The 72,089-nt window shown below is 34.3% G+C and overlaps 6 protein-coding genes and 3 pseudogenes across 9 annotated transcripts; 3 read left to right on the top strand and 6 right to left on the bottom strand.

The window, feature by feature from the left end:
* Window positions 1-1,233: 1,233 nt before the first annotated feature.
* Window positions 1,234-3,405, bottom strand: LOC146910171 (basic helix-loop-helix (bHLH) DNA-binding superfamily protein). The gene is made up of 2 exons (XM_085730279.1): window positions 3,273-3,405; window positions 1,234-3,122 (listed from the first exon to the last, which is right to left on the bottom strand). Exon 2 carries the CDS (start codon window positions 2,953-2,955, stop codon window positions 1,444-1,446), a length of 1,512 nt encoding a protein of 503 aa, XP_085586405.1. The 5' UTR covers window positions 2,956-3,122; window positions 3,273-3,405; the 3' UTR covers window positions 1,234-1,443.
* Window positions 3,406-6,426: 3,021 nt separating this feature from the next.
* Window positions 6,427-8,337, bottom strand: LOC146910170 (cytochrome P450 94A1-like). The gene has a single exon (XM_085723813.1). The coding sequence runs from the start codon at window positions 8,226-8,228 to the stop codon at window positions 6,711-6,713; it is 1,518 nt and encodes a 505-aa protein (XP_085579939.1). The 5' UTR covers window positions 8,229-8,337; the 3' UTR covers window positions 6,427-6,710.
* Window positions 8,338-22,229: 13,892 nt separating this feature from the next.
* On the bottom strand, window positions 22,230-26,563 carry LOC146910169 (uncharacterized; annotated as a pseudogene). Its single transcript, XR_015020682.1, has 4 exons — window positions 26,095-26,563; window positions 23,264-24,537; window positions 23,052-23,175; window positions 22,230-22,753 (listed from the first exon to the last, which is right to left on the bottom strand). The product of XR_015020682.1 is annotated as an uncharacterized LOC146910169 (transcript).
* A 5,131-nt stretch (window positions 26,564-31,694) lies between these two features.
* On the bottom strand, window positions 31,695-33,416 carry LOC146910168 (cytochrome P450 94A1 pseudogene; annotated as a pseudogene). Its single transcript, XR_015020681.1, has one exon. The product of XR_015020681.1 is annotated as a cytochrome P450 94A1 pseudogene (transcript).
* A 6,223-nt stretch (window positions 33,417-39,639) lies between these two features.
* Window positions 39,640-46,106, top strand: LOC146910167 (putative F-box protein PP2-B12; annotated as a pseudogene).
* A 316-nt stretch (window positions 46,107-46,422) lies between these two features.
* On the top strand, window positions 46,423-50,391 carry LOC146910165 (F-box protein PP2-B11-like). 2 transcript variants are annotated; one of them, XM_085727631.1, is made up of 3 exons: window positions 46,423-46,782; window positions 48,389-48,444; window positions 49,871-50,391. In XM_085727631.1, exons 1-3 carry the CDS (start codon window positions 46,423-46,425, stop codon window positions 50,289-50,291), a joined length of 837 nt encoding a protein of 278 aa, XP_085583757.1. In that variant the 3' UTR covers window positions 50,292-50,391. The 2 variants fall into 2 exon arrangements, 1 of the variants encoding a protein (XP_085583757.1); XR_015019758.1 differs by lacking the exons at window positions 46,423-46,782; window positions 48,389-48,444 and adding an exon at window positions 48,225-48,359 and having other exon boundaries at window positions 49,871-49,975.
* On the bottom strand, window positions 46,781-48,046 carry LOC146910166 (uncharacterized). Its single transcript, XM_085727630.1, has one exon. The coding sequence runs from the start codon at window positions 48,027-48,029 to the stop codon at window positions 47,094-47,096; it is 936 nt and encodes a 311-aa protein (XP_085583756.1). The 5' UTR covers window positions 48,030-48,046; the 3' UTR covers window positions 46,781-47,093.
* Window positions 50,392-51,609: 1,218 nt separating the features above from the next.
* LOC146910164 (calmodulin calcium-dependent NAD kinase-like) lies at window positions 51,610-56,414 on the top strand. The gene is made up of 9 exons (XM_085726420.1): window positions 51,610-51,708; window positions 51,879-52,058; window positions 52,246-52,469; window positions 52,554-52,618; window positions 53,455-53,676; window positions 54,521-54,647; window positions 55,118-55,440; window positions 55,535-55,679; window positions 55,937-56,414. Exons 1-9 carry the CDS (start codon window positions 51,690-51,692, stop codon window positions 56,171-56,173), a joined length of 1,542 nt encoding a protein of 513 aa, XP_085582546.1. The 5' UTR covers window positions 51,610-51,689; the 3' UTR covers window positions 56,174-56,414.
* An 11,818-nt stretch (window positions 56,415-68,232) lies between these two features.
* Window positions 68,233-69,593, bottom strand: LOC146910163 (uncharacterized). The gene is made up of 2 exons (XM_085730977.1): window positions 69,310-69,593; window positions 68,233-69,196 (listed from the first exon to the last, which is right to left on the bottom strand). Exons 1-2 carry the CDS (start codon window positions 69,508-69,510, stop codon window positions 68,447-68,449), a joined length of 951 nt encoding a protein of 316 aa, XP_085587103.1. The 5' UTR covers window positions 69,511-69,593; the 3' UTR covers window positions 68,233-68,446.
* Between the last annotated feature and the right edge of the window lie 2,496 nt (window positions 69,594-72,089).

Genomic DNA, 72,089 nt, shown 5'->3' with positions numbered 1-72,089 from the left:
TAAAAGAAACTCAAGTTTTAGTAAATAGAAATAAAAAAGTTTTTACAAAATAAACAAGCCTTAGTTTACGCAATTGCACGTAAGAATATCCGATTTATATCAAAAGAATACTTGGAGGCCAAATTGGGATAGCTACTTAAATTATGCATTGGCCTTTTGTTTGGAGGAATCAATTTTAAGTACAAAATCCCAAATTAACGCACCTATTTAAAAGCCATATTACACTCTAAAAGTTTTGAAAAAATTGACTAGTCATACCAACGAACTGAACTGTCTAATTTGTTCATATGAAGGCAAATTGAAGACCCAAAATGATCTCCACACTTCAATGCAACATCACCAAAACCCACTTCAACCGGGCTAATTAGTAGCTTATTGCGAAAATCAATGGTATCCTATCCTCTGCGGACTTCTTTCTCGCTCTACTCCAAGATGATGACAACAGTGTGTCACGATGGTGTAAAGTCTTATTGTCATGCTCTTGCACTGATTAGATTCATCATCTTCCAAAGTGGAAGAAAAACTAACTTCTCTATGAAAATGGCAGACAATCGTCGGATAATGAATTTGCTTCAATTTAACATGTAAAGATGCATTTGATATAGTTCCTCCTAAGGAATTTCCATATAAGTTACACTTTTGCAATGGAACATGGTTTGTCTGCTTAAGACTCGTTAAAGGAATTTCTAAAACGTTATATCATCTAACAAAATTGTTAAATGAATGGTGATCATAGAAGAACTTATAGACCAATTTAAGTAAAGAATAAAATCATTTATCCACAAAAAGAAGAGTTCCCTTAAGGTCTACATTGATACTAGCAAGTAATAACAGTAGCTAGAAATACAATGCCCCTACTCTGCAGGAATCAGCAAAGTGTAAACTGATACTTGAAAAATGATAACAAGTGGAACATGGAGCCATAACACAAGTCCGTATCCTTATGGTTGTGAAAGCATTCTAATCTACAGCTGAATTCCTCAACGGGAAACCCAGCAATGCCATAACCATGAAGGACTGTGAACACACTTCTACAGATGAAATCTTCATATCATAAAACATTCATATCTCAGAACTGAAAGACCAAATGCATCTCAATGATGTAGTTAAACAGCTAGTAATGGAAAAAAAAAAAAAAAAAAAAACTTAGCTGCTACAATGATATACCATTTTATATAGTTATACTTCACAAGTTCATAGTATATTGCATTGAATTCAAGTTCAAATCATGCATTTGCTCAGAGATAATCAAAGACATATATTAATCATTATGGCCTTTCGGGAAGTTCAAAAAGATTTCTACCTCCATATCTTACAATTTAGAATATAATAAAATTAACTAAAAGTTTCCTAGAAACACTGACATGTGACCAACCATACATACATTCATAGTTTGCATTGAGATATACACTACATCATAAGTTAATAACTATACTTTCACCTTTAATTTTTGGCTAAAGATGCTTCAAGCTTTTCTTTCAACTGTATAGCAGCTGCTTCCCCTCCTTGAGTTCTGATGGAGAATGTATGAATTACTTTATCCTGGGAAGTTGAAACATTGGCCTCTTGAGCTACAATTTGATGCTCTCTGAACACTTTAACAATTCCAGAAACCGGGTGGATATCCAAGGGGCAGCTAACTCTAACAACTGCATCATCCTGTCGAGCCTGAAAATCAATATCTTGCAATGGCAATTGCTGGCCCTTATTGTCAGCCATGTTTTTTTCAGTTTCCATAAGCTTGATCTTCTTCTGGAGATCAGTGATATGGGTAATAGCATCACCAAGAAGAGAAGCCTTGTCCATTTTAGAAATGTTAGGAACAACAGCTCTTAAGGCGTAAAATCTCTGGTTAAGCTTCTCCCGTCTTTGCCTCTCCGCTTCAACATGATTCAGTGGTTCCTCTCGTCCATTGGCAGGTTTTCTCCCTCTTTTTCTAGGCTTCCGCTCGTCTCCAAGAGGTGAGGAGGAGTCTTCATTACCTAAATCAATAGAAGAAACTCTTGCCTGAGAAGTAAAATTCCCAGGAATCATTTGACCCAACTGAGGGTACTTTTTTGCCTCGTTGCTGTCTCCTACACCCCCGTTGGAAGAATTACCATAAGCATGGTTTGCGCCAAGCGCTTGTACTTCGTAAGAGTCAGAAGTGAAACCAGAATCATCTTCCACTTTTGGGGAGAAACTAATAGTTATCGACTGAGATTTTGTATCCCCCAAGCTTAACTCGTGCCCAAAAATCTTTGGTGCTACCTTAGCCTGTCCAGAGGTAGATTCTCCAAAAGTTGCCCTGACCATATCCAAAAAACCTTGCTCTTCAGGCACCATCTCCGTCGAACCAAGCTCTATAACCCCGGCTTTAAGAGGTACAAAAGCAACACTTTGAAAGCCAGCCGATTTAGCCAGAAACGACCTTGATTCATACTGATTTAAACAACTACCAGCATCAGAAGACCAACTTGGTTTAGCACACTTAAAAGAATTTCCAGGACCATACTGAGAATTAAAACCAAACACATAATAGACAGAGGTCAAGTAAAGCATATACAAATCCGAAACACTGTCCAATTTCTTATAAATATTCTCAACTGAGCTAGATCCACCCCAGCAACCATGAATCTTCCCCAAAACCTTCCTCCTAACATCATCTTTCTCCCTTTCCTGCTCATTCCTTGGACCCCCTTTGGGATCCTGACAGTGTCCCTCACCGTATTTCAACACATAGCCACCGGATTTCAAACCGGCAACCTGCCACAAAATCGCGTAATTCCACTTGGAACCGTTAACAATGTGACACAACCTTTTGTGGATAGTCACGTCAAGATTCGGCGGAACAATAACATCGGAAAAAACATGTTTTGAAACAGCTGAGCTAAAAAATGCAAAAGCTTCATTACCCAACACAGATTCCAACATAGCCTTGTCTTCTTCATTCTTACAAAACCTCTCACCAGCCATCTTTCTCTACTATACCCTCAGTTATTAAAAATCCAAACTTTATGGAAAAAAATAAAATTCTAAACAGAACCCAGAATTCCAAATTGTGCAGCAATTACTTCAAACTATTATTCACCAAGAACTTCAAATCAAGAAATATAAACTCAGAAGCATAATCTCTGAAAAGCCTAACAAAGATAAAAAAGATGCAAAATTAATATCGGAAAAAAAAAAACCTATCTTGGGTGTGAATAAAATAAAAAATAAATAAATTGAAGGTAATTGGAAATAGCTAAATTGGGGAATTAACATAGAAGGAAAAAATTAAGGAATATTACCTGAAAAAGGAAGATATTAGGGTTTATCTTCTCTCGTCTTTGTATTGTATCAGATACAGTAAAGTGCTAAGCTTTAACTTCACAATGAATAGAGTCACGGACACAGATCCAACTTCAGATCTGAAACTAAAGTGCTCGATGCAAAAAATATTTATCTTTAATAAGTTCTTAGACTTTTTTTTTTCTTTTTCTTTCTTTCTTCTGTTTTGAATTAAAAATTCATCTTTTAAACTTTTAATTCAAATATTTAAAATGTTCACAAATGCCTTAAGTATTAGTGTTCTAATTCATCTTTTTTGGTAGTGACCTTAAGTATTGTTTAACCAATTAAAAGAATTAATTTTTGCATGAAAAATGTGTATTTATGACTTTGATTGGCATTTGACTTATATTTTTAAAATAAATTTTCTTTTATAAAGCTTATTGAATAATGTCCTTAAAACATATATTTGACTTATATTTTTAAAATAAGTTTTCTTCTATAAAGACTATTAAATAATGTCTTTTTTTTGAAGAAACTATTAAATAATGTCCTTGAAACATTTTTTTTAACATATATTTTTTAGGGTTAATACTGTTTTTAGTCCCTGTAATATTAGCGAATTCCGGTTTTAGTCTCTGTAAAATAAAAAAAAAGATTATGTCCTTATAATTTCAGATTCCTCCACATTTGGTCCCTTATTTAACCACATCAGCAAAATCTGCATAAATTACGTCCTTGTAATTTCAGATTCCTCCCACTTTTGGTGTTTGTAATTTCAGATTCCTCCACTTTTGGTCCCTCATTTCACGTGCCATGTATGCAGATTCTGCTAACGTGGTGAAATGAGGGACCAAAAGTGGAAGAATTTGAAATTACAGCAACAAAATCTTTTTTTTTACAGGGACTAAAACCGGAATTCGCTAATATTATAGGGACTAAAAGCGGTATTAACCCTAATTTTTATTTGTTAATCATTCGAATCCCGAGAATATAAGACTTTAGTAATATGAAATTGGGCATGAACCAAATAAAATTTGATCAATAATTTCCACCGAAGAATCGAACTCATATTCTCTCAAACAATTTATTCTCAAAGCAATGATATTTGTCAACAATTCTGCACAACTTTTGGGATAGGGAGATAAAGAGGAAGAGAGAGATTGAGAGAGTAAAAATAAAATAAGAGTATGAGCTAGACTTGTCCAAAAATTCGAAAATGATTGTCCAAACTTCTCTTATCTTTAAGTAGAATTCGGTAATCATTTAAATTTAATTACTTTAACAATTTTACCATCAAATAAAAGCGAACAAAATTTTGGAGAATAAAAAAATTATTATTAATTAATGTCACATCAATAACTATTTTACCCTTAAAACAATCAATAACTATTTTACAACCTTTTCTCTAAAAAAAAAAAACTATTTTACAAGCACAAGACAATATTTTACCTCTTGTTTGATTGGGGATTACATTTTGCATGTTATTGTTAGGAAGGAGTGTTTTTTTTTTTTTAAAAAAAAAATAGGTTAGTGATTAGAAATTCACCTCTATACAACTGAAGAAGTAGGAAACCAGGTTCAAACCTCGGCTCATATGTATATACCCATTTTATTTTTTGGAACTTATATACTCATAAATAAAAACTACGTAAATATACTTTCATTTATTATTTGAAATTCAAACATCCGATTAACCTCTAAAAAACATCCGATTAAATTACGCAATTCCTACATAAATAAGATATTATTTATGAATTTTAACAAATAAAAAAGTGTGACATAAGACTTGGTCCAAACTAGCCTAAGACTTAGACCGAATTCACGCCATCTCCTTTATGAAGTTGTATAAATACCTCCCTCCGTTACAATGCAAACTATACATTTTTTCCATTTAGAAACCTCTCACCTTTTGCCCTCTTATTGTCTTGAGTGTCAGAGTGTTTACATTACAGGTATCAACCCCAACATTTACGCTCAATAAAACTCTGTTATAGTTCGACCTATCTTCTCTATGCGTCAAAACAATTATTCTTTACTTAAATGCAGCATGTGCTATTTTACTAATGTTTTTTTTAAACCATCTTGAAACTATTATTTCATATTTCTACTTGAATCGAATCACCATAGCTATTCGAGGGATTTTTGGATTCCCTATGGTCATTAGAAAGAAAAAAAACATGAAGTCAAGGGATGGTCATTACAAGAAAGATCAAACAATTTGATTGAAAACATGTTAGTTGACGCGATTCTTTTGTTTGAATGAATATGTATTTTATATGTTGTCTTTGTTGTTATAGTTTAGTGGTTTGGTTGTGACTAAAACATTTAGTATGAAACTTCAGATTCAAACTAGTTCACCATATTTCTTCATCTCCTCGTGTGTGTTTATTTGAGGATGAGTTGGTGACTAAACTACCGGGGAAAAAGAAAGCAAAAAAGTGTTAATTTCTTAATTTGGCTGTTCAAATTGATCAAAGAAACTAGCGCGCGGCTTTCATTTTTGGGTTTTAGCTCAAAACCTTACGTGCTCACCAAAAAAATCATCTGAAAATCGTAAACTTCTTCTCAAAATGGATACACACGCACGAGTTTGATGAGAAGAATATATCTCAGGATATCTTAGTATCTCATACTGAATTTAATGATTTGTGTACCAAAATTAAGGATACTCACGAGTCACATGAAACACTACTACCTTTTTTTTTTTACTCATCGTGAAACACTACCTATTACTAAGTTTTGTACCAATGAAAAGAGAATCCCTCACAAAGGTGTAATAACATGTGAGACCCTTACATATATGCTTTTAGGCACGGATATCTTTAGGGAGAAGTGAGAGTGTCACGCAAAATTCACCCTTGACAACAAACTAAATTAAGTTGTTTTTATGGAGATTTTAAATTTCCCAACAACCATGAACGACCTTGAACGTGGGGAGACTTTGAAGAATGACAGCTCTCCTTCTTGAGGAAAACTTTTAAATTTAATAGATGGATGTACTATTCTTTCAAAAAAAAAAAAAAAATAGATGGATGTACTATTAAATAAAATAAAATGTACTTGTACTTGATCTAGATTTCTTGCAGTTGATGTCAAGTGCAGGTTCCTACATTTAGTGCAAATTTTATTCAAAGACAAAATAGAAAGAGATTTCACACTTTTCCGGGTCCATTCAACTAAAATAAGTTCAGTGAATAAATAAAATGTAATTTACAAGTGAATCAAAAGATACCAATTTAAATAAGTAACTACATCTCCCTCAAGCAACATGCACCAACAACAGACAAAAGAATACAAAACAAAACACGCTATATAAATATGTACCACAAAAAGTCAATCCTAAAATTCATGCCTCCTAGGATAGGATAATAATATAAACATGAATCTAACAATCACTTCAGATTTATTTATTCAATTATTAATTAATAACCGATGTGAATGATATCATGAATTAATTAAGAAATCCTTTTGTGAATGGTGACAGGGAAACCACCTTCCATCTGTGCACTCAAGAAAGAAATGAAATTTGGATGTTCAGCCAAATGAGGTTCTGGCACAACCTTAAACTTCCCAACAATACCAGCAACAATCCTTTTCATTTGCATAAATGCCATTTCCTTCCCCAAACAAATCCTCGGCCCAGCCTGAAAAACCGGATAACTATAAGAATCTCTCGGTACAAAAACCCGCTTCCCATACTCATCCTTCTCCAACCACCTTTCAGGCCTAAACTCGGCCCAATCCTCCCCCCATAAACTCTCCATCCTCCCCATCGCATACACATGATAAGTAACCATAGTCCCCTTTTTCACCACCGTTCCATCTGGTAAAACATCGTCGTTTATTGCTTCTTTACTATCCATCGGTACAGGTGGATACAATCTCATACTCTCGCTTAGCGCGGCATGTGTATAAACCAATGTCTTCACTTCATCATAATCTAAGGATTCAGATTTCTCATTTATTTCCTTCAAAATTTCCTCCTCTATCCGTGGATTTTTCCATAATAACCAAAAAAACCACGTCAACGCTGCAGAAGTTGTATCTTTTCCAGCTAAAATAAAACTTATTACAATATCCGTTACGAAATCTTCCTCCGAATGACCTGAACTTAAAAATCGTGACAACATATCTTGTGTATGAAGTGAATTATTCTCTTTTAATTCTTGCTTTTTTTCGCGGACTATTTTGTTCGCGAATTCTCTTATTTCTGTTACTGCTTCACGTAGACGCTTTTCTGAACCTATGTTGAAACGTTTCTTCATTTTCCATATAACTGGTATTGGTAAACGGAAACGTCTGCTGCTGATTTCTGTTGCATCTTCAAAAGCTTGTGCGAACTTCGTTCTTTTAGCTGATGGAGTTAAGTATTCTGGATCAAAACCAAACGCGATTTTGCAGATGTTGTCGAACGTGAAACGTTGGAGAATGTCTTGGAAATCAAGGGTTGGTTTGGTTTGTGTTGATGAACTGAGGATAGGGATTAAACGGTTGGTGAGTTCCGTGTCAACCACGTCTTCCACAAATTTTCGTAGTGATTTCGTGTTGAATTCATGGCTTGCAACTTGACGTTGAAACTTCCAATTTTCGCCATTTGTGTTGAAGATTCCGGTTCCTAAGAAATCAGAGAGGGTTTTGGTGAAGATGGAGCCTTTTTGGTAATTGGAAAATTGGTTTTTGAGGATGTGTTGAACGGTGGATGGGTTTCCGGTGATGATTTGGCGGGTGCCTAAGGGACGGTTGAGGTTGAAAGTGGCGGAGGGTGCTATTTGAACGATGTCGGAGAGCCATTGGATACGGCGGTTTCCGACGTTTCTGATGGATAAGTAGGAACCAACTAGAGGGTATGATTTTGGGATGGTGATGTTGTTGGTGTTGGTTGAAGATTTCTTGTTTGGTTTTGTTAAGAAGAATATTATGGGAAGGGTTAACAAGAGAAGAGGTAAGAAATATGGAAGAAGCATTTCAAACATTGTTCTAAAATTCAAGAGTTTAGAGGGAAGAAAGTATATGAAATAAATATTCAAGTATCGGTAAGCAGACAAGGGAAGACTTTTTTGGTTTATGTTGGATTTGTTTTGTGAAGAGAAAGAAACAATATGTGTGTGTATATATAGTCCAACATATATAATAGTCAACATCCCACAAGGGTCTCCATCTATTCTCTAAAGTCTCAACTAATTATTTATATTATAAAAACATTGAAAAAAAAAGTGAAAAAACCCGAAATTCCAAATTGTGCAGGAATTTCTTCAAACTAGATTCATTCACCAAATAAATTAATAACAAGCTTATAGGGCAAAACTGTAGCAGAAATTTGCTCAGGGTGAAAGTAATTGGAAATAGCCAAGTTTTCTTTTATCTCATGGTTAGTTTATATGTTCATATTTTTATCAAAATTATAATCTTTTTATATATGTTTAATTAAGATGTGTCTAAATTTTGTCAATTTATTATATTGAACAGGTTTATTTCCATATTTTTTTCAATAATATGTTAAAATTATCTCTATTAGAACAATAAATGAAATGGAAAATTGCAAGAGAATGAAAACATTCCGTTTATTTTATTAGGTACTCAAATCAAAATTCACTTTTTTTAGAGACAAAATATGATTTTACTATATGTTTTATATTTTTTTGGAGTTCAAAGTGGACATGGCCCTCACTCTTGTCATCTACCTATTAGAGTATTTTGGCGGATTCAATTATTATTCTGTAAGTTTCTGAATCATTATCGTGAACAAATAAAATAGTGTGAATTGAAGAAAAAGTATTGTCTATAAAGTAAAGTTTTATTTGTATTGTTAGTCTTTAATTAAATAGATGTGCTATTTTACTAATGTTTTTTTTTTTTTTGTAAAACCACCTTTCTTGAATTCCCTATGGTCATTAGAAAAAATGTGAAGTCAATGATCCTCGTTGCAAGATAGATCAAACACAATTCGTATGTTGTCTTTAGTGTATTGTCTTTTTTAAATTGAAGAAATAGAATTTTTTTTTATTATTGTCTAACGATTGAAAACAGTGCAGTGTTCAAATTGTGATGTTTTATCTGTTAATGTGTTTCTTCAATTTTGTTTGAATGAATGTATTTTATGTGTTAATTTCTTAATTTGGTTGTTCAAATTGTTTGAAGTAATTAACAGTTGTTCAAATTTCCTTAGGTTACGTGTTCAAATTTCCTTAGGGCCTGTTTGATTTAGTTCTCAAAAACAGTTTTTTGGTTTTTAAAAGGAAAAACTTGTTTGGATATGCTGTTTTAGAAAATTGTTTTTAAAAACAATTTTCAAAATTGCTGTTTTAAAAAGTAAAAAAGCAAAACAGCTTTAACGTGTTTTCATTTTCGGTTTTGCATTTTTCGTTTCAAAATTTTGAAATGAGAAAACACGGAAAAATAACCAATTTTCATTTATGGCATTACCGTAATATTCTGCAACTTTATTCATTGTTCTTGGACAATATTTTTCACTCTATTCTGCAACTATTTTGTGGGTTAACTTGAAGGTGAGAAAAACACAAGAAGGGGGGTTGAATTGTGTTTTGAAAAATTCTTCGTTTCTCCTAAAAACTGAACACACTGATCAGAAGCTAAGTGAGTCAGCTTCTGAAGTGATGGTCAGAATCTAAATGCAGCGGAATAAAACAGAGAGAGGGAAGAAGAACGACACAAAGCAATTATACTGGTTCCTTCCACAATTCGGAAGTAGTCCAGTCCCCCTTGCACTTCCAAGGAGATTTCACTAAGAGTAATATCTGATTACAATTGCTCAAGCACACAAGCAAGAGACTTCCTTTGCTCAAGCACACAAGCTAGAGACTTCCTTTGCTCAAGAACACAATCAAGAGACTTCCTGCTCAAGCACAACTGCAAGAGACTTCCTAACTAAACAAAATTACACAGAAAATTGTTTAAGGTTGAACACTTGATATACAATCAGAGGTGCTCACAATATAAATCAGATACAGACTCAATGGACTTAAGAATTTCTAAGATATGACTTTGAGACACAGAAATTCTAAGTGAATGCAGAACAATTTCAGCAGAGGTTTGGCACTTGTAAAAATGTTGTGAGTCTTTCGTTCAGCGTTCTTGCATTTCCAAAACTCTAAGTCTTCACTCCTTTTTATAGAGGTGTGAAAGAGACGTTGTGAAATTGCCAGCACATCAAAGAGTCGTTGTTGAAGCTTGATCTTTCACCAATGATATTTTGCCTGATTTGGTTGTTGTCCTATGAAGAACAAATTTGAAATCCATTCCTTATCCAAAGGAACATCTATGCAGGCGAAGCCGTATTCTGAAGCTGTTTTCTTGTCTTGTAGCGTGGACACAAAACAGAGTAGTGGAGAAGGTGGTTGTACAGTTCGTACAATAGTACAATGTCAACGCTTTCGTCCAAATTGCAAGCACATGCCTTTCAAACACCTTTGAAATGACCGTTGCAAAGTTCCACTAATTTTCTGCTGTGTTTTCGAGTCCAATAGACAGCTTTTGCAGTGTAGATTCTTCAATCTTTGAATCTTCTGCAAATCCAGTTGATCTTCAGCTTCTGGTGAAATGACTTCTGATGAGGCAGCTTCTGATGATGCAGCTTCTTCTGCTTCTGATGATGCAGCTTCTGATAATGTGGCTTCTGGACCTCTTGTCTTCAGGAGCACTATTCTTCAGGAGCGCGTTTTACTCTCTTCAGGAGCAGCTTGACTTCAGGAGCGCTTTCCACTTTCAGGAGCGTATTGCCTTCAGAATCGTCTAAGCTTCATTTCCATTTGCTCTTTATTTGCTCATTCAGAACCAATTAATGATGTAACTTTAACTATGGTCCTGTACACTTGAACAAATATTAGCTAGTCCAATTTACAATTTTTAATACCTTGTTATCATCAAAACTCTTTGAGGTTCATTGTTAAACACATTTTGTTCCAACAATCTCCCCCTTTTTGATGATGACAAACAATAGTATTTAAAATTGGTCAATTGTTGTTAATCTAATTAACGAGTTGACTTTGGGGTTTCTGAGGTTTGTAAGCTCAGAGTCTGAGGTTTGTAAGCTCTAACTCCCCCTGAGTCTGATAGTCTTTAAGGTGAGGTTTGTAAGCTCCCCCTAAGTTCTATCCAGGTTAATTAAATTCATTTTTCGCACAATAATATCAGAGCTTAAAAATTTGAAAGAATTGACTTATAGATAAGAAGAATGGTTCAATTAATTTTATTTGAAATTTGATACTTCACCCTTTTTGATACACCCTTTTAAAGGTAAAACAAAAAGATAGAAATTTTTTCAAAATTTTCAAATATTATTAATGGGGCTCAGAGCCTTTAAATACTATCACATATACTCCCCCTTTTGTCATTAGCAAAAAGACATAAACAAAAAGAAGAGATGAGAAAAACATAAGATTAAAGGTTCAGAGCATAATTCAAATAATTTTAAAGCATATTAACCATCTTCAAAGATTAAATAAACAAGCATAGCAAGCATTATTATCAAAGCAAATAATAACACACAAGGTATGAACAGTTAAAGATTTTCAGAAGCAAGAAGAATTCAGAAGCTTATAATATCAGAAGCGAAAAGAACTGAGTCAGAAGCAGAGATGATCAAAGAATATTAAAAGCCTAAAGAGACAAAAAAAATAAGCTAAAAGTGTGCAACTATGTGTTTGGCTTATTTCTCTAGAATCTTCTTCAGAAGCTCTTGAACATCAGCATACTTCTTGTCCATAACTTTTCTGTAGTTGTCTTCTCTGATCTTGGCTTCTTGCATATCAGCTTCCAGTTTTGATATCTTCAGCTTCTGCTCTAGTAGCTCTGTTTCAAGCATGTCATTTTCTTCTTTGAGCACCTTGTTCTCCTGAGCTAGAGCCAGGTTAGGTGCATCAATCTTTTCCAGGATCTCAGAAGGAATAATCAGATGCAGCTCCTTAGGCAGGAATTCATCAGGTTCTTTGCCTCTGATACTGAGTGGATTCTTCACCCAAGTACCAAGAACTTCAACATCTCAAGTATTCTCTTCTATTCCATTCAACCAATCTTCCAGCTTCTGCTTGGCTTGCTCTTGAGCCTCAATGCAGGAATCATGCAAAGCTGAAATCAGGTTGACGACCCTTTCTTTTATCTTTCTCCATTGCTTCTGATAGCTAACTTGATGACCTAAGTCATTTCTTCCCGCTATCAGTCTGAGAACTTCAGAAGCAATATCTTCCCACACATCTTTTAGTACTTGAGAATCCAGGTAAATGGTGGGAGGTGAAGGTTGTTTAGAGGGTTTTGGAGTGGCTAAGTGTATAATGGGTAGGTTTGATGATGATTGGTCATTTGTGGTGAAGGATTGGCTAGTTGATGGTTGGTCAGGAGTGGGGTCAACTACCATATCAGAGGCATGATCATTTTGATCATCCTCAGAGTCTGTGTCCATATCACATACACCAGTATGATGAGTGATCTTGATAACTTGTACTGGTGAAGGAGTTATGGAAGCAGAGGTTAGCTCAGGAACAATGTGTTCAGGAGCGGCAGTTTCAGGTTCAGGTTCAGGAATGGGTTTAGCAACTGGTTGTTCAGGAACAATATGTTCAGGAACGGTCTTTTGAGAAGTGACTTGTTCAGGAACAGATGGTTCAGGAACAGTTGGGGGTGATGAAGTTGTAGGGGGTGAAAAGGCTTTTTCTGGTGAAGGTTTTTGTTGAGGGGGGTCTTCTGAAACAACTTTATCAGAAGCAGCTGCTTCTGGAGTTGTCTCAGAGGCTTTTTCTGAGGTTGACTCAACATTTTCTGGTACAATCATGTTGAGGGGTTGAATGTTAAGAGGTTGAGGGTTAAGACGAAAGATATTATTAATGACTCTATCTCTCTGCACAGCCAATTCAGTCAACTTCTCATTGATTATATGACCAACTGGTTCATAAATGCTTGACTGAGATGGCTTTGTGTTGGTATTGGTTGATGTTGACTGGCGTTTTACTGGTTTTCGAAAAAGTTGAGCTATGGGTATATCATCATCAGAATCTGAAGATGATGATGAGGATTTTGAAGAAGGTGAAGGAGAGTCACTGGATATCTCATGTACTACTGGTTCTGAGTGTGTGAAGATATTGTTTTATCTTGGTTTTTGGGTGTCAAACATTGATTACGTTTGAACCTTTTTAACCGGTGATATCTTATTTTTTCTTGGGAAGGGAAAAAGTAAGCAAAACCCTTGAGAATCGAGGTCCGGGAGTTGTTTTCGCTACGGGAAGGTGTTAGGCACCCATAACGACTATAGTATCCTATAGGAACCGTCTTTAATTTCTACGCGCGCGCTTTATTTTTAAATGCTATTTTGAAAATGTTATTTACACCTAAAGTTTGCTAAATGAAGAATTGGAGGGAGAAGAATGTTTTTGAATTTTTATTGTTAGTTGAATTGAAGGAATTTTGTTCCTTGCCTACGTACCCGTTTAAGGGATCAAATCCACCGTAGTTCTCTTCCAAAAATGTTTTTGTTTTTGTTGGTTGATTTTAAGTTTTGAAAATTGGAGTTTGAAGAATAGAAAGAGGCCTCAAGGGCATGAGATTGGGAAATTGTGAGGTTGAATTAGTCATTTGTAAAAACAAGTCAACGTATGATTAAAATTTGTTTGAAGTTTGATTAAGAAAATGAAAAGGAAAATCAATGGAGTTTTGACCCCAAGGTTTATTGTAAAAAATGCTTGAGTGAAGTTGTTCACATTTGTTTGGAAAATTGGTTTTTTCTAAGTATAAGTCCTAGGCATTCATCTAAACATACAATCCTAAACATACATCTAAACATGCATATTCTAGCTATATTATAGTGATGTGTGTGCATGTGTCGGTGCTTGTGTCGGTGTACATCATTAGAGTCCATTGTCCTTTACATCATACCCTAGATACATTCTATGGCCTCTTTGCCAAGAAAATTAAAAGTGCACAAAGGAAAAATATTACAAAACTCCTAAGTGTTTACATTCTAATTTTGATACAAATTCAATTGCAAGCAAGAAAGAAATAGGGATGAATATGGGATGAAATGGAGATGCTTATGAAATGATGAAACATGAAATGAAAAGAGTTAGTAGCATATGACAATATCAAAGGAAATAAAGCAAGAGAAACACTAGAATATAAAGGATAGAAAATGAGTGCAAACATGGCTAAAATTTGTTCATAAGATACCAAGTGACCTATAATTCTCACATTCCAATACATTTTAAAGGTTTAGAAACAAGTCTTGGAATGGGAATTAAGGCAACATGAGTTACTTGGCATTTTAGAACAAATTTTAAGCATATTTACATTACTTAACTATACAATTAACTTGTAAGCTAAGTAATTAATCAAGATTCATGCTCATGCATTAATATCAACACAAACAGTAATTAAAACTCCCTCAAATCAAGTGGCATAGGTCACAAGTGTTCATCAAGCAATGGGATTGAAATCAAGCAAAGTTTCATTCATTTTTAGCACAAAATATGACAAAAATAGCAAGAAAATTAACACCTTATTTTTTTTAACCAATTTTAACATATGAAAATCATCACAAAATGCTACAAAAATATCAAGAAGCCTACATGAATTTTTTGGGATTTTTTAAAGGTTTTATGGACTAAAAAGTGCAAGAAAAATTCTAATCCTAACAAAAATAAGGAAAAAAAATGCTTCAAATGCTTTTCTCAAGTTTTTAGCACAAAAAATGTCACCAAAATGTTGAGAAGAATATTAAGAACACATTAGAAAAATTTAGAAATTTTTTGTGAAGAAATTGGACTGGAAAGGGTGCAAATAGCAAAAAACAACAAGAAGCATGCAGGATAGGGGGTACGAAAAGCAAAACAAGCATACAGGCATGGAAGTTGGGCTCAGGGAGAGAGGGCCTGGGTCATGGAGCAGACCATGGGTTAAACCATGGGTCGAACCGGTTCAGTGGCCTATATAAGGCCTTGAACCGGTTCCTCCTTCATTTCCCCACTCCTTTTCTCTCACTAAAAAGAAACTAGAGAGAGAGAGTCTGCAAATGACTCTCTCTTCTCCGACGAGGCTTACCTTCTCCGACGTGGCGGCCGGCGGTGGCGCCGCCGCGTCGGAGCTTCGAACTACTCCGATCCAAAACCTATTTACATGATTTTAAAGCCCTTTCTCTCCTCTATATGATTTTGAAACTAGTTTTTGGACATGAGTCTTAGATTCGAGCAGATCTAAGCCTGAAGCTTACGTTCCTAGGGTTTTGAAAAAGTTCTCTAATCTTCTTGGAATCAAACCCTAACCTGACCTATTTTTTATGCTGATGATGGATTTAAGCTTTGATTTGAAAAATAAACGGTGAATCTCCATGATTTTGCTTTTGAGGGTTCGGTTTTCAATCCTTTTCAAGTCTTTTCGAATCTTCGCATCAATTCACCATTTATTTTCCATTTTAAGCCTTCGATGACGAATACGAATGCAAACGAGAAGGTTTTCATGTGTTTACCTGGATTCGTTTGGAGGTTCGAACAAAAGGATCCTGCGTTCGTTCTTGATTATTCTGGTAAGCCTTCGAAGCCTCTTGGACCGAAAATAAATCGGTGAATCTTCTTCTTCTCTTCCACGAAACCCTTCGTGATCGCAAAGAATTCGTCTCCGATGAGTTCTTGCTTGAATTGCGAAGGTGAGGGTTCAGTGATGACAAGTTTCTGAGAACCTTCTATGAATTCACATCAATTCTTGTGCTATGATTGTTGAATCAGGTTTAGTTGTGGTGGAATTGGTTCGAATCTATGATGAATCGATGAATTGAGTTCTGGAAATTTTCTAGGGTTCCATTGTGTTCTTGGTGATTTCTGGAAACGGTTACAGTTTTGATCTTTGAAATTGGAGAGAGAATGATGAAATGTGTTTGTGGTGATTTGCCACGTAATGATTGATTCTCCCTCTGTGACTGGTGATGTGGCCTTTATATAGGTGACATGTGTAATGACTGGACCAATGGCCTTGTGACACCTGGAACTGGACTTGTTTGGCTCGGCCTTGACTATTTTTGGACTTTGGGACCCTTTCTGCAATTTTGAAAGTTGGAGGACTAACCTGCAATTTAGGCAAAGGACTATTCTGCAAAAATTTTGGACAAAAGGATTAAAAAAAAACTTCGAAGGACTAAAAATGACTTTAAAAAGAATTTAAAAAAGGTTTAAAGGTAAAATTTAGAACTTAGGAGGACTTGAATGCAAATTTTTTTGGAAATTTTGGACTTTAAAACAACAAAAATAATAAAATTGACTTAAAAAATGTAATTTGAAATAAACGTAAAGCGAAACGACTAAAATTTGACAAAACGGACTAAAACGAGCCAATGGTCTAAATGAGGTACTTTAAAGTAACCTCTCTCTGCCGAAATTTCGTGCGAAATGACCAAAATGCCCCTGGGGCTAAAATGATTGAAAATGACTCAGACACAAATTTTAAAATGGATTTTTAACAAGAAATTGAGGCAAAGACTCATACAAGCAAAATTAAAAGACTCAGAGACAATTTTTAAGATTTGAACAGAGCTTTGACACTTGAAATGACTAAAATGCCCCTAGGGGCAAAACTGACCTAAAATGACTTCAAATGCAATTTTTTTTAAAATGGATTTTGACATAGAATGAAACAAAGACTTATTCAAACTACTTGAAAGGACTCAAACAAAATTTTAAAAGATTGAAAGAAATCTTGACAAAGGAAATGACTAAAATGCCCCTGCATGTGAATTTTGCAAATAACATTGAGATAAAATGCAGAGAAAGATGCAATTGATCAGAGACATATCAAATGACTTAAAATGCAAGAAAGGAAAAATTGATTAGTATTTTTAGGTCCAAAATTAGGGTATAACAGATATTACCTGTTGTAGAAGGTTCTGAACAATCAGCTGACTTCATTTGATCGTCTTCAGCAATGCCAGAAATTTTAAGAAGTTGTGATGCTTCTGTCATTACCCTCTCTTGAAGTTCAGAAGCGATCTCCATAGCTTTTCCAATAGCTTCTGACACATTAGTAGGAGCTTCACCCTTCTCAGACACATGAGGAAAGTCCTTGGTTCTCCTTACTGCTGGCTTCCTCTTCTTCTTTGGTACTACAGGTTGATTACCAGTAATGCCAACATCCATGATCAACCTCGAATCCATGTCTTCAATAGCTTCTTCAATTGATGGTACAGATGAACCACCAATCTTGAGCTTGTCAGCAGCAACTCTTGCCTTCTTAACTGTCTTTTCAACCTCCAGATAATCTTCTGCAGTCATTTTCCTTTTAGATCTTCTGCCTTTTGCTAGAGGCACTGCACCACCAAACATTTCTTCAGGAACTTCATCCAACCTGATGATCTTGTTGGTTGTCTCATAGTGATCCTTGATGTACCTCATCTGCACTTCAATAGGATCCCGTTTGCAAATGGGTGGAAAATCTCTCATAAGATCAGACAACACATGGGATTCACTTAAATCAGTTTGAAGTTGGGTGACTTTACTGATTAGCTTCATATTTAAGAGAGTATGAGCATTAATGAACTTTCCAGTCTTAGTGTCAAGTAGCTGATCTGTGTAACCTTGAGATCTACTGAGACTGTCCAAGACACCTCCTTGATAAAATATCTCCGATAAGAGTCTTCCATAAGGAACCCAGGGTTTATCCAGTAGCTGACTCTGTTTCAGACACTCTATGAGGTACTTGAACATATATTTGGGCACGTTCACTTTTTCCTTTTTGATGAAGTGCTGGAGAAGGACCTTCTGAGCTAAATTTGGTTTCACACTGTCACCACATGGAAACAGGTTCTCATTCTGAATCTTCAGAAGCATCTTAGTTTCCATGCTCAGTTCAGCATATTTCTTCTCCTTCTCAGAATTGTATATTACCAAATTAGCTTGCTTTTTCCAAATGCGTTTTTCTGCAGCATCTGAAAGATCAATTCCAGAATAGTATCCAGACGCTTCAACCTTAAGAACATCTTCTATCTGCCATTGAGTAATTCTTACTGGAATACCGCAGATACTTGATCTGATTTCGTCTTCAACAAACGGCGCAAGACCCAGTTCTTCTCTTGTATTCCCTTCTAATTCAGGATACATTAACACCATCTGACTTTCCTCAGCTAGGGATGCCGCTCTGTTGTAAAATTTTGCTCTTACCCAGAAGTGTCTAACCAGAGCTTCATATGTTGGTCCATTCAACATTTTGAAGTAATGCATGAGTCCTTGCTTTTCATAGTAGCTTCTGATCCAACACTTATGAAAGGCCAGAGAATCAAAATCCACTGGATTCTCTATCTGAACTTGTAAATCCCATTCTTCCAATTTCATGCTTCTTCCTCTGTAGTCATATTCAGGGACCATTCGTGAAGTAGATACTGAACCTTCTCGTTGCGAACTTGATGATGTCATTTTGATGATGATTGAAGAAGATTTAGAGAATATAGGGTTCTAAGGTTTTTGCGCTTACTTCGCAAGAGGTTTGAGAGCAAAATGTGTTTGTTGTGAGTGAGTAGTGTGTGAATTGAAAAAGTGTTTAAGAGTAAAAACGTTTGCAATTCAAAAGAGACAAACAAACATAACATTAATGACAAATTGGGGGCGCGTGAAAAGTACTTTCAAAGCTATTAAATCATCATTGTCTTTTTTGTTATACACCAACACATACAGGCCACGTAAGAAGTTCACAGAGTAACTACCAAGTTAGTGGGCCAGAAGTTACTTTTAAAAAGTAACTCCCAACGTTTCCACTAATTCAACTATTCGAAAGCAATAAATCCAGCTTCTGGACTTCAGATGCTGACGTCATCATTATCAGAAGCGAGTTTTCCTCAGAACCTCAATAAAGAGCTTCTGATGGACTACTGCTTCTGAACTAACTTCAGAACCTAAAATCCTATTCAGGAGCAAGCAAACTTTAATCAGACACGTAGTACATGTTCAAATTTTTCTTTATAAAATCAAATCTTTCAACAGTTAAAGGCTTAGTAAATATATCAGCCCATTGATTTTCAGTATCAATGAATTGTATATCTAAAATTCCTTTTTGAACATAATCTCTGATAAAATGGTGTTTGATTTCAATGTGCTTAGCTCTTGAATGCAAAATTGGATTTTTAGACAAACAAATAGCAGCAGTATTATCACAATAAATGGGAATACTGTTAGCAATTATCTGATAGTCTTCCAACTGATGTTTCATCCAAAGCAGTTGTGTACAACAACTTGCAGCTGAAATGTATTCTGCTTCTGCTGTAGACATAGCAATAGTTGTTTGTCTTTTGCTAGCCCAGGATATAAGATTATCACCCAGAAATTGACAATTGCCACTGGTTGACTTTCTTTCAATCCTATCACCAGCATAATCAGCATCACAGAATCCAATTAGCTTATAATCTAAGGATTTCCTATAAAGGAGTCCAAGATTAGTTGTTCCTTTCAAATACCTGAAGATTCTCTTGACAGCAGTCATATGAGATTCTCTAGGATCTGATTGGAATCTTGCACACAAGCATACACTGAATAAAATATCTGGTCTAGATGCAGTAAGGTATAACAAAGAACCAATCATACCTCTATACAGCTTCTGATCTACTTTAGCTCCTTCATCTTCTTTGCTTAAGGTGCACGTAGGGTGCATTGGAGTGTTCATCACTTTACAATCTTCAAGTTTGAACTTCTTCAGAAGCTCCTTTGTGTACTTTGATTGATGAACATAGACTCCATCTTTGCATTGATTGATTTGAATGCCAAGGAAGAACTTCAGCTCTCCCATCATGCTCATTTCAAATTCATCCTGCATCAACTTAGAGAATTCCTTGCAAAGAGATGCATTAGTAGAACCGAATATTATATCATCAACATATATTTGCACAACAAGAATATCTTTCCCAAGGGTCCTTCTGAAGAGTGTTGTATCAACCTGTCCTCTTTTAAAATCATTCTTGATTAAGAAATTACTTAGTCTATCATACCAAGCTCTGGGAGCTTGTTTCAAGCCATATAGTGATTTCTTCAGTTTAAAAACATGGTCAGGATATTTAATATCCTCAAATCCAGGAGGTTGCTTGACATACACTTCTTCTTCTATGACACCATTTAGAAATGCACTCTTGACATCCATCTGATATAATATTATGCCATGATTAACTGCATAGGAAAGAAGTAACCTGATTGCTTCCAATCTTGCAACTGGAGCAAATGTTTCAGTGTAATCAATGCCTTCTTGTTGACTATACCCTTGTGCAACAAGCCTGGCTTTGTTTCTTGTTACTTCACCTTGCTCATTCAGCTTGTTTCTGAATACCCATTTTGTTCCAATAATGTTCTTGTGCTGAGGTTTGGGTACCAGATCCCACACATCATTTCTTTGAAATTGATTCAACTTTTCTTGCATAGCTAGGATCCATCCATCATCTGAGAGTGCTTCATCAACTGTTGTAGGTTCAATCATTGAGATTAGTCCAATCATTGACTCTACTTGTCTGAAATGTGATCTTGTTCTTCTTGGACTATCTTTATTTCCAATGATTAGCTCCTCAGGATGTGAAGACTTATGTTTGAATATGTTTCTGGGAGGATCTGCTTGATGTGAGCCATCTTGTGCTTCATCAGAAGCAGTTTCATCTTGTGCTTCTGATGTGGGTTCAGCTTCTGGACTATCTTCAGATTCAGTTATCTGATCAGGTTCTGGAGTAACTTCAGGAACCTGTATCTCTGCAAAACTTTCATCTTGTTTTGAAGTTTTATCTTCAAGCTCTTTGTCATCAAATCTGACGTGCATAGATTCTTCAACACAGAGTGTCTCTGAATTATACACTCTGTATGCCTTTGACCTTTCAGAGTAACCTAAAAAGATTCCTCTTTGGACCTTGGCATCAAATTTCTTTAGGTAGAGCTTGTTGTTCAGAATGTAACATGTACATCCAAATTGATGAAAGTAAGAGATATTTGGTTTTCTTCCTTTAAAGAGTTCATATGCAGTTTTCTCCAAAATAGGTCTAATATAGATCCTGTTTTGAACATAACATGCTGTATTCACTGCTTCTGCCCAAAAATGTTTAGCCAAATTGTTTTCATGGATCATGGTTCTGGCCATTTCTTGTAACGTTCTATTCTTTCTCTCTACAACCCCATTTTGTTGTGGAGTTCTAGGAGAAGAGAATTCATGGATGATTCCATGTTTTTCACAAAAAGCTTCAAATGGCTCATTTTCAAATTCTCCACCATGATCACTTCTGATTTTCAAAATTTTTGACTCTTTTTCAGTTTGAATTTGTGTGCAGAAGTTACTGAATACCTCATATGCATAATCCTTACTTTTCAGGAATTTCACCCAAGTCCATCTGCTATAATCATCAACAATGACTAATCCATATTTACTTCCATATAAGGATGCAGTACTCACTGGTCCAAATAAATCAATATGGAGTAATTCTAAAGGTCTTGAGGTTGAAACAATGTCTTTGGTTTTAAAAGATGATTTCACAATTTTCACTACTAAAAAAATGTCATTTTCGGACGAAATTTCGGACGGTTTTGGGACGGAATTTACGGACATTTCCCACGGAATTCGGACGGAAATGTGTTTTCGGACGGAATTCGGACGGATAAGGCGTTGTCCGAAAAAGCCGCGTCGCAAATCATAATTCCGTCCCAAATTTCGTCCCAAAAATATTTGGGACGGATTTCGCACGATTACGTTTGTGGGACATGTGAATAGATTTCAGACGCATTTCGGACGGAATTAAGTTTAATTTCCTACGAATTTCGGACGGAATTAAGTTTAATTTCCTACAGTTTTCGGACGGAATTAAGTTTAATTTCCTGCAGTGTTCAGACAAATTTTCCAACGATTTTCGGATGAAATCTTAAGGAACCTTAAAATATTTACCACGCTTTTCGGGAGAGATTATATGCTTTTTTTTTTATACAGAATTGCAACAAAATTAATTTATTTTAATGAGTTTAAAATAAATTGAAATCCCAAAATTATATTCAATAATACATACTAGATTCAAATAAAAATAAATAATAATTCAAGAGTAAACAAATGCTCATTGTCTAAAACAAAATTATACAAACTAGATTCATATATGTGCTCAATGTTCTAGCACAATATATCACAAAATAACATGACTAAATTGTTCACTAGTCAATACTCAAAAGTAAATTAACAAAAATTTGAGTAATACTTTGTTCAAAAGATGACGTACTCGAACACAAGACAAACATATACCCATAGATATAGAACCATCGGTATGAATGGAGCTCCCTTGAGTTGAGGCACTATTTGCAATGTTTGCCACTGATAAATTCTTAAAATTTTTATCGGATGCCCAATAAAGTATTAATTGATTCCATATTGGCTCAGGGATGTACTTTAGCCAGTATTTGGAATTTTCTGCATAGTTTTTCGTCTCTTGATACATCATACCTCTGAATCTACCTTCTCCCTTGATTTCAAAAATTTGGCGAATCCTAGCATCATATTTAGGTTCCCATTTACAATACTTCTACAAAATTGCACCCAATTAACATGTTAGCAATTCAAAATTTTCAAGAGTCTTTAATTGTTCAATAACTAATGGAAAAAAAAAACACTTAGATAAAGTACTTTGTGCACTACACTAATATTCATCTTAACTACCAAAAACTTACGTCAGCAAAGGCATTTTGTATCTATTAAAACAAAGTCGTTTAGCGAAATTTATGTTAACCGACTGAATTGTATATAAAGCATTGTAGCTAAGTATTCTTCTTAAAGAAATATATTACTAATTAACTATAAATTACTAATTATATAACTATTACCTTAAATTCAGTAAACCATAACAACTTCTGGTCAAGAGATGCATGTCCCCATGTAGGACAAAACCAATCAAATTTGCTCTTAATGGATTTCGTCAAGAAACGAATAGCAGTTGATGGATTGAACCTGTTAATACAAATTGTTAATATACATGCATCAATTATTTTCTACAAAAAATTAAGTTAATTTCTCAAAAGTATAATATTTAACTTACTCATTTCGATACGGCTCTATTTTCTCAAGGCATTCTTGATCAATTCCTTCATCTTCATCAGGTTCAATGGCAGATGATTGAGTGTGTGGCAAAGTTTGTTCAGAATTTTGAGGTATGGTAGTTGATGCGTTCGGAGTGTTTATGTGTGGTGATGGTGTAGGTTGTGCATGTGATAATGATTGACTTAGAGATACATGTGGAGATGGTGTAGTAGGCGTAACTTATACAGCAATTCGCCCTCTACCAGTTGAGTATCGACCTCGAGAGGATAAAGTCCTTCCACCTCTGTTAGTACCTCTTCCAGACATCTAAAACAACAATTTGATTAACTGCCAAAATAACTTTTCTTTTTAAATGACAAATTTATTCCCAAGCAAAACAGACCTAACAAACCTAGGCAATTAGACCAGCACTAACAATAAAACCACACCAGAAAACCAAATGGCATAATGTACATATCAAGGCTGAACATAGTAAAAAAAATTATTAGAAATATTTACATTTTAATAGCATGAATGAAATCCAGACATAAAACCATTACAGCAATTAGTGATGTCAATGCATGTTTTTTCCTCTCATTTTTAAGTCTCTATGATAGTCCATAGTTTCTATACACAACCTGTCTACAATTGAAGATTCACTTTAAACATGAATTGTGATCCGTAATTTATTACTCCCTAGTCTAATTATGCCATGTTTTGCGCCTAACAGTTGGTAAACTGGATTCACTTTTCAATAGTTCAACCAAGTTATGTAAAAAATTCCTTTAAACTTATAGAATGCACCAAAACAAAATTAAGATGATAAGTTGAAATTCCACTTTTTGAAAGTTTATTCTTAACCTCTATCAAGTGTATTCTTTCAACTATCTTGAATTCTAGAGTGCCTGACATGCTAAATTTCAAAATCTCAAGACCAACTCATACCTTCCAATGCAGCTAAATTTAGCATCGCTATAACCAGTATTTGACATTATTTTTTACTAAATAGAACACTGAAAATTTCTTCAAATTCTCCTATGTTATAGCGCCAGTATCAACATAAACTCTGATTGATGCTAAAAATAATTCAACAATGACATGCATGATAATTAAAATTGGGCAAGAGCAATTTATTTCTTTAAAGAAGGACAAAACACAAAGTGCATTTAATTGTAAACAATGGAAAAATTGTGACACCATAAGGATGGTTGCTTCTCCTTAATTGCAAAACCATAGTCCGTAGCCAGGTATTGAGTTGCAGAACTACTGCCACAGCTGGTAAACCCTTGAAAACTTAAAAAAAAAAAAAAATTTGATCATTATCATGTCCAATGGAGATAATCTATAACAAGGTGTCACCAAAAATATAACACCCAACATCAGGTATATCTAGCTACCAAAATACAACACCAAAAGTATGCCAACAGAAAAACAGAACTGAGATACACACACTTAAACACCAAAACAGAAAAGAAAAAAACAGCACAAAAACACTAACTGCATCTAGAAAGAACAACCACCTAGAAAAAAATACACTAACAACCACAACAGCAGCACTCTAGCTGCACAAACACACTAGCTGCACCTAGAAACAGCAGCAGCAAAGCAACGCCCCATACACAGCTGCTAAAGGCACCAAAACTGGCTAAAAAGAAAAGAAAACTCAGCACTAAAACAACCACAACAGCAGCACTCTAACAACAACGCCAAGAATCAACACCGGGTACTGTGAAGGATGTAGAAGCTAGTCAGATTCAACTAACTTCATCTAAAGTCAATTAGGACAGTTATCCATCTGTTAGCAGTAGATGTAACTATTATTAGTTAGTAGTTTAGTTAGCTAGCTATTGTGATTTGTAAGCCGCATATATAGCTCAAACACTTGTATTTTTTCTGCAGTCTATGCAATATGAGATTTCTCTCAATTCTCTATACTTAAAACACAACTAATAAAAATTGCATTGCAATGACATTTAACCGCGATATCAATAATTGCTCTGTGATCGCAACCACAAACAGGTTATTTCTTGCTAGCATCTTAAAAAAGTGGCTGCATTTATCCGCATTATCAATGATCAAAACGTAATTGAAACCGTAACTGTAAGTCTATAACCACAGTTTAGAACTTAAAAGTGAATCCAAGTCTTTCAACAGAAAAAAGTGAACAAAGAAATAAACCCACAATTATTTTCAACACAAAACCCACAATTAACATGATGCCTAAGAATATATGCAAACGACATTAATCTATCTTTAAAGAAAAATATATATGAAATTTATCATTATAAACAAAAAAATTCCTAGCACAATCCAGCATTTAAGTCTAAGAAACTCTCCCTCAAAAAACAAAAAAAAAAGTCTACGAGACTCAATTGCATTCATCTAGTTTTTTTAATGTTCAATTTAACCCTCCTAATGTCTAACTGGATGCAGTTTAGTCCTATCGAAGAAGAGAGTAAATTACGTTAAATTGGAACTCAGAAGAAAAAGATGGGAAAATAACAATACTCAAGAAACAAAAAATGAAATTTTATAAACTACAGTAACTAAAAGAGATTCTAATCCTTTTCGATTTTGACAACGAAATTAATCTTCAAATTAGTAAAAGTAAATACCACAAATTACTATTCAATCACAATTATTTTCAACACCAAACGTGAATCCAAGTGTAGGTAGTTAAGCACACTAAAAACCTTAATAAGTAAAACAAAATAAACCCTAAAATTGAACCAAGAATCAGGTACAAGTTTATGGGAACATGCTTGATTTGTTGAAGAAAACACTGAGAAATTAAAAAAAAAATACAGATAATCCACAGATCTGGAGAGAAGAGAAGAGAATCTTGGATACCTTGAAAGATTGATTGACCAGCTTGAGAAGTTTTTGGAAGAAATTGATTGAAGAGCAGCACAGGAGAAGTTGATTGAAGAGCAGCACTGAGAAATTGATTTTGAAGTTGGTTTTAGGGTTATGAAAGAGGGAGATGAAATTTTAGGGTTATGAGAGAAGCACACGAGGGAAATTTTGTGAGATAAGCGGGAGATGAAATTTTCCCAATTAAAACCCTCAAAAATATTAGCCGTCCGAAATCCGTCTCAATATTTCACACGGTTTTGGGACGGAATTGTTTTTTTAAATAAATCCGTGCGAAATCCGTGGGAAAAAACCCTGTTTGAACATGTGCTAAAATTTTCACACAATTTTGGGACGGATTTGAGACGAAAATTCCGCTCCGTTAAAACCGTCCCAAATCCGTCCGAAAAATTCAGACAAATTCGTATCCGTCCGAAAATTCCGTCCGAAACCACTGTTTTTTTAGTAGTGTTTCCCTCTCTGACATGCACCACAGAGTGCATCTGAATGATAGTCAATGTCTGGTAGCCCTTTCACAAGTTGTAACTTACTAAGCTTAGAGATTAACCTCCAGTTAGCATGTCCCAACCTTCTGTGCCACATCCATTTCTTATCATTCACTGATAGTAGGCAAATCACCTTCTGATCAGCCAGTTCAGAAAAATTGATTTTATAGACATTGTCAACTCTCTTTCCTTTGAACACAAAATTGACTAATGCTCAAAAGGTTATGTTCAAGACCATCTACGAACCATACATTATTAATTGAGGTAGAGGAATTACCAATAGTTCCTGTACCTATGATCTTGCCTGACTGGTTGCCTCCAAATTTCACATTTCCTCCCTCTTTCATTGTTAGGCTGAGAAACATGGACCTGTCTCCTGTCATGTGTCTTGAGCAACCGCTGTCTAGGTACCATGATCTTTGCTTTGGCACTGCTCTTAGACATACCTGCATCATTGACATTTTTAGATTTAGGTACCCATTGTTCTATGGGTCCTGGAAGGTTAGTACTTAAGGCTTTACTCTTCACTTCTTGTACCTTGTGCTGTAAGTTGGGTTGCTTCTGATTAACCATCACCTTAGGTTTTGGTACTTCAGAAGCAGTAACTGTCTTCTTCTGAAACTTAGACTTCAGAACCCCAGATTTTGGTTTCACCAGACTCTGAGGAATAGGTTCTGATCTTTTCAGGATCCTAACCTTTGAAGTCTTGGAATCAGATTTGATCATAGCCTTTGACTTAGAGTTCTTTGGCTTTGAAGTAATCTTAGCCTTGGAACTAGAAGCTTCAGGTTCTGATTGAACAACAGTTTCCAACTCAGCCCCTTCTGGTACAAAGAAGGTTTTCAGACCTTCCTTGATGCATTCACAACAAGATTTTAAATTGGTTTTCTCAAGTTTCACTTCTGGAAAACCAATTCCTCTGCCATTGTTCTTGTAAATGCTATAAATCATAGAAGCTACTCTGCTTCTGTCAATGCCAGATATAATAAAATCTTCAAGAGCAATTTCATGGTTACTTAAAGGTTTTTCATTACACTTTTCTTGTAGCTTCTGACATAAGAACCTGAGCTGATCTTCATATGTTTTACACATGAAGTCAAAGCCCCTAAGTCCTTGTTCAGAAGCTTTCAGATCCAATAGAGTTGATTTTTGCTGTTGTACCAAATCAGCATATTTTTCTTTTAAATCCTTCAACTCATTGGTTCTTACTTCAAAATGTGTAAGAAGTTCTTTAAGTGACTCAACAAGTTCATCTCTGGGAATTTTGGAATATACCTCGTTTTCATCTTCTGAGTCTGAATCTGATCCAGCTTCTGAAGTTGCTGTTGCTACCAACCCAACAGCTACCATTGCATCTTCATCAGCTTCCTCTTTATCAGATCCAGATTCACTACCCAAATCATCCCAGGTTGCCATTAAACTCTGCTTAATCTGCTTCTTGAATTTGCTTGGTTTGAATGTAGACCTTTTTGACTTGTCCTTTGACTTTTCTCTTTGAAGATCAGGGCATTCAGCAATGAAGTGTCCCGGCTTCTTACAGTTGAAGCATCCCTTCTGATCTTCTTTTCTTGAGCTTCTGGAGTTACCCCTTCTGGCGAGAAACTTTCTGTTCTTCTTGGCCAGATATTGAAGTATGTTTGAGAGCATGGCCATTTCAGCAGCATCTGGTTCAGAATCTGAACTTGACTGTTCTTCCTCTTCAGATTCAACCACTTTGAGAGCTTTTGATGACTTGCCTTTGGATGAAAGAGCTATTGATTTACTCTTCTTAGTAGACTCATGTTCATTAAGACTTAACTCATGAACTTTGAGAGAACTAACAAGATCTTCGACACTTAAAGTGTTTAAATCTTTAGCTTCCTCAATGGCAGTCACCTTTGGTCTCCATCTGGCAGGTAAGCTTCTGAGTATCTTGCTTACATGATCATAAGCAACATAGCTCTTCTTTAGAATCTGTAGCCCAGAAACTAAGGTTTGAAACCTTGAGTACATCTCCTCAATAGTTTCATCATCCTTCATCTTGAATAACTCATACTGATGTACAAGCAGGAGAGCCTTTGCTTCTTTGACCTTCTTGCTCCCTTCATAATTTGAACAGAGAGAAGCAAACATAGCTTTCGCAGTGGATTTGTCACTCATCTTCATGTATTCTGCTTTGGGTATGGCAGTGACAAGGGCTCCTCTGATAATATGATGCTTCTTGTAGAGTTTCCTCAGTTCTGGAGTATGTTTCTTTCTATCCACAGCAGCTCCTTCTTCATCAAGGACTAAATCACCAACACCATCTTCCAGAATATCCCATAATTCTTCATCTAGGCTCATGATGTAACTGTAAAAGTTGGTCTTCCACCAAGAGAATTCTTCAGCATCTCCATTGAATTTTGGAATCTTCCCAACACTGGATTTCTTACTATCACTATAATCATGTGAGACATTTTTATAGATAGTATCACTAGAACCAGTAGGAGGAGGAGTAGACATGTTTTTCTCAGATCTTTGACTGTTACACGGTTAAGTGTTACACAACAGACCAAGGCTCTAGATACCAATTGAAGGTGAGAAAAACACAAGAAGGGGGGTTGAATTGTGTTTTGAAAAATTCTTCGTTTCTCCTAAAAACTGAACACACTGATCAGAAGCTAAGTGAGACAGCTTCTGAAGTGATGGTCAGAATCTAAATGCAGCGGAATAAAACAGAGAGAGGGAAGAAGAACGACACAAAGCAATTATACTGGTTCCTTCCACAATCCGGAAGTAGTCCAGTCCCCCTTGCACTTCCAAGGAGATTTCACTAAGAGTAATATCTGATTACAATTGCTCAAGCACACAAGCAAGAGACTTCCTTTGCTCAAGCACACAAGCTAGAGACTTCCTTTGCTCAAGAACACAATCAAGAGACTTCCTGCTCAAGCACAACTACAAGAGACTTCCTAACTAAACAAAATTACACAGAAAATTGTTTAAGGTTGAACACTTGATATACAATCAGAGGTGCTCACAATATAAATCAGATACAGACTCAATGGACTTAAGAATTTCTAAGATATGACTTTGAGACACAGAAATTCTAAGTGAATGCAGAACAATTTCAGCAGAGGTTTGGCACTTGTAAAAATGTTGTGAGTCTTTCGTTCAGCGTTCTTGCATTTCCAAAACTCTAAGTCTTCACTCCTTTTTATAGAGGTGTGAAAGAGACGTTGTGAAATTGCCAGCACATCAAAGAGTCGTTGTTGAAGCTTGATCTTTCACCAATGATATTTTGCCTGATTTGGTTGTTGTCCTATGAAGAACAAATTTGAAATCCATTCCTTATCCAAAGGAACATCTATGCAGGCGAAGCCGTATTCTGAAGCTGTTTTCTTGTCTTGTAGCGTGGACACAAAACAGAGTAGTGGAGAAGGTGGTTGTACAGTTGTACAATAGTACAATGTCAACGCTTTCGTCCAAATTGCAAGCACATGCCTTTCAAACACCTTTGAAATGACCGTTGCAAAGTTCCACTAATTTTCTGCTGTGTTTTCGAGTCCAATAGACAGCTTTTGCAGTGTAGATTCTTCAATCTTTGAATCTTCTGCAAATCCAGTTGATCTTCAGCTTCTGGTGAAATGACTTCTGATGAGGCAGCTTCTGATGATGCAGCTTCTGATGATGCAGCTTCTTCTGCTTCTGATGATGCAACTTCTGATAATGTGGCTTCTGGACCTCTTGTCTTCAGGAGCACTATTCTTCAGGAGCGCGTTTTACTCTCTTCAGGAGCAGCTTGACTTCAGGAGCGCTTTCCACTTTCAGGAGCGTATTGCCTTCAGAATCGTCTAAGCTTCATTTCCATTTGCTCTTTATTTGCTCATTCAGAACCAATTAATGATGTAACTTTAACTATGGTCCTGTACACTTGAACAAATATTAACTAGTCCAATTTACAATTTTTAATACCTTGTTATCATCAAAACTCTTTGAGGTTCATTGTTAAACACATTTTGTTCCAACATAACTGTGTTCTTAGTTTGACTCTCATAAAACATTTGCATCTATGATTTATTGAATAAAATAATATTATAGTACAATTAAAACAAAATTAAAAAACGTTTGAAAATAGAATTTCATAAGAAAAACATATTAAAAAGGTTTTAAAATATGAATAAAACCAATATATTTATCCGGTGTTGTTTGGGTCAGACATATAATTAATGAGGACCAAAATTATGTGTGCATGATATCGACAAATTAAATTCACTATCTACCGGTGCGTGACGATTATCATAATAGGTACATACGAATAAAATAAAACAAACCATATTTTAATTATTCGTAAATTAAAAGATGCATTGATGGATACAAATAACTGGATTTAGCAAAATTATTAACACATATAGAATAAGATAAACATATTTTAAATACCCGAACTCGCAGAAATCCGTACTGATTATTAAATTAGTAAAATTATACAATTGTCTTATTACGTAAATAAAAATCTTCCCATCATGAAATAAAATATAATTGGATTTCCTAAAATAGTACTCATTATTAATGATTTTTGTTTAATTAGTAATTTATTGTCAAAATGAAAGTGTGTGATATAATATTTTTGTCTTATCAAAGCAGAATAAATAAGTCTAAGTGGTGTGAGTTCACTTCTTTGAAAAAAACAACTAATTTTGTTTAGATACAATTATATATGAATTTTTTTTTTACAAAATTAACTTCATCTTCTGATACTTATTTTTGAGTTTGATGGTAATTTTATATTGAAGATAACTTTTGGTCCTTATTTTAAATTACCTTCTAAAATACATCGTGAGGAATTATATATATATTAGAAGAAGTTAATTGTTTAGGTAATATATTATGATTTAAATAAATAACTATTAAAAATAAAATATATATCAAACAGTTTTGTTCTTTTAAGTTTTCGAAACAGATTTTAGAAATCAGTTTTCCAAACAAATTTTTTCATTTTCAAAACAGTTTTAAGAAATGATATTACCAAACAGTTTTTTTTTTTTTTTCTTTTGAAAAACTGTTTGTCAAAACTGTTTTAAGAAGTAGATTTTAAAAACTAAAAACAAAAACTCATTCAAACAAGCCCTAAAAGATGTATTTTTTTCTTTATTAATATATATAACTAATGTGAATGTTAAGAATTAATTAAGGAATCCTTTTTTGAATGGTGACAGGAAATCCACCTTCCATCTGCGAAGTCAAGAAAGAAATGAAATTTGGATGTTCAGCCAAATGAGGTTCTGGCACAACCTTAAACTTCCCAACAATACCAGCAACAATCCTTTTCATTTGCATAAATGCCATTTCCTTCCCCAAACAAATCCTCGGCCCAGCCTGAAAAACCGGATAACTATAAGAATCTCTCGGTACAAAAACCCGCTTCCCATACTCATCCTTCTCCAACCACCTTTCAGGCCTAAACTCGGCCCAATCCTCCCCCCATAAACTCTCCATCCTCCCCATCGCATACACATGATAAGTAACCATAGTCCCCTTTTTCACCACCGTTCCATCTGGTAAAACATCGTCGTTTATTGCTTCTTTACTATCCATCGGTACAGGTGGATACAATCTCATACTCTCGCTTAGCGCGGCATGTGTATAAACCAATGTCTTCACTTCATCATAATCTAAGGATTCAGATTTCTCATTTATTTCCTTCAAAATTTCCTCCTCTATCCGTGGATTTTTCCATAATAACCAAAAAAACCACGTCAACGCTGCAGAAGTTGAATCTTTTCCGGCCAATATAAAACTTATTACAATATTTGTTACAAAATCTTCCTCAAAATGACCTGAACTTAACAAACGCGATAACATGTCTTCAGTTTGAAGTGATAATTTTTGTTTTAACTCTAGCTTTTTTTCTCGAATTATTTTTTTTGCGAATTCTCGTACTTCTGTTATTGCTTCATGTAGACGTTTTTCTGAACCTATGTTGAAACATTTTTTCATTTTCCATATAACTGGTAATGGTAAACGAAAACGTTTACCGCTTATTTCTGTTGCATCTTCGAATGCTTTGGCAAAGCTTGTTTTGTTAGTTGATGGTGTTAGGTACTCTGGATCGAAACCAAATGAGATTTTGCAGATGTTGTCGAACGTGAAACGTTGAAGAATGTCTTGGAAATCAAGGATTTGTTTGGTTTGTAGTGATGAACTAAGGACTGGGATTAAACGGTCAGAGAGTTCTGTGTCAACCACATCTTCCACGAATTTACGGAGTGATTTCGTGTTAAATTCGTGGCTAGCTACTTGACGTTGAAACTTCCAATTTTCGCCGTTTGTATTGAAGATTCCAGTGCCTAATAAATCAGAGAGGGTTTTGGTGAAGAGGGTGCCTTTTTGGTAATTGGAAAATTGGTTTTTGAGGATGTGTTGAACGGTGGATGGGTTTCCGGTGATGATTTGACGGGTGCCTAAGGGACGGTTGAGGTTGAAAGTGGCGGAGGGTGCTATCTGAACGATGTCAGAGAGCCATTGGATACGGCGGTTTCCAACGTTTCGGAAGGATAAGTAGGAACCAATTAGAGGGTATGATTTCGGGATGATGATGATGTTGTTTTTGGTTGTAGATTTCTTGTTTGGTTTTGTTAAGAAGAAGAGTATGGGAAGGGTTAACAAGAGAATAGGTAATAGATATGGAAGAAGCATTTCAAACATTGTTCTAAGTATTCTAAGTTTAGAGGGAAGATAATATATGAAATAAATATTCAAGTATTAGTAACTGGTAGGCAGGGCAGAAGACTTTTTTGGTTACAAGCAGAAAAGGGAATTATAGTAGTTCAGTTGTTTGGCATATGTTGAATTTCTTATGTGAAGAGAATGAAACAGTATGTATGTGTATATCTACAGGGCCGTCTCCGACAATTCGGAGGCCCCGTTATAATTTCGACAATTTTTCATTTAAAAATAATTGGAAAAAAATCTAACATCATTTATAGTTATGAGTAACCGTTTAAACATAATTTTTACCTGCAGATAAATAGACATTTACCCATGGATAATGTATAATTGACAGCAGCTGTCTTTCAGACTTTTTACCTACAGAAAAAGGACATTTAGTGACGGATTGTGGCTGTAGGTGCAAGTTTTTTTTCCACTTTTTTCAAATTTTGAGGTCTCTAAGTTTGAGGCCCTATATCAAAGGTCTTGTTGCACTTGTACAGGGCCGGATATATAGTAGTCAACATACCTAAGGGGTCTTAAAGTCTCAACTAATTATTATATGTAAGAAAAAAGTCAAAATTATATAAATGCTAACTAATATTTAAAGACTTTTCTTAAGAATCGGGTCAGAATAATTCTTTGAATCGGATAGCAATAGGTAGTAAAATTCTCTCTCAACGAGTTTGTAACAGAAATAGACTGAGAAGCTAAGTTGGTTTAACAATGTAAATATTTGCAGATAAAAAAAATAAGTATGACCAAGAAAACAAGAGAAATACTAATTTGTTTGAAATTGAAACATCAATTTAGTTTAACCGATTGGGTGGCAATGACTCACTAGCTTAGGAAAAGTTCCAAACATTAGAAAACCAAATCAAATACTGCGTAGTCACAAGATTTAGGGACACATAAAAGAAAAAGTAGAAGAAGAAATTATTAAATGATGTGTATTTTGTGTATACTCAAATAATTTTTATTTTGTTGTGACCACATAAATATTTCCTCAAAAGACCAATAACTGATGTTAGTTATGTCCCTAAATATATCTTTTTTTAAAATAAAAATTATTCTTAAAACATCATTCTTAGTGTGTAGAGAGGGTCGTGATGTGGTGATGCATCTGGATCTTTTTGGATGGTTGGCGGTGGTTCTGGTTTTAAGAACTTGGGTTTCAATATCTTTTGTTCTAGATTTTGATATTGCCTCCTCCACATTGGAATTTGGGATAGTTGAGGTAGGTGTCAGCGCCATCGCCTTACCTTGACTGTGAAAACAGTTCGGGTGTGGGTTCTCTATTACCGTTTGGCTTCGTCTTAAACTAATTTGCTCACATCGTTGGTTATAGGCTCTCTTTCAACGGCAATGGTTGCACACCATTATCATTGTCTTATCTGGTACATTCTTTGGTTTGTCTTCGGACTGTTATGCTCAAAAGGGATTTTATTGCTTGATGTTGTTCGTGGTAGTATGTAGATTCGATTCTAAGTTGACGGTCGATCCATTCGTTAGTTACTATGATTGATGCTAGCAATGTTTACTTTAATCTTTTTTGTAACATGGTTTTGCATCCGTACGCGAGTTCGCTGAATTGTACTTGCGATGAGTGTTTGTTTGGACTAATTAGGGTCGGTTCCACTTGTGTTGCGTTGTCACTTTGTATTGTTTGTTTGGGTTAACCTACATTTTTTAGTTGATATACTTTGTAACTCTGATTAATTTGTCTATAATATTTTAATTTATTTTGAGAAAAGCTTTTTTCGATTTATTTTCATAACTTATCCAATATAGCTTATAAAAAAACTTATAGCATATACAAAAATAATTTAACTTTTCTTTCAAAAAATCAATTTAACTTTATTTTATCTTTTTCGATAAAAATATCCTATATAAACTTATGCATAAGTGCTTACAATGATAATCACTTGTGCTATAAGCTGCAAATAAGTTATTTGTTCAAGGTTTTTTATATGGATGGCACGTGGAGCATTACATAAACATGTTCTTTTTAATAAAAAATAAATAAAAATTAAAGAAGGAGAAAAAAATTGTAAGGAAGGAGAAATTTTATTAACAATAATACTAATGATAATATTACAATTTTTTTATTTGTGTACGAACTATGTTCTTTAAGATTACAAAGTCAAACATTAATCATTAAAAATTAATTTTTGGTTATTTATCTTATTTTTGAATTTACGTTTAGTGGTCTTTATCTAACACAATTTAATGGAAAGGGGACATTGCATAGTCTATATGGAGATCGGAGTTCAAACTCCAGTCACCCTATTTGTTTATTTTAAGAGGTGAATATCTAGTCGTTAGACAAGTTGACCAAAAAATTTAAAGGAAATAGGAACAATAAAACTAAAATTAAAAATATAAGGAGCCCAATTAATTTCTCACAAAATTACACAAGCAAATTAAAACTAAAATATTTCGTCGAGAAAAATTATAAAAAGTAAGATAATAGACTAAAAAAAATAACATTTTTGTCTCGTGTTATTCTACTTATTTTTCTTTCTAGAATCAATAATTAAATATACTACTAATAAAAATTGTAGTAATACTTGTCTTTTCAAACTTTGAAATGGTATAAATAAATAATTAAATAAATAAAAATTCTAGAAAATTAAACACAAAGAAAAGGAGAGAATGATCCCATACCTAAGAAACAAATTTTATTTCTTTTACTTTTTCTCATGAAATCAAATAGAGTCAGGGATCAGATGCTCCCTTAACATGGACCTTAACTCGGTCATGCTTCTTGTTCACACTTGTTTTTTCTCTGTCAAATTTTGTTTGCTCTGTTTTGAGGACCATTTTGATTGCATAAAGTGGCTGAACACTGAATCTATCACTTTTTGTGCGAACTAATAAATAAATAATGAAGCAACTCAAATCAACTTTGATTAGGACAGGCTTCTTCAAAAAAAAAAAAAAAACTTTGATTAGGACAGGCATGTCTTTGCTTAAGAAAGTTCTCCAATTTTATTCCTCAAACCTTGTTCCACAAGAAAAGTTGACAAAATCTCATAAAAAAAAAAAAATTAGTTGACAGAATGAACGAAAGAAAAGTTTTCTTTGATTTTTTTTGTTGAGTACTTTAGTGATCAAAATTTCATCTTCTTAAAGTAAATAATTGGAGAATCCAAATTTAAACTCTCACCCTTGTGTATAGCAATGTTTCTACAACCTAAATATCACTTTAGATCGACTTATTTTTGAGTTTATACAAAACAGTTTATGCTAACAAATAAAGTTCTATGTTGAATATAAGACAGACATATAATTTTAAGATTATTTTTGTTTACTTATTATTATTATTTAATTTTTTAGTCCAAAGAAAAACAACCGGCGTCACAAAAAGCCACACATTCTAATTAGGTTTTTTGTTTTACAGGGGACATTCAGTTATAAAGGTTGACAATACATATCAAATTATTATTATATTTCTATTTATTTTACGAAATACTCTTTACAAGAATATAACACAAAATTCGACAGTTCTAATGATATTTTTTTATCTTTTCTGCCAAGTATAGACACGAGTATATTTGACCAGCCTTGATTTATATCTTATCCATATTTTTAATTTAAATCGTAAAGTTTTAGCATCATTTAAGAGTTAGTTTTAAGTCTTTTTAGCAAAGTTTTAGTTGTTTTAGTCGAGTTTTTGTAAATAACTTGATGAATGTATAAGGAAGAGCAAAATGAAGAACGTGATATTGAATTACGCCAAATCACCTAAACCATACAAGTTTGTGGTTGTAATGTACTTTCTTACAAGATTATCAAGTGAATTCTTGGGGTATAGTCACTTCGGACGTTTCGGTAGGGCGAAATTGGACAAAGAATAAAGATGAAACAGCTACTGCCTAAAATTCGATGTGTGCTATGATCCACGCATCGTGCCATCATGATGAGAATCGATATTTCCTATGACATGATGATCAAATGTTGGTGCGCATCGTGCACCTGTTGTTATGGAAAGTTGGGGTTTTACATGCCTTTAAATAGAGAGGTCTTGCCTCACTTTAAAAGCATGCATCGACGACGAGAGAAAGGCAAAATCACAATTTTAGAAGGTTACCAGCGATCAAAGACATCTCGGAGGCGAGGAATCGGCCAACGGTGCTTACAATTCATGTATTTTTTTTCCATAATCTTTTGTGTTTAGAATAAATAGCATGGGTAGTTATATTTCTAGGATTAGATCATGTTGATGACCCTCTCTGTAATTGCTTGAACCGTGTAACATGTTGGTTATGTTGAATACAATCACTTTGTATAAGTTTCTCATTCATTTATAACTTGTTCTTAATGCTTTTTGTGCATCTACGAATGTTCAAAAAATATTCCGATTTCAGTTGACAGCTAACCCCCATTGTTGCGATTTGCACTAGCTATTATTCGTTCAAACTATATTAGTGTTACCTTTCTTGTGATTCCACTCAATTCAAACTCGATTGTAATAATGGTTGTCATTCGTCTATAGATGTCCATGGCATAATCCAATCTCATTGACTACTAACCCCGGCTATAGGGATTTGCACTAGTTTAAGTGATTTGTAAAAGTGTAATCAACAGGTGCCCCTTATTATAGTACCGACGTGTATTCACTCCTTTGTACGATTAAGAGCTAACCTAAAAATTAGGGTGTTCTGATTATGAGAAGAGTGCTAGTGTGTAGGCCAAAAGCAACCCTTTTTCAAGAGAAGAGTGCTAGTTTTCCAACTACGGAGCTAGCTACTATGTTCAAATGTCTTGAAAACCACTTAGAGGATTGTAGGAGAAAGAGACCTAATTACCAAGCGGTGAAAGAGGGGGGAATCAAACATTGACCTAATCATTTTTTCTCTTTATTTGCATCAACTTAACCATTGTCAAGTGCAAACCCACCTTTTTGTTACTTAATTCTAATGTAAACTTTAAGACGTAAATAGGAATTTCATAATCCCTATATGTTGTGAATTCGATGAAAATCACATCAATAAAATACTTGATGTGTGGAGCAAGTAATAATCAAGCAACCAAACAAAGTGTATGGAAGTTATAAACACAAGCCAAAAGTAGAAAAACAGCGAGAGAAAGAAAGAGAGAACACAAGAGAATTTTTTTACCCAGTTCGGTCCAAATTGACCTAGTATGGGGGAGAGAGCAGTCATCCGTTTCGCTATAATGATGAGTAACTTTACAAAAGAGAGATATCAATGGGTTACAAGAATAAGTCTCCCGCCTAATTCTACCCAAAACCACAATCACTTCCCGTGACCAAGAGACTCAATCCTAATAGTGTTTCCCAAGATGAATCAACCCAACCCTAGTGTTTGTTGCCAAGAGCAAACTCTATACAAACCCTAGTTTGATTTCTAAACCCTTGTTTCAGCCCCCTCTATCTCAAGATTTACATCAGATACAAGGTCTATATTTACAGTAAAAGTATCCCTCATAAAATTGGAACAAATCTGGCCCATAAAAATACATTTTATTTTTATGCTGTTACGAAGCGCCGATTTTGACCATTCGGACCCCGATTTTGACAAATTCAGCAAACTTCAATTTCTCCAATTTTGAGTCACTTTCACAACACCATGGATACGTACTAATTATAAATATCATTACCTGACCACACATTTTGTACAATTGCTCTATCATTGTCAATTTGTCTACTCAGAACCGCCCCAAACTGCACCTTATATAACATAAACCTGGAGAACATACACCACAAGAAATAGAACTAAACGTAAAGTTCAAGGTTCCTCACCCAAAATAGAATGTAAGCATCTTAAAGCCATTCTATGATAGTGTTGATACAAGTAATCAAAACCCATGCCTGTAATGGTTTCAGCAAACAAACCAATTGATCATATCTTTTCCCCACCAAAATTTGTCACTTTACCAACTTGGATCAAAAGCGAATGTTAAGCCAACAGTCATAAGAGTTTAATTCTGATACATCATCGGTGTAAACAGTTTTACACTATCAGTAAATCACAACCACTCATATATGTGACTTTAAAAGTAGTTATAATCAAAGTCAAACATTTTTAATGATTTGACGGTATAAAACATCTTTACACCGATAATATACATAAATTAAATCCCAATCCCAATCACAAACATCTCTCACACAAGAAAAATATGGACACCAGTTTTAGGACCTAGTTCGATTCGCTACAGGAATAAAATCTGTGTAAATCACAATCATTCATTTTACACAATTTTAAAACAGAACCCCATGCCATGTAGTGCCCCATAGACTTTGAAAGTTTGCAAGAGCATTACAATACAAGGAACATGTAGAATTAGAATACAAGTTGATATTTGAAAAAAAATCCGATTTATTTGACAGTCATTTCCCTTGCATATGATAGAGGAATATGAACACGGTGAATATAATGAACCGAACCCTCCCTTACATAGGCAGGTGGTGAACCCTGATGAAGGTGTTTGTCCATGGGAGGCAGATCAGCAGGTGGTTGATAAAAATAACGACTTGAAAATAAAAATGACTTGCTCGCATTTCAAAATTCCAATTATACTGCAGTTAACCGAGAGATTTACGTATTGAATTGCAATAAGTTCAACTGTCTTGTGACCGCCGGCACATTGCCCTTGTATTTCAAAATCACTGTCATCTCGCAAAGCAAAATTTGTCTAGTTTTTTGTTTCAACACAAATAATACAATGTTTAGGCTTCAGACACAATAAAATTTAGTCACGAAAAACTTCAACAAACAATCTTGTAAATAAGTTGTTAATCAAGTAAGCTAAAAGAAACTTCTATGCTTGACAGTGTAAAACTGTATCAAAAAATAAGAATTCATAATGGTTCTTGTACATTTGTTAATGATCAAATAAAAGCTAACCAAAAAGCTCTTACTTTGATGGTGACAAACTGTTCAAATAAATACTAATAGCAACAGTTTTAATTTATAATTCATTATGTTTCTTGACATTAGTTAATCAAGTAAAAGCTTACCAAAAAAGTTCAGTGTTTTAAGGCAGCAAACTGTTTAGTAAATAAGAATAGTGATTCAAAAAGTAATGCAACTCGAACAGGTGGAGCTAATGACAGTATATACAAGAACATTAACCGAATGCAGATTACCAATATGCCTAAGAACACCCCAAATAAAAAAACCTCTGGAGACAACATAATTAAAAAGCAAATGAATCGATAATTGATTCCTATACAAGCAACATATCCTTATGCAACCAGAATGCATATAGTGCAACCAGAGGCATCTTGTATGGATCTTATGGTGTAGCGCTTCTTCATGCATGAGCATCTGCAACTAGAAGCCTAGTAACAACAGCATGTCCACCGCCCAATGTGCTATATGCCGCGTCATGATGGTATGGGGCAATCTGTCTCTTCATTCGCTTGAAAATAAAATTATTATTTCTTCTCAATCTGTTTTAGCTTCGTTCTGAAAATAAAATTGTTTCACTTCCTTGAAAACTTCTTTGCTTAGTAAAATTCCTCACAATAGTTCTCAAAAATATGTTACATGTTCTATGATATCTTGGATAAATTACTAGTTTTCACTTTCAAATTAATTATATAAGAATTTTGTATGATGAAGTAAAAGTTTTCCATATCAGGTCATCAAGTAATTTCTAGAAGGATATAACTCTAGTAGTTCTAAATTCTAAGTGAACATGGTGAAAGTTTTTTTTGGTTACATACATGGTGAAAGTTAAAATAACATTGAATTCTATTCAAAGGAGCAATATAACAAATTTACATAACTGTGATTTAAATAGACAGAGATCCATCATATGCAATAATAGGGAAATTGAAGTGGACCTTCAAAAATATTAGTGTATATTTAGATTTGTGGTGAGTTCAGCAAAATCACGATTTTGTGAATCTTCAAAGTTTATTTTTTGCCAAAATAACGATCGTCCAGCGTGATTATGTCAATCTCACTATCAATCCAAACATGTACTTAATATGTGTATTAGTCTCTTCCTTAATTTTCTTAATAAACTCACTCTTTCGGCCAATAATACCACTAACCATTCTGTCTGGAACCAAAATCCTGAAAACATTATCTCCAAGGTAACCTTGTCACCTCATTGTTTCATTTCCTTTGGATTCAGTCTTGGATCCTTGTACGTGCACATCATCTAAATTCTCAGTCACATCTTAAACACTGTGACTGTCCTCAGTATACTATTGCTTGGGGATAATCCTCATTCCTCAAAAGGTTTAAATATGTAAAGTCATCCCAAAATCCTCCTATTTTCTTTTTTTATATATAGTAGTAGATTTATGCTTGAACAGACTTTTTTTTTTTTGAAAGTGAACAGATTTTTTTTGTTATTCCAATTATATCATTAAATAAATTTTCCTACACTAATGATATATTGTTGGTGCTTATAAAAAGATAAGAATAGATAAGAATTTTTGTTATATATTGTTGTCCTTGAAAAATATAAAGATTTTAGGAAGGAAAAAAAGATTTTTTTTTATTACCACATTTCTACTATTGTTTTGTGTTTGTTAATCGTAATAAAAATCACTTCTTAAAATAAAAATTATAATTTTTTAGAGTTTTTATGAAAAAAATCAAAATATATTTTGTGTTTATTTATCGTAATAAAATTATTTTTTAAAATAATTTGGTTTGTTTAGATATATCTAAAAAGAGAATTTTTTGTTGCAAAATCAGCTCAATCTTTTTAAAATTATTTTCTTTCTCCTCCAAATAAGTTTTTTGTTACAAAAGGGTAAAAATATGTGGATATATCAAATGATTAAGATGAGGTAATATTCTGCTTTTAATATTCATTAACTTTCATAATTAGAGAATGGATAGATTGTTTTAACTCTTTAGATATTTAGAAGTCACATTAATAAAGGGTTAATAGTGTTTTACCCCCTGTTATATATGTCATTTTACGTTTTCCCCCTGTAAAATTTTCTTTTTGGATTTCGTCCTTGTAATTTGAAGTTTTTTGGTTTTGGACCTTCATGAATTTTGACTGTACAAAATCGATGATTTGCAAAGGGTAAATAGAAATTTGCTCAAATTAACAGGGGCTAAACCAAAATTTGCTTAACAAGGGATAAATCAAAATTTCCTCTAAATAGATTTTGAATTTTGACCAAATACACACAGTTATTGGATTGTTTTGATAAGGATTAAAATTAAGTTAGTTTGTTCTTTAAAAAGAGATTAAGTTAGTTTGTTTTAATTGAGTGAGTTTGTTTTAATTTGTTTTAAAGTGAGAAAAAATAGGGATAGATTGAAGCAAAAGACACAAAAAGATATAGTTTTAATGACTATGTCAAAATATTAAAAAGTGTAAGAATTGTATTTTTTTGGCAGTGATTAAGTTTTGAAGAAGATTATAATTGATTTTATTATTTCTACTAGCCAAAAGACGGGCATTCGCGTGTCTGTCTTTCCACTCCACTCTTTTCATTGCGTTAACGTTTGAAAATTATGAATGGTGTTTTTTTATGAAATTTTGATTTTAATTAAAACTAAAAATATAAATGTTTGTTGCTTTCAAGTTATAACAAACCAAACTAACCATGATTATCAATTTCAATGACACCAACAATATAACAAAAAAATATAATCTAAATTATTTTTTTAATGTCATCAACAACAATCTTTATTATAGAAGTTCTTTAAGGGTAAAATTGGATAATGAATAAGTATAAATATACTCATCTAGTTTGTCACATTTTTTAAACTATAAAGGGAAAAAAATCACACTAACATATATTTATATCGTGTTTGTTACATTTTTTTAATATTTAAATTTATTCTTATCTATTTGTTACATGTGCTATTTTTATTGAAAATTAAGGGCATTTTTGGAAAGCGGAAAAAGTCATCCCCAAAAGAGCTGCAAATGTTATTTTCTTTATATATAGTGTAGAATTTATATATAGTATAGAAGTCTAGATATAGAATAGATTATGAATACAAATGATTTCTATTATAAATACAAACAAGGCCTGTTCAATTTAGATAGACAGTTATTCACACGATCTTAGTATCTTTAGGGTTCAGAGAAATCGTTTGAGGTACTACCGGAAGAGTGCATTGCCACCATACTGTCTCGTACGACTCCTGTTGATGCAGGCAGACTCTCCATCGTTTCTAAGACATTCCGTGCTGCCGCCGATTCAGATGAAGTCTGGGCTCGTTTTCTTCTCCTTTCCAGCCCGGAATTCATGGCCTCTATCATGTCACACAGTCCTTTCCTTACCAAAAAGGCTCTCTATCTTGCCCTATCTGATGCCCATCGCCCAATCATCATCGTCCATGGTACAAAGGGCTTTTATTTAGATAGAAAGAGTGGAAAAAAGTGTTACATTCTTACTGCTAAATCTCTCATCATTCCTTATGGTGCTCTCGTTGCTCCTAATACTAATATACCTCCTTCTAGGTTTGCTCTTAACTTTTCTATTATGTATAGTGTTTACTTCATAGCCATAGTTTGTTATAATTAATACATGTGCATGCATTAATGATCATGATCAAAATCTCAATTAATCGCTTGGCTTAAATATAACATTGGTCCCTGCAAATATGGCCCGGTTGAGTTTTGGTCCTTGTAAAATAAAAATTCAGAAATCAGTCCCTGCAAAATTTTCTGTCTTTTAAAAATACCCCTGGACCCATTTAAGCTCAGCCATGTCACCAAGATGCTGACGTGGCACATGCTGACTGTGCATAAGTGCCATGTGGCATCTGATGTGTCAATTTTTATATTAAAAAAATAAAAAAATTAATTTAAAATCTGAATAAATCTGAAAATTATAAAAAAAATTCGAAAAATCCAAAAATAAATTAAAAAAATCATAAAACATTTCCGAAAAAATCTAAAAATTATAAAAAAATTTCCGAAAAATCTGAAAATAAATTTAAAAATCATAAAAAATTTCTGAAAAAAATCTGAAAATAAAAATTTTCGAATATTAAATTTTAAAAAATCTGAAAATTGTTTTTAAAATTAAAAAATATGAAAATAAATTTAAAAACTCTGAAAATAAATTTTAAAATATTAAAATAATTTTCTGAATTTATTTTTTTGTATAAATTTCAAAATAAAATTAATTTCTTTGAATATTATATATTCTGAAATTTCTGAAAAAAATATATTTTTTTTAAAATTAGAATCCACCAGTGTTGTTTTTATTTTTTTGTATCACCCGATTGGGTTGGCATACACTTTGTGTGGATTGACTGGGTTAGGTTTATGTCCCCCCAGTTTTTTTTTTGTATTTATTTTTTCCTTTTTTTAATAATATATATATATGAGCACCTGACATAGACTAGAATTTGCAAGACACTACAACTTTGTTGGACTGTCTTCTATTCCTTTTTTATGTCGTTGGACTCTTGGCTTATCAAAAAAAAAAATTAGAATTTTCATAAAAGAACAAGAAATTAGATTTTTTTTTTAAAATTAAAAAAAAAAGGAAATTTATCTTCAGATTTTTCTTTCAAAATTTAAAACTATTAATTTATTTTTTAAAAAAATTTAAAATACATTTTTCAAAATCTGGAAAAAAATTCAGGATTACAAAAATCGAAAAATAAAATATATTTTCCAAATATTAGAAAAAAATAATTTTTCATTTGTTTTTTTAAATTTCTGAAAAAATCTGAAAATTATAAAAAATTTCTATTTTCAGATTTTTTTCAGAAATTTTTTATTTTCAGAAATTTTTTTGAATATTATATATTCTGAATTTTTTTTTATTTTCAGATTTTTTCGGAAATTTTTTATGATTTTTAAATTTATTTTCAGATTTTTCGGAAATTTTTTATAATTTTCAGATTTTTTCGGAAATTTTTTATGATTTTTAAATTTATTTTTTATGATTTTTTCAGATTTTTGAAAAAAATTATTCTAAAAAGTATTTTTTGTTTTTTAAAATTTTGGAAAATTAATTTCCATATTTTTTACATAATTAAAATAATGTTTTTTATTTTTAAAAACAGAAAATACATTTTCATAATTTAAAAATCATTTTTTAAATAATATATGCCAACTCACCTGCCACGTGGCAACTTACGCCTAGTCAGCATTCGCCACGTCAGCTCCTCAATGACATATGGCACTTTAAGTGGGTCCAGGGACTTTTTTAAAAGACAAAAAATTTTGCAGGGACTGATTTCTGAATTTTTATTTTACAAGGACCAAAACTCAACCGGGCCATATTTGCAGGGACTAATGTTATATTTAAGCCTAATGGCTTTAACTACTCAGTACACATGTATAAACACTACATTTGTGATCTTATGAATTGCTTTCAACTTTTTTCCCTGAAGTTGTTGAGATTCGTGATGCGTTTTCGCTTGAAATTCATGGAAGAATAAACACTCTTTACTTGTCCCGAAATACTCAGTATGTAGCTTATCTTGTGTTCAAGATGATTGATGCTCAACGATTTAAGAACTGTCTTATGAGGTTATCAGTTGGTGTCAAAGGTGGCTATCCTATTACTTACTTAGGCTTTTTGGAACCATGAGTGAAAGGATTGCGACACTAGAAACGATGGGTGGTTGGAGATTGAGATAGGAGAGTTCTTCAATATTCAGGCCTTGAAGAGGAAAAAGTCCATATGAGTGTTATCCAGATACATGGTGCTATTTCAATGAGAGGTTTCTTTGTTGAAGGAATAGAAGTCAGGACTAAGAAGACAATTAAGCAACATTGACTAAACTATGCAATCGGTCTTGTGTCTTGGATGGCAGAATATTGTTCCAACTTTTAAACATACTATGTTACATTGTTCGTGGATATTGTGATACCGATAAACAAAAAATATGAGTTTTAATTTTGTTTTTGATTCTTTGGACTTTGTCAATCTCTTCAACAATTTAACATCAAACCAAAATTTTGATGCAGTGAAATAATAATTAACATGCAAGAAATTAACAAATGTAATATTAAGAGAAGCGGATGAGTCTCTTCCCCTTTTTAGGCATTAAAATATGCTGATTCAGTGTTCTTAGTTTGTATTAAAATCAAATAGATATCAAATAATGTTTAATTAACATTAATTATAATTGATTCTTACATTAACTCTTATTGATTCTATTTCTTTTTTTTGGTACAAATTCTCATTGATTCTATTTCTAACTCTGTTATAAATACAATCAAGTGTGCTATGTCAAGACACACAGAGGATAAAAGAATGGCAACATTTGAGGAACTGCCGGAAGAGTGCATTGCCATTATACTGTCTCGTACGAGTCCTGTTGACGCGGGCAGACTCTCCCTCGTTTCTAAGACATTCCATTCTGCCGCCAATTTTGATGATGTCTGGAATCGTTTTCTCCTCCTTTCCGCCCCCCAACTCATGGCCTCTATCATCGCACACAATCCTTTGCTTATCAAAAAGGCCATATATCTTGCCCTATCTGATCGTCATCACCCTATCATCATCAACCATGATAAAATTGGCTTTTATTTAGATAGAAAGAGTGGAAAAAAGTGTTGCATTCTTGCTGCTAAATCTCTCAGCATTTTTTTTTTTATTTTTTTTAGAATCAGCAAAAATTATTACGGCGCGGTTGTGTAAGACACACAACAAAACACGCAAACAAGCACAAAACAGACAAGGTCTCTGATAAACCAGAAGACCAACAGCCCAAAAACAGCAGAACAAAAACTCCCCCATCAGGTACAGCAGCTCTTCCAAAACAACAGAACTGCCCAAACTGTTACTGGCAAGGACCTGAGGCTACCATATACTAAAATGACAGCAGACCTGCAAACAGGCAGTAGCAGAACTAGCATACCCCAGCCTCAAACTCCTAAAACTCAGATACCAAAAGACTACCGCAATAGGCATTCTCTCGGGTTCCAGCACCATTCGTAAAATAGACAAGCCGGCACCTTCACATGAGTCAAAATCCACCTCCACGACACAACCTTAATTGCCTCAACTAACTCCTCCACGGTGCTAATAGAGTTGTTAAAAATGCCATCGTTTCTCGCGTTCCAAATACTCCACACCGCCGCGTGCCAAATTAACCGGTAGCCATTGCGAACCTTTTTATTGGTTGTAGAACCATTCCAACATTCCCAATGAATGAACAAATTAGGAGGCGACAGAAAAGAAATCCCCAGCCAGCTAAACAAACCAGCCCACACCCCTTGTGCAAACTCACAGTGTATAAAAAGGTGATTTGTTACTTCCAAGTTCCCATTACACAAAACACAATTCAAGGAAGCCTCAAGAGGTAACACACTCCTATATGATAAATTGACCTTCGTCGGAATCCGATCAAGAAGTAATTTCCACGAGAAAGCCACCACTTTCGAAGGCGCCAAACTCTTCCAAATGTTCCCAAACACCCTCCCTTGATCTTCTGTTACTGATCGTTCCTCCAACAGCAGTCCCTCCAGCTTCTTATACATGGAATTCACCGTGAACCGACCGCTATCATCTAACCTCCACTGCCAAACATCCTCCACTTGCGTCCGAGAAAAGGCTCCCAAATCATCCAACAGCTCCTGAAGTAGAGCCTCCTCCCACACAAACAGCTGTCGTCTCCACAGAAACAACCATTGGCTGCCCGGAAGATGGACATCACCAAAATCACCTACTTTGGCCTCCTTTTGGTTTGATAGAGTATAAAGCCTTGGGAACTTATGTCGGAAAGCAGTTTCCCCTCGCCACGCCACATCCCAAAAACTAGTTGAATTGCCATTCCCCACCCTTCTTATCAACTCCGAATTAAACCAATTTGTATCATCTATTCTTACCATATCCCTCCACCACCGTGATGCACGCGACGGCCACACATATTCCTCCCTCACTATCACCCCAAGAATTGCTCTTCCGTATTTTTCAACCAACACCTCCTTCCACAAAGGACTTCCTTCTTGGATTAACCTCCATCTCCACTTAGCCAAAAGGCTAAGATTGATCACCCTAACATCCCTCACCCCTAGCCCACCATCCTTTTTCGGTTTGCACACTAAACTCCACCTCACCCAATTAATCTTCCTCCCACCATCCACACCCCCCCAAAGGAACTCCCTTTGAATTCTCACAATCCTCCTCCACACCTTTGACGGGATTTTCAAAAATGAAAGGTAAAATATCGGGATAGAGTTCAAAACCGAATTTAGGAATTGATAGATACTGTCGCTTCATTGTTACTACTATACATGATTCCAGGTTTGCTCTTAACTTTTCTATTTCTTTTATTCAATTATAATTTTTATTTGTTTGTTTTTTTCTCGTGTACATGGCTATGAAGCACGGACAGGACACAAAACACGACATCGACATGAAAACGAGGAGTGTCTTTGTTTCATAGGTTAATAGTTAATACAGTTATTAAATCCAATACGTCTTAACAAATTTAATTAACTCTTAATAAACAGTATCTACAACTTTAATTATAAATAATATATATGTGAATCACCAAAGAGCAATTGGATTAGATGCTTAAGGTCCAAGGTTCGAATAGAACCCTGAAAATGCAGCGTGGTAGTGCTAAATCTCTTCTGGAAAGTGGTTCTAGGTGCAGTTGTTCATAGAGCATATCCGATTCACAAAAAAATAATACAATCACACTCAGTACTTTTCAGTGTATGTTCTGTTACTCTTTTTCTGGTTCCTTTGATTTTGTTTCCCACTGTACTTGCCCAATTTTTTCTTCATTTGATCACTTTTATTGGTTTCTTCAGCTTCTCCCTTATTCATTTCAACATTGTTCTTTTTCCATTTCCTTGAATCTTACATCATAAGTCTATGGAAGATACCTTAAGGTTTTTCTCAAGTTCATGATTATGACAGCCAATATCTTAACAATCCAGGGCCGTTTCTGAGATTTTGGTGGCCTAAGGGCGAACCTACAATTTGGATATTAACTAATAAATATATATAAACATTAAACTTGATACAAAAAACTAAGCAATTTTTTTTAGGCCTAATAGACCCCTAAAAAAAGAATTTGGGGCCCAAATTCCGTACTTATTTTTTGGGGCCTAGGCGGTCACCCTCTTCGCCCTACCTCAGATACGGCCCTGCAACAAACTAACGGCTATTTAAGGAGAGCAGAATGACTAAAAAAACCCATAGTACTTGTTCTTGTTGGTCGAATCAAGCCATTACTGATTACTCTCAAGCTGAGTATGTCATGTCTTTTTTGATGTGCTTGAATCATTCTTTTTGTCATGTTATTGGTCATTCAAGAGGAAAAACAAAGGTTAATATGCTGTTACCTCGTCTGATAAGAATAACTGACTTTTGCTATCATATTTTTTAACAAAATATATGAAAGATTCAAGAGAGAGTACTGGATACATCTGTTTCGATCTTGCAAAGAAGGGTCAAATAGGCGCCTTACCTTGCATTGCCAAGCTATTGATTGAAAAATCGAAGTAAAGATTTAAATTACTTCATAGACATAGTTTGTTATAATTAATACTTGTGCATGCATTAATGATTATGATCACAGTCTCTATCAATGATTTTCCAATCAATGGCTTTAACTACTAAGTACACATGTATAAATACTATCCATTTGTGATCTTATGAATTACTTTCAACTTTTTGCTAAGTTCCTGTATTTTTATCTTGCAAAAAAATTGGACAGGTTCCCTGAAGTTGCTGAGCTTCGTGATGTGTTTTCGCTTGAAATTCGTGGAAGGATAAACACTCTTGCCTTGTCTCGAAATACTCAGTATGTAGCTTATCTTGTGTTCAAGTTGATTGATGCTCAAGGATTGGAGAACCATCCTGTGGAGTTATCTGTTGGTGTCAAAGGTGGCCTTAATATTACTAACATTGGCTGTTTGGAACCATATGTGAGAGGTATACGATACAACAACATAAAAGGACTGCGACGTGCTAGTGTAAGAAACGATGGGTGGTTGGAGATTCAGATGGGAGAGTTCTTCACTCCAGACCTTAAAGATGAAGAAGTCCAGATGAGTGTTATCGAGAAGAATGGTGCGTATTTGAAGAGAGGCTTCTTTGTTGAAGGAATAGAAGTTAGAACAAAGAAGACAATTTAGCAACATTGACTGAATATTGTTCCAACATTTAAACATACTATGTTACATTGTTCATGGATATTGTGATGCCGGCGAACAAAAAATATGAATTTTAATTTTATTTCTGATTCTAGAACAAGCTAAATGTATCAAGATAAGTTAGAGATCTATATTTTTTATTGACACAGTTTTCTGAATTCATCCAACAGTTTTTGTTGTCTTTCTCTTGGTTTTATCATTTTATTGAGTATATAAGGCCTGTTTTGAAGGACATAGTTTGAGGGAGTGCAGCAAGACACAAGCTGTGTTCTGAAAGTTTCTTGCTACCAAAGGCTTGCACAAACAACTCCTGTATAAAATATGGAAGATTAAAATATCAACATTGATGGTTCTTTGCATTGGAGAAACTAAAAAATATGGGCTATGGTTAAGAAAAATTGAGATTTCACATTTTCAACACATTCATCTATGACTGTCTTTTGAAAAGTTACCATCATATACAAAAGCAAAATAAATCAAGAACATTTCCAAAACTTAGTTACATTCCCTGCAATGCTAGTTAGATTCCTCTATTCTTACCAATCAAATATTAATACATCTTTCAGGATTAAAAAGTAGAAAAAATGTAAAGATTATGTCAAATGGTTCTAAAGACAAATTGCCTGCAAGAAAAAATGGTGGACACTAATGAGAGGGAATAAGACTCAATTTTATCATTTTGGTTTCGGTTTGATCATACCCCTTCTAATTAATGACTCATTTGTCACATTATCACTTAATTGTCATGAAACATAATAACATTAACGTGTTGGTAATGAAATGACCATATTCATATATTGAATAATACATTAGAGACTGTTTGGAAATTAAAATAAAGATAAAAACAATAAATATAATTAAGTCAAGAAATAACTAGTTGTTTAAAAAGAAATTTTACACTATCAATCAATTATAGTTATCAATCAATTACAATCGTAGATCATTAGAAATACTAGAGTTTTATCATTTTCGTTTTTAAAGTCATACACATGATTGTGATGCGTTAACGGTGTAATGGTTGTGATGTGTTAACCTTGTAAAACATTTTATAGTTACCATGCATGGAAATTAAACTCTTTTCAATGTGACGGTACAAGTTTGATGATGTACTCCCTTCAAAAAAAAAGTTTGATGATGTATTAATGGAGCATAATGCAAAAAAATATATAAAAATATGTCGACCTTTTTAATAGTGCCATGCAAAGTTGTGGATCCACATGTCAACTTTGCAACATAGTCCAAACAAATGTAACTGTTAATGTCCAACAATTTCCTTCATCGATCAACTGCAGAATCACACCTTCAAAGTAATAAAAACAAAACCAAAGACATTATTATATATCCTTCATTACACCTTTTGTGGTCTCTGGTCTTTGATTTATGGGAGACATACAAAAAGGTAACACACAAAATAACTCAAATGTCATCATCATCTTCAAATTTTGGCTTTATCTATTGATACAAATTTATCTATCTGTTTTTGTGAATTACTAAATGCAATGTGAATAAAAGTATTATGTATATGATGATTTATATATATTCCTCACATAACTCAATGTTGTTGTTCAGATAGTTATGATATGAAACCCAGCTTTACACAGATCGTGGTAGTCTCATCTATTGGGTTGATATTGGTCATATTATTGCATTATCGACTCAAACAGATTAGAGATCAAAAGATCATCCCTCGTTTAAGATTATCACGTACAGGTCACACCCCAAAGCTTGAAAGGTTCTCTCATTACGTAGGTAAACAAATATGTAATCTTTTTAATTATTACACACATCGATCCGCTAATATTTTATCATTTGGAAATTTCTATAGCAATGTGAATCTATGAAACACGGACACTCCTTGAATTAGGTGTGTCCCGGTGTCGGACACACAACACCAACACATATGATTACACTGAATTGATTCGTTGAATTGTTACAGCTAGGCAAATGGGGTTCAAGGATAGGAGAATTTGTCCTGATCTATGTAGATTGGCTTCTGAATACATAAGCAAATGTGAGGGGTTTGAAGATGATATATATGCCTACTTTGAGAATGAACCAGATTGTGATTCACTTTATGTGAAGCTGGTGGAGGAGTTTGAGAGATGCATTCTTAGTTACTTTGGATTTCATTGGAACCATTGTGATATATTGATAAGTCAGGTATGTTTAATAATTCATTACATTGCACGATGTTTCAGCTGTAGGGGATCCAAATCCGTAACCGAGGTTTTTTGAACTTTGCAGGTTTTGAGCTCAGAAATTGCAGAACCTAAAAAGAAGTTAAAGCACATAGTTATGGCAGCTACTAGGTGTGTGTTTCTATTATTATATGGGGGTCAAAGAACTTATCAGGAACTAAACATGTCACCTTCCTATACCTCATCTTAGATTTTTGTGTTTTATTGCATTTACCTCCTCTTAGGTTCTTTACCAAATTTCTTGTTAGATTCAGAGAAACAGATTATTTATCTTTCTTCCATAAAAGAAAGGTCCGAAACTTCTCCTAAAATACATTAATGAAAGTAAGCTTGATGAAACTCTGTAAAAAGAAAATCCATAAAACACGATATTAATCAAATATTAATACTAAGATTAATTCAGATGCATTATAGGTACTATACTAGATTTGAATTAGATTGCAAAACTATTTGATAGTAACAATATTTATGTCTAGATTATACTTGGAAGAACAAATATTACAAATTGAAAGTTTACCATAGTGTATGTTTTGCAGTGGATATTTTTTTTGGTGTTGGTGGTGGTCGGGGTTCGAACCCCGGACCTTGCATATTTTATGCATTGTCCATACCAACTGAGCTAAGCTCACGAGGATCTTGCAGTGGATATTTAATCTTATAATTCGATATTCTACATATACTTCCTTAAAATAGGCACCAAGCATCAAGGAGTATGAGGTATTGATCAAGTTGAGTCTAAGAATCATGAATAATAAGCAAACGGTAGCTCTATCGAAAACATAAAGTGTGCCAGAGTAATAGAAATACAATTCTCTTCTATCCTTCATACTTCTTCTACCATTAGCAATGTACACTTATCACTGTTGTCAAAACATTTGCAATTATGTTCAAAAGGGTCACTTCGGATTATGTTTTTTTTCTAAAGGGGGATAGTATTCTTTGCGCAGGGAACAAAGGTTTGAGAGAGTTGCCAAGAATCTGAAGGTGGCAAGTGTTTTTAATACATTAGTAGAAGAGATGAAAGCAATGGGAATTGCAGTAAATGATGACTCTCAATGTACAGAGGTAATGGCTCCCGTAGCTCATAGTGATAGGAGCCCAGTCCTACTTTTGATGGGGGGAGGTATGGGAGCTGGCAAGAGCACTGTACTCAAGGATATTCTCAAAGAGTAAGCAATTACAGTTTCTGAACAAAAATTAAACATACCTTTTTGCACATTTTGTTTTTATTTTAGTTCTGTATAAAATAAAGTCTACACATAATGGATTGTTTGAGCATAGATTAATCTTCAAGTATTAAGAAAAATTGTGCAAGAGAATTCATATTACAGACATAGTGTGCAAATATCAAAATCCTTTTCTTGAATACAATTTTTTACTATTAAGCTACACATGAATTGTTAAAGTTAGACAAGAAAACTGATGTTTAAATCTGAATATTATGATACAAATTGTTTGCATTAAATGCTGAAGTTGAGAAGTGTAAGTTTTGTTTTCCAATAAAATCCAATGACTGTGCACATTCAAATTCAAATATGCCTAAAGGCTGAAGAAAATCGAAAGAGTAATGGAACGACCAAGTTTTTAATTATAACATCACATGTGTATTTAACTACGTTAGTTTTTCAAAAGGGATCAGATCTTGAACATGTTGTTTTCTACCAACACACGTTGGCTCAGTTGGTAAGGAACGGGCCAATTCCTTGCAGAAGGTTGTGTGTTCGATTCCCTCTGCCGATGTGAGGGCAGTGTTGGTGGGTGATCTGTAAGTACCTCTATAAGTGCCCTTTGGGCCCGGAGGCGTGCCCTGACCCTGGTGGTGACCGGAGCCGAACCCACCTAAACTTTCTGTAACCAAAAAAAAAAAAAAAAAGAACATGTTGCTTTCTTGTTTCAACTATCATTTATGCTATCTAGCTTTTCAGTTTTGATGTACAAGATTTGTCCTGAAATCGTCCAAATAGACAATGAAAAGAACCTAATGTTGTTTCTTTATGAATGAAATTTAAACAGACCTTTCTGGGCAGGAGCATCAGGAAATGCAGTAGTCATTGAAGCAGATGCCTTCAAAGAATCAGATGTCATCTATAGGGCACTTAGCTCAACAGGCCATCATGACATGGTTAAGACAGCTGAGTTGGTGAGATCATTAAGACACTTCTCTGCTCTTACCCTGCATTCCATCCAATTCTATTAATCATTTCTGGGTCGAGGATGACGGCTCTTTAGTACAGTAGCATAAAAGAGCATTTGAAAAAATAATTTAATTGAGTACTTATTCAATAAATATTTATCATGAGAGTATATATAAGTTATTTCTACAAAAGAATAGCTATTACTACAATTGAAGAATGAATGAGAGTACATGCACATATGCGCTTAATAAGTTGTTTTTATAAAATATCTTGAAGAACTTGTGAAAATAGGTTGAAACCATTTAGACACATATCATAGGTTATCTTTATGAACTTTTTTGAATACATACGCATGTACTTATATCGTAGGACACATCTCCTGAACATCCTAATTCCACCAATCATTTCATAACTGTGGTTTTAAGCTTTGTATATGCTTTTCATTCTTGCATCATGGAGTCATTGGTCCAAACAGGTACACCAATCATCTACAGATGCAGCTTCATCCCTCCTAGTAACAGCACTAAATGAAGGTCGTGACGTAATTATGGATGGCACACTCTCCTGGGTACCATTTGTTGTGCAGACAATAACAATGGCTAGGAATGTTCACCGCCGCCGTTACCGCATGGGAGTTGGCTACAGGGTGAATGATGATGGAAGCGTAACAGAAAACTATTGGGAACGAATTAAAGATGAGGAACCAGAACAGGTTGGAGGAAAAAAGAGAAAACCATACAGGATCGAGCTAGTTGGAGTAGTGTGTGATGCTTACCTTGCTGTTGTTAGAGGCATAAGGTCATCTTGAATCTTTCCATTTTACAATATTACTCACAAATCACAAGGAACGAATTCCTCTTCAAGATTAATGACTAGATTTGAATGTTGACAGGAGAGCTATCATGTCTAGAAGAGCTGTGAGAGTAAGATCACAATTGAAATCTCACAAGAGATTTGCTGATGCATTTATGACATATTGTCATTTAGTAGACAATGCCCGTCTATACTGCACAAATGCATTGGAAGGCCCTGCCAAGGTACACATTCCCTCTCTTATTCTTCTTTAGATGACAAAATCTAGAACAGTGCACACTCCTACATCTTCCAAATCAAGAATGAGTATAAATAATTCAGGATAAAAATCGTAATTAAAAAACATCGGTAAAACATGGAATCCCCCCCCCCCTCTCTGCAATTTAGATTGATGGATGAAACTTGTATGCAGCATACCGTGATTTTCTTTTTTCTTGTATACTCAGCATCTTCTACTGCTGACATTATAACTGTTGTACAGTTGATAGGTTGGAAAGATAGAGACAGGACCTTGCTGGTTGATCCAGATGAAATCGACTGTTTGAAGAGGGTTGCAAAGTTAAATGAAGATGCAAACTCCATATATGAACTCTACAAACACCCCAACCCAGCTTGTGAAGCTGGATCTGTATGGAAAGACATTGTATTATCTCCTTCAAGGCTGAACATCCAACAGGAGCTCAAATTTTCAATCCAAGAAATTGAACGCTTCAAATGAGAACTTCATGGAGCACATAAAAATTTCCCATCTGCACAACTTTTGAGACAAGTAAAGCATGTTGAAATTTGTGATTGATAGAAGATTTTATGTATGTTTTATCAATGTGATTAGCTTACATAGTTACATGTATAAACAAAGAACATGTAGTCAGAATTTTGTGCAAACTGCCCATTTGCAGTCAATACCAGGAGAGTGCATGACGGTCAAACTGATCGATCAAACAACATAATTAGTGAAATTCTTTAATTCTATGCTCATGAAGGAACATTCTTCCACCAGAAAACATACCCACAAAACTTGTTATATATAACTTAAGTGCCATGCATCGACAAAGTAGGAACATTCTTCCACCAGGAAACATACCCACAAAACTTGTTATATATAACTTAAGTGCCATGCATCGACAAAGTATAAGATTTTAAGCTATATAGTTTGTCAACAAAGTATGAGTTTAGTTTATACTTGGAACATTTGTGTATATAGGTAAAAAAAATAAAAAATCAAAAGCATAGAGGTGGATAAGGGGGAAATGAAATTTTAAAAAATAAAAAACTAAAAGCAAAGCACAAAACACACTTATCAATCTTTTCTAGGATCTCCATTACAACAAGAAATTCTCAGAAGTTTGAAGAGTGTTATCTAGAGAAATAGCAAAATGGAATGTCAATTAAACAAGGCTAACTTTGTTGGAAACCTCTCTCAAGCATTCTTCACACGGAATGGACCAATTTACAAAAGCTTCTGCATGTGAACCAAGCAAGTTCCTTTTGAAAGGCAATGACAACCACTTTACATTTATACGCCATAAAATTTCCAACAAAGTGTTTCAAAATTAAAATACAAGAGATTTTATCTGTAAGTAAATCACTATTCACAAGAGACACATTATCACAATGCAATAACACTACTAGTGTGAACCTAAGAGTGGACACAGTATGTATTCTGGCCTGAAATCATGCTAATTAGCCCGGTTTGAGGATCATGGCCCAGGCCCATTCAAATAAGAACATGTGCTAGGAGAGTACCCAGCTGCATAGCAAAAGCTGATATGCCCCTTCAGGTTCTTCACCAAAATCAGTTAAGCTGTTGAGCAAGAAACACGCCTATATATGCAAATTCTGACCTGAGCTAAGGTACGCTTTCATTCCAATTGTCAACACTTTCACTTTTCTCTGAAACTGACTTTGTCATTAATTCCCCTGTGAGTACATCATCGCCGTCTCTTCGGTCGCAATCCATATTCTGACTAGCGTACACCATAGTCTTTCCAAAGACACTGTCTCAGTCCTGAAGGTTAGTTAAGAACAGTATGCACACAACATATAAAGAGATGTGAACACGGTAACAGGAATAAGCATGAGACAGATTAGGAATGTAATCCAACTCTAAATTTTGACTGGACCAAATATCCAGACCCGAACCCGACCCATAAACACAAGTGTAACTAAGACTGAATTTAAGTAAAACGAGACTTAGTTTACCCGAATCAGAAGTAAATATCTCAGAAACATTAAAACTTCTTTCTATATGGCTATGCTGTTTCACTCAGTTATAATTTTGTAATATATATATATATATATGGGTCTTGTTAACGAGTGCCCCGGGGGCACTCGTTAACATTTCCCTATATATATATATATATATATATATATATATATATATATATATATATATATATATATATATATATATATATATATAGCATTGTGTGTATAGGCATCATAATTTCTTGAACATTTCCAATCATTAGATCAAGGAAAACCAGCTGCCAGTAAACCTGGACTCCCTGCCGATTCCAGGCCAGAGTGCACGTGACATGTCATTCATTGACTGTTGCAGATAGTCCTTGCTCGTTCCACTCTGCGCCTCAATTTCGCTGTCTTAATGTCTTGTAAAACCTGTTATGTTGTTCACTGGTAGCAGTATGCGGCAAAATAATACCCCATAGTAACATGATCCTGACAATATACTACTACTAGTAAATGTTTTAATTTAGCACCTTAATTTATCTCAACTTCATATTTATACTAAAATACTCATCCTCATTCTTTCTACTATTGCAATTTGACTGAACAATATACTCCGTAGTCCATAAATCAGTCACAATTTCCTATTTGAGCACCCCTTTCATGATTGTCTCTGCAATATGTATTATCTCATGTGACTTCTTATGAAAAAACAGTCTTTCCAAAGGATAACTTGGAACCCACCCACAAATACCTGTTTTCTCAGTTAACAATAAAATTTTATCATATGTTTACCAGTCACAATTATGATTGTTTAAACATTCTATACATATATGCTTTGGTTTGATTCAGATACCACCAATATCACTGTGCGAGATTTGTTGCCAAATAGATACAAAACTTCCAAAAACATAGATCACAGTAGTGGCAGTTTTAACCATTCAAGTCAAACCAAAATGCTGATTGGATAAGAAAATCATTAAGAAGCATCTACTACCACAATAACTCAGTGGTAGATAACCAAAATAATTAATGATAAAGCTTAGCGTCTACTATCACAATAATTCAGTAGATCACCACAATAATTAATGATAAAGCTTGTCCCTGGTTCATTAATTTAATTGCTTCTGGAATCAAAGTCATCTACTACCATTTATTGATCTCTTCAGCACAATCTCTCACTTCACAGTAATTTAAATGCATTCAGTAACAACTAACATGCTTCTTACTAGCTTCAGTGTACTAAAGCTGCTTGCAAATTTCATTATTAAACGTATTGATATATGCATATAAAATAAGATAGATAAGAAAGCATGACCTTGAATCATCCTCAGAAACTTAAACAACTCTAATATAAAGGCATAAGTTCATGGAAAAGGACAACATGGTGTTGTAAAGCTCCATCCATAATGGAATTCACGAAATAACTAGACTAATTCTGATTGTGAATCTATTATAGGAAAAGGCTAATTCCATGACTGAAACTCATGACCCACATGACTACAACTCTGACAATTGCACTTGCACCAAGGTCTCCTTCCTAGAAGAAAACAGGAATAGAGACATCAAAGTTGTGAACAAAACAGGAATAGAGAAATGCAGGGTGACTAGCAAACTTCAAGTCTGGACTCCACCCAACTCAATATGCCTGCTTCTGTGACGTGTCCAACTCTGGAGTATCACTAATTACAGCATCTATCCATGTTTCATGTTTCCACTGCTATCCCATCACAACATAATCTTCTGAATATAGGAGAATGGAAGGTAATGTCAAGAGATTATCCAATCCTGCAATTAGTGTTGTTAATAGCAGCTATTGCGTAGCAGAATTTGAATAAATCGATGTTGTTCCATGATACACTATTTAGCATAAAATGTTGTCAAATAGCGGCTATAGCATTGTTGTGTAGCGGAATTTGAACAAACTGTTATTCTACGCAAATTACGATTTACAGCACTACCTGCAAGGAAACACAATTTTGACAACAATGCTTCATATTACTCTAAGGTAAAATTCAGAAACAAAGTGAAGGCTAAAGACAACAGGTGCAATCGTTGATAACACATTTTATTTATAAGCACTCAAAGTTTCCGTAATTGACAAAAACTACATGCAAGGAAACAACATAATTTTGACAACCATGCTTAGTATTACTATAAGCTAAGTTTGAAGCAAAGTAAAGACTGAAGTGAAAAGGTGCATTTGTTGATAACAAATTTTATTTAAGTGCTCAAAATTTCCGCGATTGTCAATGCTACCTGAAAGATACACAATTTTGACAACCATGCTTCACATTACTCTACACCAAAGTTTAGAAACAAAGTAGACTAAAGAGAACAGGTGCGATTGTTGATAACACATTTTATTTATAAGCACTCAAAGTTTCCGCGATTGACAATACTGCCTGCAAGTTTCACAATTTTGACAACCATGTTTTACATTACTCTAAGCTAAAGTTCAGAAATAAAGTAAAGACTAAAGAAAACAGGCACAGTCGTTCATAACACGTTTTATAGGGAAGTGGCCAACACTACACAGAAAAAAAGAATTTTGAGAACAGGGTTTATAACTTGTTGTTGGAACATGTGTGGAAATTGAGTAAAAAGACTAAACACAAATTCCCATGTTGGGTAGAACTGGTGTTGTGTGAATTGAAAAAAGTGGAAGTCCCACATCGGATGGAACACACACATTAGTAGTGTTTATATAGTGGGGGGTGTACCTCTAATTAATGGGGGTACATAAGCACTAGAGAAAAGATATATATTGATATATATTTTATTATTTGGAAATGATAAATTAAATAATTAATTTAATCATTATTAGAAAGTGCTTTCTTAGTCCCCAAGTTTTGCTAAAATATTTTGATACATAATATAATATATTTTTGTACTAAATTTAATATATTTTAGTACTCAATTAAGATATTTTTGTACTAGATCTAATATGTGAATTACTTAATCGCAAAGTAATATGTTACTTGTTCCCAAAGTTTCTCATATTACTTGTTCCCAAAGTTTCTCACTTATTAGTTGTGAATTTTCTCTATAAATAGAGAACTCACACAGTGCATTCCACACACCGAAAAGAATTTCATTGAGTTGTCGGGAATTCTTTTCTTCTCTTCTCCCTCCGACTTGTGTTAACAAGTTTCTTCTGCTTCTACTCCTTTCTGTCCCTTTCGGTTTCAAATAGAGCGGTTACGTACCGTATCGAGTGGCTTCGATCAATCGATTGAACCATATTTTAAGAGTGTTCTTAAGACCATAGTCCCTTTTCGGTTTAATGTCCCTTCGGAATTAAGAGTGGTCTTAAGTTCATAGTCCCTTTCGATAATATAAGTCCCTTCGGAATAAAGAGTACTATTAAGATCATAGTCCCTTTCGTAATAATAATGTCCCGTCGGAATTATGAATGATCTTAACAGTATATAAATTATTTAAATATTTTTCTATTTGAGGAGAAATGGTGGTAACACCATATTTGAGTGGTCGTAGTACCATATTGAAAGTTTGGAGAACTTAAAGGTTAGAATGGTGGAAACACCATATTTGAGTGGTCTTAGCACCATATAGAATGGTAATAATACCATATTAAAGTGGTTTCAGTATTAAAGAGTGATCTTAGTACCATATTTGAAGGTGTAATTCTCGAACGGTTTTCTACGGTGCAGTAGTTAACCGCACAGTTGTAGCTGGGCTTGTTTTATCCTGGAGGCGGCGTGGTTGATAGTCTACCTTGCACAATTTTGGGTAGTGCCACGAAACGTCTTAAAGAGAGCGACCTGGTCGTGACTCAACCTAGTAACAACTTCGGTAGATAATAGAATTTGGAAATCCAAATACAACAGTTTGGAAATCCAAAAACAACAATTTTAAGACGTTTCGATATGCTCTGTCTACCGAAGAAGTTACTTATTGAGGTTCAATTGTCCCTAAATACATTAAGGATAAATCAAGCTATTGAATTACATCTTTTGACTGAAACGACGAAGTGCTTGTTGTAAACAACAACAACACTAAGAAATTCACATATGTGACTTGGAATTTGTTTGAAATTTATTTTCAAATTCAGAATCGAATTGTGAATAAATAACTTTAATTGTTAAGAGAATAGAACCGCAAGAGTTGTTGCATCGTCCTTAATTTTCCACTTGATCCTTGACAATTGAAAAAGACAAATATTTAGCGTAACAGGCATCTGGTCGGTAGGATAAAATCAGTTGTCAAGTATTGAAGATTTTTTGTACGGTGCAGTAACAAATGAAAAGGACAATACGGTTCTAATTGAAATAGTCGAGTTTACCATGTTAGAAGCATCGTGTGCCTACTCTCCCAAAAAATTGCTTCAGTACGGCACATGAGCTAACCAATATACCTTTGGTAAATTAAAGCAAGAACATATATTTAAGTTATTGATTATAACTATATTGGAGCACCAATTTTGGTAGACGGATATCAACTCGGGTACTCAATTATTTTAGGATTTTGATCCTATAAGAACAAGGCGAGTGGCTTGTACACCATGCATTTTTGTGGGAAAAGATTGCTCCTTTGATGAAATGTTCAAAATTAAATTCTCCTTCTATATAAGTTGGGTGATTTTAATATTTGACATATCAAAATTGATCACGAACAAGTGTTTAATTTTAAACTTGAGTAACTTGGACTTAATTCCAACGTTATATGATTAGACAATTTTATTTATTGCAGTCAAGAAATATGAACCAAAAGTTCATATAAATCAGAATTTAGAGAATATGAATCTCTAAACATAATAAATTATGATATGTGTGAATTTGATGACACATAAATTAGAAATGATAAAATGATATTTTTATCATATTTATTGATGACTGTGAATTTTGGAAAATAAAATTGATATGCTTGAATGTTCAATTTTTATAACGAAAATTGAAATTTATAGAGTACCCAAGTCTAAGAACAAAAATTCTAATTAAGAAATTTTTGAAGAAAAGACAATCCAACTTGTCTTATTTTTTGGCTTCAGGACCCCAAGAGAGTTGAACTCACTAGTAGAGCCTATGAATGTGTATTCATCGGGTATGCGATAAATAACGAAACATATAGGTTTTATGACCTAAATGTTAAAGTGATCATAGAATAAAAAGATGCTGATTTCTATGAAGTAAGTACCCCTGTAAATTAAAGAATAATGGGGGCACTAGTGGGGGTAAACTAAATTCCCTTCTAAAAATTAAGAACTAGTGGGGGCACTATATCTAATCACATTCATGTAATTAGAAATAGTTATGAAAACATCATACGAGATGTTATAGAACCTCAAGGAGGTAAGAAAGCTAAAAATGCTAAAGAGTATGAACTTGGTTTATACATTGGAAGAAGATTCATTAAGCCTTAAAGAAGTTATATCCTCATTGGATGCTGAATTATGGCAAAAAGCAATAAACGATGAAATGAATCTTCTAGAGTCTAACAAAACATGACACTTGGTTGACTTGTCTCATAGTTGCAAAATCAATCGGTTGTATTTGGATTTTGGAAAAAGGAAACTAAAACCTCACGGGACGGTTGATGAATACAAGGCTCTCCTTGTAGTCAAAGGTTTTAGACAAAGAGAAAAATATAGACTTCTTCGACATTCATTCACCAGTCACGAAAATGCTATCCATGAAAGTACTAGTCCTTTTAGCCGCCGTTCATAACTCGATAGTACTCCAAATGGATGTGAAAGTTGCCTCTTTTTATGGTGAACTAGAAGAAGAAATCTATATGAAACAACCTGAAAGTTTTGCGATTCATGGACAAGAAAACATGGTCTGTAAGTTAGATAATTATTTGTATGGTCTAAAATAAACTCCTGAGGAATGGCATGAAAAATTTGACATTCTAATGCTATCGAATGAGTAAAAAGTGAATGAAAGTGACAAATAATATTTGCACGATCATATGTCTCTATGAAGACGACTTGCTCATATTTGATTTAAAGATTCATGTTATGAATTATGTGAAATCATTGTTTATCAACAACATTGATAAGAAAGACCTAGACAAAGTTGAAGTAATTCTTGGTTTCAAGATTACTAGATCGGAAAAAAGAACTTTTTTGATAAATCTCACAAAGTTGAGAAGTTCTTAATGAAATGTTATTATTTCACCGTAAACTTGCAATCATATATCATGATCCAGGTGTAAGAACACTTGAGATGGAGTTAAACAAACAGAATATGCGAGCATCATTGGCAGTCCTTAGGTAAGCCACTGAATGTATTAGACCCGACATTGTCGATGTCGTAAAACTCTTGTGCAAGTTTACTAGTAGACGGATGAGAAGCATTGTCATGCTATAGAAAGAGTCATGAGGTGCCTTAAGAAGACTATGACTCTAGGATTACTTCACTAGGAGTAACCTATTGTACTTAAATGGTACAAGATATAAAATAGAACATCTTTCAGATGAATATTTAGCGACTAGTGTTTGCACATTGAGCATCACTAGAGGAGTTATTTGTTGAAACAAATGATATTGACTCAGTCCACTATGGAATGAATCTGAGATGAGAACACTAGAGAAAACTAGTGAAGAAGTAAGTTGATAAGATACTTGCTAATTGAAATCCCTTAGTGGATAAAACCGGTTCCAGAAGTGTTAATTTATTGTGATAGTCTGCAGCTATTACAAAATTGAGAATCGTTACCACAATGGTAAGAGGCGATTATTAAGGCACGAACACATAGAGAAATAGAGAGCTAGCTACTCTCAAAAGGAACGGTTAAAGTAGATCATGTACGTACTGATAAAGAATTAGTTAATCCTTTGACGAAAGGAATTACTAAAAAGAAAGTCCTAAACACATCCAATAGGATGGGACTAATGCCTAAAGGTCACAAGTGATGGTAACCCGACCTACATGACTGGAGATCCCAAGAAATAGGTTCAATGGGTAATAACAAGTCACAAGTGATAGAACATGCTATGTTAAAGGTAAGAAAGCATGATTCCTGCAGCGATAGAAGGATGAGATAATAGAAACTCTTAATGAGATCTATACTCTATTTGGAGTGGAGTACATAGCTACAGGAGTACTCTTGATAGACTCACCTATATGAATGTGGAACTAAGGGCCGGTTCCTATGGGATTCGGGGCAGAATACCTAGAGCATTCGTTAAACCGGGATACACGTGCAAGGTCATAAACGCACGGGCTTTTAGAATACACCTTATGAAAAGGTTTGTGTGTGGGTTCTATGTCTGAGATAGAGTTCAATGCTGTAAGCAACTCTTGTTAATCAGAATTTTACTCGCTATGCAAAGGTTCAAGTTGTAGGCGACACCTTTGTTTACTAGCAAATCTTATGGAGACGTCTTTGACGTTATTTATGAAACCATTTTTTAAATTCAAGTGGGGGATTGTTGGAACATGTGTGGAAATTGAGTAAAAAGACTAAACACAAATTCCCATGTTGGGTAGAACTGGTGTTGTGTGAATTGAAAAAAGTGGAAGTCCCACATCGGATGGAACACACACATTAGTAGTGTTTATATAGTGGGGGGTGTACCTCTAATTAATGGGGGTACATAAGCACTAGAGAAAAGATATATATTGATATATATTTTATTATTTGGAAATGATAAATTAAATAATTAATTTAATCATTATTAGAAAGTGCTTTCTTAGTCCCCAAGTTTTGCTAAAATATTTTGATACATAATATAATATATTTTTGTACTAAATTTAATATATTTTAGTACTCAATTAAGATATTTTTGTACTAGATCTAATATGTGAATTACTTAATCGCAAAGTAATATGTTACTTGTTCCCAAAGTTTCTCATATTACTTGTTCCCAAAGTTTCTCACTTATTAGTTGTGAATTTTCTCTATAAATAGAGAACTCACACAGTGCATTCCACACACCGAAAAGAATTTCATTGAGTTGTCGGGAATTCTTTTCTTCTCTTCTCCCTCCGACTTGTGTTAACAAGTTTCTTCTGCTTCTACTCCTTTCTGTCCCTTTCGGTTTCAAATAGAGCGGTTACGTACCGTATCGAGTGGCTTCGATCAATCGATTGAACCATATTTTAAGAGTGTTCTTAAGACCATAGTCCCTTTTCGGTTTAATGTCCCTTCGGAATTAAGAGTGGTCTTAAGTTCATAGTCCCTTTCGATAATATAAGTCCCTTCGGAATAAAGAGTACTATTAAGATCATAGTCCCTTTCGTAATAATAATGTCCCGTCGGAATTATGAATGATCTTAACAGTATATAAATTATTTAAATATTTTTCTATTTGAGGAGAAATGGTGGTAACACCATATTTGAGTGGTCGTAGTACCATATTGAAAGTTTGGAGAACTTAAAGGTTAGAATGGTGGAAACACCATATTTGAGTGGTCTTAGCACCATATAGAATGGTAATAATACCATATTAAAGTGGTTTCAGTATTAAAGAGTGATCTTAGTACCATATTTGAAGGTGTAATTCTCGAACGGTTTTCTACGGTGCAGTAGTTAACCGCACAGTTGTAGCTGGGCTTGTTTTATCCTGGAGGCGGCGTGGTTGATAGTCTACCTTGCACAATTTTGGGTAGTGCCACGAAACGTCTTAAAGAGAGCGACCTGGTCGTGACTCAACCTAGTAACAACTTCGGTAGATAATAGAATTTGGAAATCCAAATACAACAGTTTGGAAATCCAAAAACAACACTTGTATAAAACCATAATTAAACATATTCATATATGCATATAAAATAAGACTGATAAGAAAACACGACCCTAAATCATCCTCAGAAAATTTTAAAACTCAACATATGATGGCATAAGTTCTTGGAAAAGGACATCATAGTGATGTAAAGCTCAAACTATAATGGAGTTCATAGAATGGCCAAACCAATTGTGATTATGAAGGCAAAGGCTAATTCCACGACTGAAACCCATGACCTAATGACATGACTATATAACTCTAACCATTGCACTGGCGCCAAGGTCCCCTTCCTGGAAGAAAACAGCCTAATTGCTAAAAGACATAAGTCCTAAAATTAAAACACTACAAGTAAACAACCTAAAGACTAAATATCTGTGCTGAAGAAAAAGGAATATAGATATCAAAGTAGCGAACAAAACAGGAACAGAAAAATACAGGGCAACAAACTTGATGTCTGGGCACCCAACTCAATACGCCTACATATGTAAAGTGTCCAATTGTGGAGTATCACTAATTACAGCATCTCTCCCTGTTTCATGTTTCCCCAATGATCCCATCCCATCACAACATAATCTTCTGAATGTAGGGGAATGGAAGGTAATTTCAAGAGATTATCCGATCCTGCAAGCAGTGTTGTTAATAGTGGCTATAGCGGTGCTATAGCATGCCGGCATTTGAACAAACCGTTATTTTCCACGATTGACAACACTACCTGCAAGGAAACACAATTTTGACAACCATGCTTCACATTACTCTAAGCTAAAGTTCAGAAACAGAGTAAAGACTAAAGAGAAGAGGTGCAATTGTAAATAACACATTTTCTTTATAAGCGCTCAAAGTTTACACATCAAATAAATTTGAAATTGTGTACTTGAATGGTTTAAATAACTAACAATACTCTGAGAATTTGATTTGGTCACAGATTGGAGTTAAGTAACCTGACCTGTGTTAACTGAATCACATTCAGAACAAAAACATCAGTCCTCTGTATTGCCGAACTTGAAATTCAATTGAATCAAGCAACAAGGAAGTGGTCAACTCTGGTAAACTTGAAAGATAATCTGAATTTTGGAAACAGGAATGTAGCATGTGTTTTAATTTGCATTTAGCCCTCATTTCTCGTATCCCAACGTGTTGTTACAGTGAAATTTGTGAAGCTGTATCTGTTAGGTTCGGTATAATCGAGCATTGTGTTGCCTCTTGGATGTGGTTCCATAAGAGGTGCAGATTTAATTAAAAGAACACATGAATAAATTTGATGAAATCCCTTTAATGATTATACAGAAGGAATAAATTTGATGAAAACACAATCAGGTATCATGGATTTTATACCCAAGATGCAAAAAACAAGATCTCGTGAAAATCAAAGACAAAAACGACAGATTCATTCCAATGTAAAATCATACATAATAAAAACCAACATTTACAGGGTTTTATACCAAAGTTGCATAGATTCATTCCATTGTAAAATCTCAATCACAATAATATAAAACAAACAGATAGGGATTTTATACCAAAGATGCATAGACAAGTGGCAACGAATAAGATTTGAAGAATTCAATCACAAAAACCAGTTCCAATCCAATTGTACAATCATGAAACCAAAAATTAGGGTTTTTTATAACAAAGCTGCAACGAATCAAATTTATAGAATATCAATCACAAAAACCAGATTTATTCCATCGTAAATTCATATCACAAACAAAATTAGGGTTTTGAAACCAATGATGCTTAGATAAAACGCAATGAACTAAAGCTCAATTAATAATGTAACAAAAACCAGATCTATTCAATCGGAAAATCATAAAACCAAAATTTAGGGATTTTGTGCCAAATCTGAAAATAAATAAGATCTGAATCTGAAGAAAATAAATGACAAAAAAAAAAAAAAACACACAAGATCGGGAAAACCTTCTAGCTTTTCATTTATGATGAACAAAAATACAAAGCTAGAAAACCTGGACAATTTCAATTTAAAAGTTTAATGGTAAAATTGAGAATTCCTTCTTCTTTTGAAACATCTGTAACAAACCCAAACTACACCGCATAACAAAGAAAAATTTACAGCTAGCTACCACTACAAACACTAGCTTTTCTAATTACCCCTCCCCCTTTTCACTTCCTACCCCCCCTTTTTGTTGGAGCCTTCCTTGCTGGTGCAGCCTTCTTCACTGGCGTAGCAGCCTTCTTCGCCGGTGCAGCCTTCTTCACTGGCGTAGCAGCTTTCTTCACAGCCGGTTTCGCCGCAGCAGCTCTCTTCCCAGGTGATGTCCTTGTCGAAGTTCTTGAAGCCTTCGCAGGCCTCGCAGCTGGCTTTGCCTTTGCAGCAGGTTTCGCCTTGGCAGCTGGCTTAGCCTTGGCCGCGGGCTTTGCCTTGGCAGCTACAGGTACAGCATTGGCCTTAGCAACAGGAGCCTTCGCCTTGGGCTTCGAAGCAGGCTTCGCCTTTGCAGCTGGCTTAGCCTTGGCAGCAGGCTTTGCCTTGGCGGCAGGCTTAGCCTTAGCAGCTGGCTTAGCCTTGGCAGGTGCAGCTTTGGCCTTAGCCTTAGCAGGAGCAGCTTTCGCCTTAGACTTAGCAGCTGGAGCCTTAGCCTGAGCCTTGGCTACAGGTGCTTTCGCCTTGGGCTTGGGCTTGGGTTTTGCGGCAGCGGGCTTCTTAGCTGGAGCAGCAGACTTAGCTGGTAACTTGTAAGATCCCTTGACCTTAACAAGCTTCCCAGAAGCAACCAGCTTCTTGATCTGAACCAGAAGAATCTTCTTGAAGTTCGCTGGAAGATTCTTATGCTTCTCTTCAATGAACTTTGCCAAAGCATACTGGCTTGAACCGTTCTTCTCCTTCAAAGTCACAATCGCGTCCGTCACCATCTGCAACAAAAAATAAAAATCACATTCAAAATTTTGATTAGATTTCGATTATAATAATAACAATGATAATAACAAACGATAATGTAATTGTGTTGAGTTGAGTTGGATTATACCTCTTCATAGGTAGGGTGAGTGCGAGGGTTCTTGGAAGCGGGCTTTCGGGGTTTTGGCTCTTTGGGGGCTTTTTTGGGCTTGGCGGCAGTGGGCTCGTCGGATTCATTGACGACAGGTGGAAGAGGGTCGACGGCGGCCGGCTCCTCCACAATGGGTTGCTCGACGGCGGAGACGGTGGGTTCTTCAACAGAGGAAGCCATAGGGTTGAAATTGAAATTGAAAACGAGAAAGAGAAAATGGATATGATTATGGATCTACGAAGATTGAGCGAAATTTTTGGTGTGAGAAATGACGAAAATTACGTGGTTTATATAATGTGTGTAAGAACAACAACATCCAAATGCTGAAACGTGATTGGTTGAGACGCGTATTCAAGGATTGATCCCGCATTCAAGTTTAAATGTCAACCTTTGGATTTAGCGTTATCGACGGTTGGTGTTATCTGTGGGAAGGCATATATGGGAAATATTTTGGGGATTGGATTGAGTTGGGAACGTTTTAGGTGTGCTTTTAAGCTCCAATAATTTGATTATATCTTTTTTGTTTTTTAATATTTTTAAGTGAGGTTTTTTGTGTCTTTTAGATTATTATGTGAGCTTTCTGATGATATTTTGAGCGTTTTAAATGGTTGAGAAATTTGGGAGGAATTTTGGTTTGAAGCCAGATTGGTAATGATTAGGGTTTATTGTCATGGTATCATGGTTTATGATGAATTCAGAGGAATGTTTTGACCTTTGATGGGATTTTTGTATCATGTATGATAGTAGGGTAACTGAGGATTCCATTGCATCAAGAATTGTGAAATTCTGATTAGATTTGAGTACTTAACTATTGATTATAATGTCACTAAGGTTGAACAAAATTTTCCAATGAACATAGGTTGTCATGTTTAGTTTATAGAACAATGAATTTTTTTCATATTGTGTTAAAAATTGAAATTCATTTGCACTTAGTATTTAGTGTTGCTACAATTCAGTGGTATTTTATGGACATTATATTTTTTTTCTTTGAATTGTTCAAAGTCAATTTAGCTGTATTTGTGTTATGTTAACAACTTACCAAACACTACTTCATTTATGTGTATTTCATGATTTTGTAGCAAGCAGTGTGTTTCAATTTCTCATAAAAAATTGTATTGGTGGGATTATGGGATTTGTGATTATCTACTATGTGGTGATAAGTTTTGAAACATAGTTTGTTGGTTCAATTTAGCAATCCCTGTCTAAAATTGTGAGCTTAAATAGGAGATATTTCACCTTATTCAAATCCAAATACATAACACCTTTATACTTGTTCACCAAACTACTGCTAATTTATACTTATCCATAAATATGGTTAACCACCCATCTAAGATCATTTTAAAGTGGTTTAAAATGTTGTTAAGGCTCGTCTTATACATATTTATAAACATGTTAGTATGAAATAAGTTTTGTAGTACCATACTCAAACTCCATACATTCTCTTTTGTAGAACCACAAATCTAAATTCAAAATACATGCTTTAGATAAAAATAAGTTGAAATAAGAATTAAAAATGTGCAAAAATATAGTATCCTCAAGAATTTGAAGTTTGAGAAGAACTACTATTCATTTCCTTCATATTCATTTTTTTATTCAGTTCTCACGGTAGAATAATGAGGGAAAAAGCTTGTATTCAAAAAATGAGCCATTTTACTATGTTTATCAAATGTTTTAAAATTCAAACATCTAATCGACGAGACAATTTTTTTTTGAACAAGAATCGACGAGACAATTAGGTTAGGGTTTGACTACTTTCAACTGCTTGAATTGGGACAAAATTGTAATCTAGTCGCTCAAATCACCAGTTGAATTATTTGGATTGATTCAATTTTTTAAACTTAAAGTCGATGGTGTAACATCCATTTGTGTTTTTATACAAGGTTGGGTTGTCTTCCAAATAGGCAACTTCAACTCTAAGAGTCGAACTCGAATTATTTTTCTGAGGGAGAGTCGTGTTACCAACTTTCTCAATACCACGATGTTGATTTAGTTTTGTTTTTAAAAAAACATTTATTATATCATTGCAAATTAGGTTCCATTTTTCCAGCTTAAACCTCTAACTTTATAAGAAACGGGTTTTGATAATTTGGAATTCGACCAAGAGATAAGTAAAGAATAGCTTTAAACTCTGGTTTCTCTCCTTTTAAATCACCACACACATTCCTATACAACTCAATCAAAAATATTCATTTGATCCTCGGAGACATACTATTTTTTGTTTTTAGTCCCTTTAAAATATTCTTTTATTATTCATTCTTGCAAATACAACAACGTCTAAGTTTTATCCCACTAAGTGTGGGATGACTACATATATCAAACGTCGTTATATCATATGTCATATCAATATCCAACTCGTTAATCTCTATGTCATTCTTAATAGTGTCTTTTATAGTCTTTTTATATCTTTGTATGCCTCTAGTGGGATGACTACTCTCTTTACTACAAAATGCACAAGTATTTTCTCTACATGCTCAAGCCATTTAAGTTGAGTTTCTACCATCTTTTCTATGATAGGTGCAACTACAAACTCATCTTCAATGTTATCGTTTCTAATTATATCATGTTTAGTCTTGTCGCTCATCTAACACAACATCATCATCTCCATTAAGCTTAATTTACTCTCATGTTGGTTCTTTATTGTCTAACACTTTGTCACATATAACATTTTAGGTCTTACATGTGTACGGTCGAACTTTTCATTCAACTTAAGAGGTATCTTTTGTATCACATAAAACATTTGAGACCCTCTTCAGTTTCAA

This window comes from Medicago sativa, chromosome 7, assembly GCF_051527215.1.
Source record: "Medicago sativa cultivar Bolivia chromosome 7, Bolivia_mono, whole genome shotgun sequence".
In the NCBI taxonomy this organism is placed as follows: Eukaryota; Viridiplantae; Streptophyta; class Magnoliopsida; order Fabales; family Fabaceae; genus Medicago; species Medicago sativa.
Note: the sequence above shows the minus strand (reverse complement) of the source record. Positions and strands in the feature narration are given on the sequence as shown.

Coding starts and splice junctions, on each gene's coding strand:
- LOC146910171 (XM_085730279.1), bottom strand. CDS start 2,955: ATGGCTGGTGAGAGGTTTTGTAAGAATGAAGAAGACAAGGCTATGTTG.
- LOC146910170 (XM_085723813.1), bottom strand. CDS start 8,228: ATGTTTGAAATGCTTCTTCCATATTTCTTACCTCTTCTCTTGTTAACC.
- LOC146910165 (XM_085727631.1), top strand. CDS start 46,423: ATGTCAAGACACACAGAGGATAAAAGAATGGCAACATTTGAGGAACTG. Junction 46,783..48,388: donor CTGCTAAATCTCTCAGCATT/TTTTTTTTTATT, acceptor AGTTCAAAACCG/AATTTAGGAATTGATAGATA. Junction 48,445..49,870: donor ACTACTATACATGATTCCAG/GTTTGCTCTTAA, acceptor AAAATTGGACAG/GTTCCCTGAAGTTGCTGAGC.
- LOC146910166 (XM_085727630.1), bottom strand. CDS start 48,029: ATGGTAAGAATAGATGATACAAATTGGTTTAATTCGGAGTTGATAAGA.
- LOC146910164 (XM_085726420.1), top strand. Junction 52,059..52,245: donor AAGGTTCTCTCATTACGTAG/GTAAACAAATAT, acceptor GAATTGTTACAG/CTAGGCAAATGGGGTTCAAG. Junction 55,680..55,936: donor CATTGGAAGGCCCTGCCAAG/GTACACATTCCC, acceptor ACTGTTGTACAG/TTGATAGGTTGGAAAGATAG.
- LOC146910163 (XM_085730977.1), bottom strand. CDS start 69,510: ATGGCTTCCTCTGTTGAAGAACCCACCGTCTCCGCCGTCGAGCAACCC. Junction 69,197..69,309: donor CTCACCCTACCTATGAAGAG/GTATAATCCAAC, acceptor TTTTTGTTGCAG/ATGGTGACGGACGCGATTGT.